This window comes from Sceloporus occidentalis, unplaced genomic scaffold, assembly GCF_023333645.1.
Source record: "Sceloporus occidentalis isolate IW3139 unplaced genomic scaffold, rSceOcc1.0.p SCAF_31, whole genome shotgun sequence".
Lineage (NCBI taxonomy): Eukaryota > Metazoa > Chordata > Lepidosauria > Squamata > Phrynosomatidae > Sceloporus > Sceloporus occidentalis.
The window spans coordinates 6166491-6238579 of NW_028317011.1; the positions used below are offsets into that span (position 1 = coordinate 6166491).

The following is a 72089-nucleotide window of genomic DNA, read 5'->3' on the forward strand; positions in this document are numbered from 1 at the left end:
ATAATTATCAGACTAACCTTGTAAGAAAGCCCAGATTAATTGGTACACTCCAGGGCAGGGTCTGATTAGTTATCTGCTAAATAATTTGATTGCGTGAAGCCAGAGACTTAAAGGTAATGATTTTTTTCCTACACATATTATTATGTTACCCCATGTTGGTAGCCATTCCATTCAACTAGGCAATTAAGGAACACAATTAAGCAGTTAACATAATAATGATAAAATGTATGACCAATATTCTCTTGTAACAACTAGCATGGGTGGCATGAATCTTATTCAATTTTTTCAGACAGACATCAGAAAAAGTCTGTCTGATTACTCGGGTTGAATTCATCCCACTGGCTGCTTGTGAATAATAATGAATGAAGAATTATTAAGCAAAACATGCAATTCATTTGCCTCAGCCAGTTAAGTGACTTAAGTTAAGTATGCCTAATAACATAAGTTTTATTTTCACAGTATGGTTAGAATTGCATTAAGTAACCTGGTACTAAGATTCTGCATCATGAATGAAATATGTTAAGAGCTTTTCTTTCAAGCAAAGGTTATATTGAGTATATATATTGTCCTTTAGCCCAGCTTATTCTTTAGTATTCACATTGGATGTTTTGATGTTGCCAAGCAACATGCACCATTGCATAGGACAAGTTGTTCCATTACAAAAATTGTTATTGTACTAATTTGGAAAAAAAAGGTGTTTGGGGCATAACAGAATAAAAATGAGATACCAACTTGTGGTTAGATGTTTTCCCTTAAATGACTTATAATTTAGTGATTTCCATCAATCCAATAGCAAAAGAAATAGCAATTACAATAGAAAAATATTAAAGTCGATATTGTTTCTGTATAATGAGCATGGATGTCTGCATATGTTTCTCCATACCATGGTAGGTATCTGTTTTGATCATGGTGTCACAGACATGAAGACAAAAAAACATGCAAAATATCAACTGCAGCAATTTATAAATCATTTTGAGTCCATATTTTAGAGAATGCAAAAAGTAAATCTGTGAACAAAAAAAATATTTATCTGACATATTCAAAGTGAAGATATATCAGGAACTGAAATATAAATGTTGGAAGTGTGATATTAAGCATTGTAGAGATGATGCTCTTTTGTATCTTTTATAGATAACCAACTTTGTGTTTGTATTATTCTTATTACATAATAATTCATAACAATCAAGTGTGGATTATTATGATAGTATAAAATAATCTTTGTAGGCTTGCTACAGAAGAAACCTTCATTTCCGAAGGGGAATTTTCAAAACGCCTTCACGACAGAAGAGAAGGAAATCAAAGGCTGATTGTTTACAATGAAAATGTATATATAAATCATTCCAGCTTTCCTGCTTACAAGGAAGGTAAGTAAACAAACTAGTCCATGGATGTGGATTCTGTTTATGCATTCAGAAATGTTAAGCAATGGGTGGAATCCATTTTAATTTAAAAAGTGACGAATCACGCTTCACTATCTGGAAGTCTGATGTACAAATCTGGTTCCTACTGCAAAGTTGGTGGAGGAGGGAAAATGATCTGGGGCTGTCGTTCAGGGTAAATTCTACAGCATGCAAATTTAGACGACTGTATGCTTCCAGGTCTTCTCGTCCAACATTGCCATTGCTCATTTGGCTGAATGGGTGCAAATTACCACACTCAATAACCTTACCCAGATGGTTGGACGGGTTTGGTGTGAACTTGAGCCCTGATCTCAACCCCATTGAACACCTTTGGAATCAAGTGAAATGGAGATTGCTACCCAGGCCTTCTCATCCAACATCAGTGCCTGACTTTACAAATAATCCTCTACTGGATGAAAAGGCAACAATTCCCACAGAATTGGTAATGGAGAAACACTCCATGTCTAATGGGATGTTGAAGCCTCCATGGGTGACTTCAGAAGAAGAAGTGGGAAAGCCAGATAGCATGAACCTCAAATAAGGTGAAAGAGTGATGAAGCAGAGAGAATAGGTTGAAAAGTGCAAGTTGGGGAAAAGGTCGAGTTGGGGAAGCCTATACCACCACTCTTCCTGTCATCAAGTCTGGGAGTGTGAGTGAGGTGGACGCCACCATAAGAGAGAGCAGTGGGAGAGACAGTGTTACAAGAGGTTTGCCAGGTTTCAGTTAGAGCGAGAAGATGCAAGGAACTAGAGGTGAATTGGTCATGTATGGCTGTTAGTTTATTACACACAGTGCATTCCAGAGAGCAAATGTAAAACCAGGGCAAGAGGAGTGGCAGGGTATACGAGACTGCGGTTTCTGGAACCTTGAGTGGCAGAGGAAAAGAAAGGTAGAAATAAGGGAGGCCCAACACCACACCCAGGATTTAGGTAGATGCCCCCAAAGTAAACAGGAATAAGACTTGTGGAAGCAAAAAAATTACAACTTTCTACATTTATCAAAATTATACTGCAGTGCTACACTCTTCTTCATTCATCTAATTTACTTAAATCATTAGCCATTTGGCTAATTCCACCAAGAAAGTCTCCCCTGTTGCAGATCCTTCTATCTAAAGCCCAAATGTGCCTATGGGCCTATGTTGCAATTAAAGAAGATGTAATACCTTACATATTGGTGTGCTTTAAATGCTTAGGCCTATTTTAGGCCCTCTCCTGCCCTAAATGTCATGTAAGTACCAGACATAAGTTCTACCAAGGCTGCGTTTCTAAGTATCTGTAGATGAGTGTTTAATAATACTTCTACTACCCCTTAAATTTAAGTGAAAGGGTTTCCATCACCTTTTACCCACCATAACTTATGTAATAAGTAAAAAAACAGAATAGAAATTATCTTAATTCATTGCATCACAGCCTGATATTGACTCTTTGTTGCAGAGTCATCTTGTGAACAAGCAAGTGGACACGGCCCGGGTGACATAATCTGGGAGCCTTTAACCTATACAGCATTAATGGAATACAGACCTTCAGTTACTGTGTCAGGAAAAGGAGCATTTAGAAGTGGTCAAGCAAGCCAATGGTTTGTAAGAAGTGCCATAATAAATCACAAGTTTAGTTGAGTGGTCCAATTGGTTGTCTGTCAAGTGTGTGAATTTAGTGTTTGAACACACATATTGCATATGCAAGGTATACGATTTCTCCAAGGCACAATAGTTATTAACTTTCATGATAACTTATTTATACTCAGATTCCAGATTCCTAATAAATCTAGAAACATGTCTACTTCAGTATTGTTTAAATAATTTACCCATCCTTCCAATTATCTTCAATGTAGCCATCGCCATGAAGCATAGAAATACATGGAAGATGTTCAGCTGTAATACTTTGATGTTTTACAAATAAGTGAAAATACTTAATGTGATAATACTTTATTAACAATTGAAAATAAAAAAGCACATTGTTTTTGTAATAGAAAAAAAATAGATCAAGATACTAATTTCTGGATATCAAATATGCATTTGCAGTGGTGAGGAATGGTCTTTCATTGCTAAAGGAAAGAACACGCATTTAAACACTTAATTGTGCATATCAAATTGTTTCGTCTTCATCCTCATTATCACCTGCTTCTGTCCCTACCTCTTCATAATCTTTCTCCAAGGCAGCCATGTCCTCTCTTGCCTCAGAAAATTCTCCTTCTTCCATTCCTTCTCCTACATACCAGTGTACAAAGGCTCTCTTGGAGTACATCAAGTCAAACTTATGGTCCAACCTTGCCCAGGCCTCTGCAATAGCTGTGGTGTTACTCAGCATACAGACAGCACGTTGGACCTTCGCCAAATCCCCTTCTGGAACCACAGTTGGAGGCTGGTAGTTAATGCCCACCTTAAAGCCAGTAGGACACCAGTCAACAAACTGGATTGACTTCCTGGTTTTAATTGCAGCTATGGCTGCATTAACATCTTTGGACATCACATCTCCTCTGTATAAGAGACAACAAGCCATATATTTACCATGTCGGGGATCACATTTAACCATTTGATTATTAGGTTCAAAGCAGGCATTGGTAATGTCTGGCACAGATAGCTGCTCATGATATGCCTTTTCTACAGATACAATAGGTGAATAGGTGACAAGAGGGAAGTGTATCCTAGGATAAGGCACAAGATTAGTTTGAAACTCAACAAGATCTACATTCAGTATTCCACTAAACCTCAAAGAGGCAGTAATAGAAGACACAATCTGTCCTATCAGTCTATTAAGGTTTATATATGATGGCCGTTCAATGTTCAAGTTACGGTGACAGAGTTCGTAAATTGCTTCGTTGTCCACCATGAAGGCACAGTTGGAGTGCGCCAATGTGCTGTGAGTGGTCAGTATTGCATTATAGGGTTCTACCACAGCAGATGAGATTCTCGGAGCAGGGTACACTGAGAATTCTAGTACAGACTTTTTTAAGTAATCCACAGACAGCTTTTCCATTAACAGAGAACTAAACCCAGACCCTGTGCCACCACCAAAGCTGTGGAAAACCAGAAATCCTTGAAGTCCTTGGCACTGATCAGCCTGTATAAAATAAGCAAAACCAGATTATTCAAGAAGAAATTAGATACCTTGGAATTAAAGGTCATTATAAGCTTTTTACCTTGTATTTACTATTTTTAGAGAAAACTATACCCCATGTAGAGTCTTCTGGGATATATAAAGATATGTAATGATGGGGATATGTCAAATCTAATATGGAATCAGAGTACATAAACAGTATGCTACTTATAGTTGGATAACTTTGCTGTAGCCCATGATAAAAAAAAAAAATGCAAAGGTCTCCAAGATCTAGTGACCAACTTCCATCTGAAGACTGGGCCAAGGGATTCCATATTCTATTCCATAATGTATCAATCAAATAAGCATACACATTAGAAGAAGAGGACAATCATAATGAAGAGTTGTGTGTAAAATAGACAGACAATATGCATTTCTCACAGCCACCCTTTGTTGCGTATAATGACTATGTTGCCAGTTATTAGAGTCACAAGAAAGAAGTTTGAATACATAAAACTCATACCGGCAAGTTTATAAATACTTGCCAATTTCCGAATACGATCCATAACCCTGTCTATCAGTTGCTTGCCGATGGTATAGTGCCCCCGGGCATAATTATTTGCTGCGTCTTCCTTTCCACTTATAAGTTGCTCTGAATGGAACAAAGAACGAGTTTTCCCAATTCGAATTTCATCTGTGATCAATTAAGAGTTAAATTCAGTTTACTGTTTCTTTTTAAGTTTCAGAAACTATTGCTACATATTAGTGTTTTGCCACATATACTAGTTTTCAGTATAATGGTTACTATATTGCTCTAGCCAATAATTAACTATTTTGCTATGTGATACATTTATTTAAAAGCATAACACACAAAGCTTTTTTCAGAAGGTTCATTATTCAAGAAGCGGTTGATACAATAAAAACATGAAAATGTAATGTAAAAAGCATGAAACAACAATAATCTATTAACTATTTAATATTTATAGTGTGAATATAGCAATAGTAAACATGTAATAAGACTCTCTGCAAATTATGATGTATTTTCAAAGAAAAATACAGAACAAAGTGTGTCTCTTAGCCTTTGAACATTTATTTCAGCATCCTGCAGTAAAGTAGGAAAGTTCTCTCCATGAAAATTGTACTTTTTAATAGTCTGAGTTCATTATTAACAATGAAGGGCTGGGTCTTTAAATTTCATTACAAATAGCTCATTTTGCAGTGGAAGCCCCTTGAAAAGTGGAAACAGCAACTTACCTACAAACTCTCTTTCCAACTACCACTCAGTGAATAAACCCTTTAGATGACATGTAATTACATATGCAGAGTAGTTGGAGGAAGGAGTGTCTTTCCTTTACTAAAGCATTTTTCTGATCAAATGGTAGTATGTACTATGTATTACACATTAAACATGACTAATTCTCAAGTCATCTTCTCTGCAAGGACTCTTAATATGACATCTTTGCTCCTTGTACATTCCTCAACTTAGCACGGCAAGCACCCCTATGCATCCACGTTGCACTATGGCCAAACCCAATTTTTAGGGTAGTGTGGTTCGAAGAACGGTTAGGATGAGCCGTTATAAGAGTTTTAATATGACTGTTATCTCTTTCCAACTACCACTCATTTTTCTGATCAAAGGGTAGTATGTACTATGTATTACACATTAAACATGACTAACCCTCACTTCATCTTGCAGAAGAGGCTTACTGTGGTTGGTCCTTCATAATACATAGTGAAGAGAATTAGCTTAAATATTTTAACTAACCAAATTTCACTGTTTAATAGGTAAAGCCATAAGTCTGAATTGTGATTGCAATGTTGCATGTAAAATCCTATCGTGTCCACTAGAGGCTGCTGGTAAACCACATGCTAGGGATAAATCTGCACAATCCCAGCTGTATTACATGACATTGTCCACATGTACAGCCATCAGCCTAATTAAACATTTCTGCTTTCCAATGTTGGTGCAACAACTAATATTGGTAATAAGGCGAACATGTGAAATGATTTCAAGTTTTACGTTATGTATCCAGTTTTAATTCAATTTCAGTGTTACCATCCTATGTGGGACCTCTACAATGGTTGCCTCTGTGTGAAAGTATGTCTCTCAGGCTTTCTCCAAACTACCGGAACGTTTAACCTACAAACATGTAACCCATTTTCTTTCATCTAAACCTCTCCTCTATAATCTGGTTTCTATCCACAACACTACTGAAGCAACCCTGACGAAAAAGATTAACCATCTTTTCACCGATACAACAAAAGTTTACTTTTTGCTTATCCTTTTGGATCTCTCTGCCACCTATGACCACTTCTTTCACCTGCAAACCCTTAATTCTCATGGCATTCATGACATGGCTCTCTCCTGGCTCAAATCCTTACTCTTTGACTGTACATTTAACATCTCCTTCTCTGGCACTTCAAGACTATGTTCTCTTTATCTATACATCCTCTCACAGACAGCTAACCTCTTTTGAATTCCAGTACCAGTTCTATGCTGACAAAATGCTAATCTACCTTTTCCTCACCTCTTGTCCGTTCTTCTAACTTACCTGTCTCTCTGAAATTGGATGCTGAATGGCATCCCCCCTACCTGTGACCTGATTATTTCATTGTCTCTCTATACCCAATTCCTGGAACTCCATCACTGTTGACAATTCCACAATATATGTTGATGTTGCTTTACTTCACCCATCATATCCAGTCACTCATCAAATCCTGCCACCATCACCTTTGAAATATCTCTCAAATCCATCCTTCACATAAGAGAATGCTAAAATGCTTATCCATCTTATAATATCCCATGTGGACTATTGCAACTCTCTACTGGCTTTCCCCTCTCCAGTTTTTCACCACTCCAACCCATCCTGAACTCATCTGTCAGATGTTCTTATCCTGCCATGCTTCCTCTGTTGTACCAATATGACAGTCCCTCCATTGGCTCCCCATTGAAAAAACGTTACCTGCATAAAGTTCTATACTTTATGCATGCATTCCAGTGGTAAGAAAATAATTCCTGATCTCAGGCATGACAAGGGAATAGTGACATATAGATGATATAAAGACAGCATCAGAGAATAGATCTCCAAACCTCAAACCACAACATTTAGTGACATAAGTAGAACTAGGTTTGCAACAACCATCTTAAACCTGGTTGCCTGAACCTATAACTTAACTGTACAAGCAGGTGAGTATTTGGAGTATGTGACCATTAAACACTGCCAATAACTTGCTTTGAGACATTCTGTTCAGGCAAAAAATGTTGTCCATTGTACTGTTTATTGATGGCAGAAATTAGTGCTTAAAGACTATTCAAAGCTTTTTGCAACTTAAATTAAGCGTGACTTTTAAATAACAAAAAGAAAACAAAAAAAACAACAAGCTGACAAGAAAATTTTGGGAGAAAAATAGTTGTCTTTTTTATACTGGTGCCAGAAGAATAAATGCTTCACAGTATCGTGCACTTCAATGATTAATTTGTACTAGACTTTTACTTTATAACACAAATCTAGCAAACATTTAAGCATTAAAACCCATGGCATGGTAGCTTATTAATTAATTCTTATTTTTAAGGAATGACAATTCTACTATAATAAAATAGGCCAACATATGCTTTTCTATTTTACCTGGTCAGACACATTGATATGTGTTTAGCTATCTAATGGTTGATAATGAGATAACCTACCTATGACTGAAGGCTCCAGGTCTACAAAGACCGCTCGTGGGATGTGTTTTCCACATTCTGCTTCACTGAAAAAAGTATGTGAAGAATTGGCTTCATCAGCAGCAATGGTTCCATCAGGATGTATTCCATGTTCCAAGCAGTATAGTTCCCAGCAAGCGCCACCTATCTGAACACCTGCTTGGCCAATATGGACTGATATACATTCCCTCTGCGCAGAAATAAAAAGTGTTAAACTGCGAACCAGATATATTGTTCAATGCCGCGGCTGCCTCTTAAATGTTCTTCTCTGCAAGGACTCTTAATATGACATCCTTGCTCCTTGTACATTCCTCAACTTAGCACGGCAAGCACCCCTATGCATCCACGTGGCCAAATCCAATTTTTAGGGTAGTGTGGTTCGAAGAACGGTCAGGATGAGCCGTTATAAGAGTTTTAATATGACTTTGTTATCTCATTCCAACTACCACTCATTTTTCAGATCAAAGGGTAGTATGTACTATGTATTACACATTATGTATTACACATATTAAACATGACTAACCCTCACTTCATCTTGCAGAAGAGGCTTACTGTGGTTGGTCCTTCATAATACATAGTGAAGAGAATTAGCTTAAATATTTTAACTAACCAAATTTCACTGTTTAGTAGGTAAATCCATAAGACTCAATTGTGATTGCAATGTTGCATGTAAAATCCTATCGTGTCCACTAGAGGCTGCTGGTAAACCACATGCTAGGGATAAATCTGCGCAATCCCAGCTGTATTACATGGCATAGTCCACATGTACAGCCCCAGCCATTACTGCTTTTTTTTTTTTTTGTAGCTAATAGGTAGCAGGGCATTCATAAGAAGAATGCTACACAATAACACATTGTCTGCTTTTTCTGTACGTATTAGTGTGCTTTTTAGGGCTGTATTACACCAAACTCCTGGAAACAGGACATAAACAAAGGAAAGATAGTACGCAGGTTAAGCCACACACAAGGCCCTTTAAAGAGTTTTAACGAAAATATGATAATATTTGTGCATACTTGGCCATAAGAAATTACAGATGTCATAATTGCAAATATTATTAGTGTTGGTTTCATGGGGCCTTAAATTGGAGCTACTGTACCTGGCCTTTTTTTGTCCCTAGGAGCTAATTACACATCCACATGTCATTACCATGAACTTGTACTTACAAACAACTTCAGCTAAACAGGATTAATATATAAAGTTTGCTTTCCAATTTTTACAGTCAATACATTTCCCCAAGAAACACAGATTTTAAAAGAACATATCTGATCTACTTTAAAAGTTAAACGTATATTGAGAGCTAAAATGCCGTGGATCTCAGTTTAGGTAACTTTCATTTAACCTGTAATGGTGATTCAGTTTAAATTGACAGCCTCAAGAAGGTTCAATATGTGCAGGTCAGTTTTGTGTATTCTTACAATATACATTTAAACATACTTAAAGACATACAGTTAGAGATCTACCCTTCTCTAACCATGTAGAAATCCCTATAAATGTAATCCTGCTCTATGCTACAACTAAACAGAAAAATACACGTTTTTTTTTTTTGAGAATCAATCTCCAGAGTACTATGGAAAATATGCTCATATTATTATAATTATGATAAAGTTGCATTTTGCTACATAATCCCTCTGTTTAATAACAGAGCTAATCAAATATTTTATCAAAGTTTTACCAGCATTTCTTAGGATAAATACAATTGGTATAAACCATATTGGGAAATCTAGTTTTATAGATCTTCCTAAATGCATAGAACTCAAAACTTTCCATTTCCTTAGTTTTCCTCTTATTTATGATTGTGAATCTTGCCAGATAGAACTGGTTTATACATTCAAAACTTACCATGGTATACAAAATGCTGCAGCTTTGCAAATCACACCAACACTAACACTAATTTTGCTTCCACTTCAGCTGTGTCAAGCAAAAAGGAACAATCCTTAAAGGGCCAGAGCTTTTTTCTGACCAAAGAGATTGCTGTTTAATGTGGGATACACACAACACATAACGAAAGCCTTATTGAGTATCCATAAAATGCAATATAGTGTTCGAACTGGAAAAAGCGAATTGTTAGCTCTTTATCTTATAATTATGTTTATAGAATGGAGTAGCTAAACAGTTACTAAACATATACTGCAGGGCTGCATTCAAAACAGTTTTTGTACCTCTTCCAGGTGAAATGAGCCATCTGCTCATTTTATTAGATATATTGAATCAATTTAGTGTTAAAAATTGAAAAATGGCACCTAACAATATATATATATATATATATATATAGTGTAATATAGTCCAATTATTTCAATTATATGTGGGCAATGGCAATTCACTCATTGTTGAGCAGTCTACTGCATGGAATTAAGACCCTAGGGTAACTGTGCTCTTCCTTTTATGGATCCGATTCCTCAAGATGGATGTCTGTTCAATGGAGGCAGAGAAGAGTTAATAACAAATATATTTATTATTATTATTATTATTTACATTAGGATGCTAAGAAAGGCTCCCATAGGACTGCAGGTTTGCATTTGAATAAATAAAAAATAAAAAAAATAAACAAATAAAAAAAGTCTCTCAAAGTCAGCTCTGCTCCTCTACATACAACGCGTTTCGCACTTCAGCTTGGCTTTTTCAAGTATCCTGAATACTAGTGGGAAGGTGCAGCTGGTGAGGTGCAAGGCACAGTGTACACAACACTGTTTTATAGTGATATGTTCATTCTATTAGATAACACCATACAATATTCCTGGGCCCAGTATGTGTACCACACACAGGTCCACCCATAATGTTTGGGCCATGACATGATGTCATAGGACGTTCTACCCATGTAACAGCTCACTTCTACCAACCCTTTACATAACAGTGTAACCATAGGACTATTCAGGCAAACTCCATAATGTTGGCAGCTATAGAACATATAGGTTTCATGACAGCAATACTGTGATTCACAAAAGTGTCTAGACAATATGGGTTGTTGCTGGCAAGTCTGCCCTCCAACCCATATAACCAACTGCTGTCAAACTACTGGAGTTATATAGTTCCTCCCTACTATTTTCTTTTATGTAGCAATGAACTGCTGTCCAGACAAAAAGGGCAAGAAGCCAGATAGTCTGGATTGATACAAGGGGATGTTGATGGGTCAGAAGCAGAATGACATATATGATTCATTTTTTAGGAACATCGTGCAGTCAATTTGGAGGGTCCTAGGTCTAAGCTTAAATGCTGTGAAAGCAGGTGGGGATAGCAGTAGTTGGTGAACCCCAAGGATATCATTTTATATGTACATGTACTTTGAGGTTTGTCTATGTACTTTGGTCCTAATACTTTTCCACTTACATACATGTACAGAACAATTTTGTAGGCTCTGTGAACTGATATTGGCTCAAAGAGAAGTGCACAAAACAAGCTGTAGATTAGCTCAATAAGTGCTACTTAGGCTAGGTTTCCACTTGGGTTTTTGTCCTGCGTTTTTTTTCTTGATGAAAAACGCCAAGAAAACTGCCACTGCATTTTCCTGCGTTTTGGCGTTTTTTTCTGGAGTTTTTTCTGGCGTTTTAGCCTTTCTGTGGAAATTGCTTTTTTTGACCTTAGGCAGTTTTTACAGCCTTTACAAGTTAGAAGTTTCACCCAGCTAAAAGGGATTAGGATAAATGGCAAGTATCTGCCCCCTGATGTCATTTACTTGGTAGAGTTCTACTTAAACGCCCCGGCGGACCCTTTTGTCACTTTTCTGTGGTTTGTAAGGCCTGCTTTATTCCGAATGTCTGCTCCTCTAGGAAGATTGGCCCCAAATGATGGTGCAAATTGTTTGCTGTTGCTTTTGGCACGCAGGATCCAGTTGATGCGTCGCGTATGTTTGTTTGTAATGGCATGTTTGTTCCAAATGGTGTAGAATTCAATATGAACTTTGTTTTGTGTGAAACTGTTTGTTTCCAGCCTATTTCTCGTAGGACACACAGATACTGGGTCCATCCTCTGCATTGTAACTTTGGAAAAACGCCATAAAAAACGCCAAGGCAATAAACCCACATGGCTTTTTCATGGCGTTTTCTCTCTCCCATAGACTTCTATTGGAGAAAAACGCCAAGATTTCCTTGCAAAAAACGCCAGAGTGTCAACATGCTGCGATTTTGAAAAACTGCCACAGAGCCCAAAAAAGCAGAAAAACGCCAAAGAGGACTGAAAAAACGCCAAACAAAAAAACGCCAAGTGGATATGGCATCGTGCGATTTCCTATTGAAAAACAGCTAACATCTGGCTGCTGCGTTTTTTCACTAAAAAAACGCCAGGTGGCGCTATTGGCGTTTTTATGGGTGTTTTTAGCTAAAAAAAAACAAGTGGAAACCTAGCCTTACAGCAACGATAACCTAGAGGACTTGAGAAATCAAGAGGCTCTGGAGGCCTATGAATAATGTAACATGATAAATGAACTAGCAGCAAAAAAGATAAAACTAAAGCAACAAAAATGGCCTTACTGATATTTTAGCTGCCGGGTGGCACATCCTTTTCCCTCAGCAATATCACAGTAACAATAATCTACACATAGTGGCAACAGTGAAACCTCACAGACAATAAGGATGTATAGTTAAGGTGAAACACTTTTCATTTTAACTGCAGGCCTGGCCAGAGGTCAGTCAACCTAGTCCTCGGATGGTAGGCCCATGGAGGCATTTGCCCATGTGCCACATTACCAGCTGCAGCTAGTGCCCAACAGAGGTTGAGTGACTCATGTTTCTGCTCACCACTGGACCGGCCCCATCTAAGCAGTGTAGGCAACTGCCTAGGGTGTTGTTCTCAAGTGCATGTAAGCATTGAGGCACCAGAGACATGGTTTGCTTACTACGCTAGAAAGCCTAGGACCAGACGGCTTTATAGCAAAGAATCACGAGGTTTCTCAGCAATGTGAATAAATTGGTGTAGTTTTAATTCCACACGAGTGGCGACTTTTCAACCCAATAGGGTTTTCTTTTAAGCTATAAAAGTGCAATACAAAGGTCAGTTCTTATATACAGATCAATCTCAATTAACAATCATGTGTAAAAGAAAAAGGTGAGCATAATCATCTCAATCTTAAAGTGACAATGCATATTATCTGCACAAAGAAAGCGAGAAAAAACAATTCTATTTCTGCATTGAATGACCAAATAATGTACAACAAATTACAAATCAGTGCAATAATAATGTAACAGAATCAAGTAAGGACATAAAAATGTCAAAAATATCTTATATATCAAACCTGTTGCCATATCAGCATAAATCTAAATAAAGTGCTAGTGACATCTAGTGGTCAAATAAAGTAATTTAGAAAAAAAAGCACTAAAAACAATAATCTACACGTCATTCTCAAAGGAATAAAATCATTTTATACAATGAGTGTGACATTAGATATGACGCACAGCTGAACCCAAACATTTTTTCTTACAAATTGTTAATTACAAAAAATTGACATGACAATAATTTGTTGTAAAAACTTTATTAAAGATTTTTAAACACCTATATATATGTGATAGGTCTGATAGATCTGGTTTTGCTCGCATGCATGTTGTATATCATTCACTTTTGGTGTTACGTAGGCAGCACTACTCTGAAAAAGGTTGAATCCTCATCCTCACTGACTGGACCAAATTTATATGGCTTGCTACCCTAATGCAGGCACTTACCCAACTCCATAAAGGGCAAATTCGAAATACTTTGGGCACAGTGCAGTGGCCAGACTGTCAAGCATTCCTTACGCTGGCCAAAAACCCAAGTTTGAACTTGGTGTTACCCTTGATTCCTTCACTCCCCCTTCCATGTTTACCCATGAAATAATGTATCACAAATGTATCCTGTCCTTTGCAATACATTGTCATTTTGCATGCAATACTAACACCCTCTTTTTACCACTCAAATCCATTCGCACCATAACCTTCACTGGCTTCTCATACCTTCCAAAAACGTTGTCCCCCACACTAACACCAATGCACCTCCTTATATCTCTTCCCTCTAAGTAGTCTTCTAACCAGCCTCTGCTTCGTAACTCTTGCAAAGAAATTGGTTGACGAGGCATCTCAAGGATTTCATCATCCATGGCGCGTCTATTCTCTGCAATTTTCTACCTCATTCTGGCAGATTCTCACTTACCACCAACTTTTCTCAGGAGTTTAGTTTCCTTGAATCTGTACAAAAGCAGTCTCACTTTGTTTAAATTTCCAGTTTATATTCTCTATTGTAATAGTACTATAGAAAACAATACTTTCGTTGGATTTCTAGTTTGCTTCACCGAAGATGTGCTTGGGAGTGTCTGCACTATTTATTATTTCACTCAGAAGCATAGCTACCCCACACATCAGACAAGGCATACTAAATCAAAGACAAAAACATCGGTTTTAAATATTTAACTTTATACGGTCAAAGACATAGTATACAAAGTTTCATTGTACTTTAACAGGGTCCAAATATCAAAGCTTGAGCGCTTCCAGAAACACCGTACCCAGTTTTTGTAGTTTTTATTCAATTAACATCACATTGTACTACTTGGGCTGCTTCCATTGAATCACATGCCACTACTGGACACAGCACTGACTAAAGTGTGTTTTAGGGATTGAGACAGGACTACGCATTTCCAGAATGTCATGTTATACTATTCAGCTAAGCTATGTATGTTAGCCTACACCTAGATGGACCCTATAGACTAAACTCATAATTTATACAAGTTTATTTTTTAAAGAGATGCCGTTTTCCATAAAAAAGGAAAGCCTGAGCCAACTAAGAACATAATATGGTTGTTCATCTTTATTAGAATTCAGTGAGTAAACAAGATTATATACAAGCACATAGATAGAAGACATGACAAGACCATCACATGATTAAAGTTACAGAACAGATCTTAGGTTCAACATTGCATTTTATTTGTTTTCCCCCTTTAACATGACAGCTTACACAGCCTCACAGATTCTACTTCTAATTCATGTGATTTTGAATCAATATTCATCCTCTTCTTCCTCCTCACCATTACCAGAGTCTGCCCCAACCTCTTCATAATCTTTTTCCAAGGCAGCCATATCCTCCCTAGCTTCAGAAAATTCTCCTTCCTCCATTCCCTCTCCAACGTACCAATGGACAAAGGCTCTCTTGGAGTACATTAGGTCAAACTTATGGTCTAACCTTGCCCAGGCCTCAGCAATTGCTGTGGTGTTACTCAGCATACAGACAGCACGCTGGACCTTAGCCAAATCCCCTCCTGGAACCACAGTTGGAGGCTGGTAGTTAATGCCCACCTTAAAGCCAGTAGGACACCAGTCAACAAACTGGATTGACTTCCTGGTTTTAATTGCAGCTATGGCTGTATTAACATCTTTGGGCACCACATCACCTCTGTACAAAAGGCAACAAGCCATATATTTACCACGCCTTGGATCACATTTCACCATCTGATTGGAATATTCAAAGCAAGCATTGGTGATCTCTGGCACAGACAGCTGCTCGTGGTATGCCTTCTCTGCTGATATAATGGGCGAGTAGGTGACCAGTGGGAAATGGATTCTAGGATATGGCACCAAATTGGTTTGGAATTCTGTAAGGTCAACATTCAAAGCACCATCAAACCTCAATGAGGCTGTAATGGAAGACACTATTTGTCCAATTAATCTGTTTAGGTTGGTATAAGATGGACGTTCAATGTCCAAGTTACGGTTGCAGATATCATAGATGGCCTCGTTATCCACCATAAAGGCGCAGTCCGAATGCTCAAGTGTTGTGTGGGTTGTAAGGATTGAATTATATGGTTCAACCACTGCAGTGGAGATTTGTGGAGCAGGATAGACTGAGAACTCAAGCTTGGACTTCTTCCCATAATCAACAGAAAGCCTTTCCATCAGCAGGGATGTGAAGCCAGAGCCAGTCCCTCCTCCAAAACTGTGGAAGACCAGGAAGCCTTGGAGGCCACTACATTGATCCGCCTGAAAGCAAGACAGGCAACATAAAAAAATTAAACTTAGATACTAGAATGATTATGAAAACATTTCCCAAAGCAAATTCTACTAATACATAAAGAGTTATGTATAAAGACATTAGTCTTGTCACCAGGACCAATGATCTGCTCCTGCCATTTATACTATGACACTCAAACTTCGCATTGTTTGATATCCCCATTTCTCATTTGCACAAGTTAAAGTACACAAAATATGGGTTGCATTTTGCACAATCTACAAGAACTGAATGGTTCTGGTCTGCATTTCATATCCCCAATTTACTATGTCCCTCCCTGTTAAGTTCCCCACATTTTGGGGTCTTTTGTTAGAGGGCACCGATTTAACTCATTATGCAAGGCCAATGTAGCCCATTTTACAGCAGACTGTGTGCAGTTAGAATTGCACAGGGCGGCTTATGCTAGAATATAATCATGGGATTTATAGGCACACAACAGTCTATTTGTAATCTACTTGCCATTTTACGGATCCTGTCCAACACAGAGTCCACAATCTCCTTTCCAATGGTGTAGTGACCCCGAGCATAATTATTTGCCGCATCTTCTTTCCCAGTTATTAGCTGCTCTGGATGGAAAAGGGTGCGATATTTTCCAGTTCTGATTTCACCTGTGGGTAGAAGCAATGTTGATGGGTTGGAAAAGAATATACACATTTGTTTTAAACATTGGTCCTTTAGAGAATTCATAGAAATTTGAAAGTAGATAACTATTCAGCCCATCTAAACTGGCATCCCCTGATTAAAAAAAACAGACAGCTTTATGCCTATCCCATATATGTTTAAATACCCTCACTGTGCCACTTCTGATGGGAGGCTGTTCCATTTACGTCCCACATCTCAGTAAAGCAATAATTCCTTGCATTACATCTAAGCCTCCGACTCTAGTTTTAGATTATGACCTTGTGTGCCAAAATTTTTCCTTCTCTGAAAAAAGAAAAAAAGAAAAAAAAAGCTTCCAGCCTGTACTTAAATTCCTTTAACTCCTGTAGTACCCTGCTACAAGCTGCACTTAAATTAGACATTTTTCCCCAGGACCAGTTGGGCTTTCTTTTAAAACCCTAAAAACACACAGAATAGCAATGATGCTAATACACAACAGAAGGTGCCACTGCCGAGTAATAACACAATTTATGTTCAGCCATATCAACCGATTCCAGGAATGCCCTCATACAGGATTTTGTTTGCTCTAGAGGTTCACATCCATTTATAAGTTACCCTACAGTGTACCATTTTATTTTTAATACTATTGCCCTAAGGGGTTTGGTTAAGGATCTCCTTTTTCTATTTTATATAATAGTTTTGAAATAATTTTCCATTTGCTTCTCCTCTCTGAGAAGTCCCTGCTGCTTTGACACATAATGAGCAGGTACGCCTTAAAGAGCCTCTTACCTCACCTGTACATCTACAGAGCAGCAAATGGATTAAGTGTTTAATTGAGCACATCTCTTGCCTCCGAGCTATATACATCATAAACAGTCTTTCCCGATTGGTTTACAAGCTAAATGTGATCAGTTTAATAACCATCCTCTAAATGCTCTCCGGAACATTGAGTGAAAGTCTAGATCATCCATATCGCTCTAGAAATAGGAAATGCAGATCTGCTTTAAGAACCTTATACAAAGTATGTGTGTACTAACCAATAGGGATAAATAGGTAACAATTGTAGAATACCTACAAGCATCTACCAATCATGTTTTGATATAGGCATGAGAAATAAGGGGGGGGGGCCCAAACAAAACACACACACTTATGGTACATTACCAATAACTGTTTGCTCTAGGTCAACAAATACTGCTCGAGGCACATGTTTTCCCGAGCCAGTCTCACTGAAGAATGTCCCAAAGGAAGAATCGACCAGGCCCTTCTCAGTAGAAATCATTCCGTCTGGATAGATTCCATGCTCTAAACAGTAGAGCTCCCAGCAGGCATTGCCCATCTGCACTCCTGCTTGGCCAACATGTATAGAGATGCATTCCCTCTATGAAGCCAAAAACAGTTTTTCTTAATGCATCATTACAGAATACACCAAATTTATAAAATCCCATGTTATTGAAGGGCCACCAAATTAGCTTATAATAAGCAACTGAAGAGCACATGGGACAAAGTTCCCAGAAGTAAATCCTGATATTATACATCATGTTGCCATAGTGTATATACATGCTTTTTTGTGTTCAATAGCCACTACTCCCATTCAGAGTTTGCACTATACAGCATGCACAATAATTGCATTGGCTTTCAGACAACATTGACTCCATTATGCATTAAAATATGTCTGGCAACTACAGAGCCCTTCAAGTTTCATATATTAAACACTGATGCACTACATAGTTAAATTAGCAAATATATAAACCAAGAGAAAAAGGGGTTAGGAACAAGTCCCACAGCCTTGCCTATAGAGCTACAGGTGGTTAGCAGAAAGATCAATGGAAGGATAATTATGAATATACACCCATTGTTTATAAACAGTTAATTCTATGTTAATCAGTAGTAAATTGAAATATAGCCAAAATGCTTGTGTTTTAGTACCAAACAAAGGAACTAATCTTCGTTAGAGAGGATAGGACCTCCAGCACAGAAACATTATTAAAGGGATCTGCAAGTTGTGGCATCGTACAGGACTTTAGTTTACAACACATTACATGAAAAAGCCCCAGAAACTCAGAGATCAGGCTCCAGTAAGAGGAAGAAAAAAAAGCCAAAAGGAAATAATAAACAGTCCAGATAAGCAACACCTCATCATAAAATACAACCTTTAAAAACAGCTATCCTGAATTAGGAAAGACATTACATTAATAGAATAAAGTCCTTTTTGGATAACGATTCTTTACCATTGTTACCACTCTCACTGACTCCCACGCAAGCGCCTAGCAAACAAGCAGCTCAGACTGAAAATATCAGCTCTCATTGTGAAAATTAAATAATCACAGCTGTGATTAATGGGAGGCCTTAAAAGAGTCTTAAAGGAGCCAGACATGCGTTAGACATTATAGAAAAGAGATAGGTTCACTACTAAATGTTCAAAAACATTCAAAGCCCTTCCAGTGCAAGCAGCGTCATCGTAATAAGCAATATACAAAAGCATACTCATATGAGCCACAAGTATGGAAATGGAACACTGGTTTAACAATTTATGTTTCAGGACATATGACATCTACTATAAACCTTACGGATCTGTATCATTTCAGCACTAGCTCTATGCAACACTATTTTCTTTTTTCTCTCTCTCTCTCTGAACAAATAGTGTTGAAAATGTGCATTGAAATTACGTTGTTTTAAGAGACATGTAGGTTCTGGTTGCTGATATAATACCGCTATAATACATCACCGTCTGGCAGGGCAGTGATTGGAGTTTACAGAATTTGTGCATCCATTAAACTGATATTTTTTTTCAATAAAAGGAGCTAATACCATCAACCTTTCCTGCAAGAAGTGGGTAAACTGACCCTACATAATACATAGTTAAATAGGAGAGGCGGCATAAGATCTCTCCAGGTTAATTAAACATTATACAGGCTCTGCCCTTGTTGAAGCAGAAGCTCACTTGGACCGTCCCCGTCCTTCAAAATCAATGATTTGTATCATACTATTATTATATTTATATAAAATTAACCCTTTAGTGAGTGGACCTTTGCTCCTTTGTGCTTCTAGGCAGTCTTAGCCTTACTTTGAAAACAATAGGCGCTCTATAATTGTTGGGTATGCATTGAATTCTTGCTTTGTTTCTCTATAAAAACAGTTAGTTTTCAGCTCAGGTCTGATCATCTCCTAGGGGTTTGTAGTCACGGTTATACCTTTAAGGTTTAAACTATGCATTATGAAGGGATATCCGAAATGTCCTGCTACCTGAGGGCTATGCTAGCCCTGCATAATGCATAATTAAATCTTCAGCTATGCAATATGCAGGGTGAGCTGAAACCTTCAAGAAGGAATCTGTAAGGCTTGGGTCATTCATAATGTACAGTGAAGTAAGTGCGAATCTCTTAAAAAGTCACTTTAAACTCCTGTCTTAGTGAATAAGCCCCTGAGGCAATCAAATACAAAGTGATGCCATATCCGCATATGATCGTTCTGATCCTGCGCAATATGTTAAATTCTGCTATTTGTCTTCTATAGATCACTTAACCAGTTTTATTGGCACTCACCTCAAAACATGCCATGTTGTGTCCTTGTCCACTTCTCTGTTACCAGGGCTATGGATACTCCTGTACCACAAAAATAAGCCAGACTTACATATATAAAGAGAAATCATTTTTTGAAATCAACATTATACATTATTGTTAAAAAAAATAAATAACCAGAGGAATTGCTGGGAACCTTACCCTGCAAATAGTAGCCTGGAGCTTCAATGTCCCACTGAGTAAGGAAACGGTTCCTGGGTTTGCTTCAGAGCATAAAGAAACTTTATTCTAATTTCTTCAGCAGTCTGGGTTTAAGATGATGAGATCCTTGAGTATTAATGGTCGGGAAGACATATGCAGGAACAATACTAAAAAGGATGAAGTAGCAAGGACTTTATGTATCCTGACTGATATATAAGTACTGGAAACACTCATTGATTTAATGTATCAAAAGGAGAAAGTGAACAGCTTCACTGAGAATGGCCTATTGTTACTGTTAAAATGAATCTACTTGTAGCATATTCTCGGGGTCGTATAGTTCAGAAAGAGATGTAACACTCATCATACTCAGTGCGCCTTTGTACTGTACTCATTCGCGTCAGTTCGTACCATTAAATCAATACTCATTTTTTCTAAGTATTTTTTCTATTTATTTGTTATTTTATATGTTTTCATAATTGGACAGTTGCATATATTTAAGGTTTTCCATTTCTCAAATGCCATGGGATCCAAAAGCATTGAACATTTTAATAATATAATAAGCACCTTATTTGAATAAGGGAAGAACACTATCTCCTATTCATGCACTATTTCAGACCATGTTATGCATCTACAGAGAGGGTTGGCATTTGAATCATTCTCAATACTGGTTGATCCACCTTTAGAGGGTGGTGGATAAGTGGAATGGTCTTCCAGCTGTAATATCTGTTAATATAGTCATGGAAACTGTAAAACTTAAGTTGGTAATTATCTTTCCCCAAATTCTATGCAGGATCCACATAATTAACATGGCAGATTTCCCTCTGCAGTGGGTTCATTAGTCACATTTGCCACATCATATCTGCTAAATAATTACTATACTTTCCTATTCGGGAGAACAAGAAAACGAACACGAATGTTGCTTCTTCAAACCAAATACAGAATAAACTAATATGGAGGCAGGTAAACGTACATGAAGACGAAGAAGCAAAACACGAAAAATCTTACTACCTTAAGTCTTCATAGCATCACAGGGGTTAACGGGAATCCGTAGGATCGCACCAGGAGTTAAAGGTCCGTAAGAGTGACTGTATTGGTCGCCGGCAGGGAGCTCCTCTGGCACCAACCAATGAAGAGCTCTTACAGACCTTTAACGCCTGACGCCAAAGCCAATGGTCTCCCCAGGCCATGTTTCGGCATCTGAAGTTAAAAGGTCTGTAAGAGTGACTGTACCGGCGCCCAAGTCTACGAATTACCCCTTAGCTACCCTTATGCAGGTTTCTACATAGAAATGTGTCAAGTCAGTTATAAAAAATGTATTCCAATGAAAGTTTGAAAAGGGGTTTTATCACCGTAGTAACAAATGGAACTGTCCTGCTGATTGGAACTTTGCATGGGTCGCTATGGTAATAAGACCACTATTCAAACCATAATCACTTTGTATAGATATCCCATATGTTTCTATATATAAAAGGTGGGGGGACTCTATAATGCAATGTGGGCTTATCCTTGGTTTAGGTTATATTGCAAATATTATTGGGGTAAAAATGACTAACAAGCCAACTGTATAGCTGTCACTTCAGTGGAACATTCCATGTTAATACAAGGACAGTATCCACCTTAAAAAAAAAAAGACTGCATACAATTTCCAAAGACATTTTAGCAAAGTGTAATCTCTCAAATTTTCTGTCATTTATTTGGTGTCTCCTATTGAGGTGCTCCGGTATCAGGCTTAGATAAGGAAAAGCAGCAATAAGCATATCTTGGGAACTCTTAGGGGTTGACTCGCAATCACAGGGTAAAGGGGTAGATTCTCAGGACCAGATAGTATAGGAACTGACCCCTTCCTATTCTACACCGCTCTTATCATATCTTAGACTCCAAAATGGTACTTCTGCTACCGCTATGTTATGGTTGATATCCCTGCTTAAATACAGGCAAGCCATTTAAATGTACCATTAAATAACAACCCGTTAAGGTTTCCATAAGGATTAGTTATAGAGCCATTTGGCGAGTCACTACATAAAATACTCAGAGTGGGGTGTTAATTAATATTTCCAAAAATCTCAGGGTCAGCTCATTAAGAAGGTTTCCAGGTATTGTAATGTGGAATGACTAAAGTTCCTGAAGTAATGTGATGACATTGACTATCAGCTATAAGGAATGGAATGCTCAATTTCCACTTGAAACAATTCGGTGAACATGAAAACTTGAATAAAACATTGTTTCATGATGAATGCCTTGTTCATTGAACTTTCGTGGCCTTCTAGATAATTCCTTTACCCAGCTAGAGTAACCACACTGGAGATTTTTTTTCATAGGACATAAATACATTTCACATTTTGCAGATCAGCACATATATGGTATTTCACAAAAGTGAGTACACCCCTCACATTTTTGTAAATATTTCATTATATCTTTTTATTATATCTGCTACAATGTAAAGTAGTGAGTGTACAGCCTGTATAACAGTGTAAATTCGCTGTTCCCTTAAAAATAACACACATTAATGTCTAAACCTTGGCAACAAAAGTGACTACACCCCTAAGTGGAAATGTCCAAATTGGGCCCAAAGAGTCAATATTTTGTGTGGCCACCATTATTTTCCAGAACTGCCTTAACCCTCTTGGTCATGGAGTTCACCAAAGCTTCACAGGTCTCCACTGGAGTCCTCTTCCACTCCTCCATGATGACATCACAGAGCTGGTGGATGTTAGAGACCTTGCACTCCCCCACCTTCCGTTTGAGGATGCCCCACAGATGCTCAATAGGGTTTAGGTCTGGAGACATGCTTGGCCAGTCCATCACCTTTACCCTCAGCTTCTTAAGCAAGGCAGTGGTCGTCTTGGAGGTGTGTTTGGGGTCGTTATCATCTTGGAATACTGCCCTGCGGCCCAGTCTCTGAAAGGAGGGGATCATGCTCTGCTTCAGTATGTCACAGTACATGTTGGCATTCATGGTTCCCTCAATGAACTGTAGCTCCCTAGTGGCGGCAGCACTCATGCAAGCCCAGACACTTGTCTTTGTACTCCTCATCTGGTTGCCGCCACACACACTTGACACCATCTGAACCAAATACGTTTATCTTGGTTCCAGTAATCCATGTCCTTAGTCTGCTTGTCTTAAGCAAACTGTTTGTGGGATTTCTTGGGCATCATCCTTCCTTCTGGGATGACCTCCATGCAGACCAATTTGATGCAGTGTGCGGCATATGGTCTGAGCACTGACAGGCTGACCCCTTCAACCTCTGCAGCAATGCTGGCAGCACTCATACGTCTATTTCCCAAAGACAACCTATGAATATGACACTGAGCACGTGCACTCAACTTCTTTGGTCGACCATGGCGAGGCCTGTTCTGAGTGGAACCTGTCCTGGGAAACGGCTGTATGGTCTTGCCCACCATGCTACAGCTCAGTTTCAGGGTCTTGGCAATCTTCTTAGCCTAGGCCATCTTTATGTAGAGCAACAATTCTTTTCTTCAGATCCTCAGAGAGTTCTTTGCCATGAGGTGCCATGTTGAACTTCCAGTGACCAGTAGGAGAGAGCTAATTGGGCCCAATTTGGACATTTCCACTTAGGGGTGTACTCACTTTTGTTGCCAAGGTTTAGACATTTGTGGCTGTGTGTTGAGTTATTTTGAGAGGACAGCAAATTTACACTGTTATCCAGGCTGTACACTCACTACTTTACATTGGAGCAGAGTGTCATTTCTTCAGTGTTGTCACATGAAACGATATAATAAAATATTTACAAAAATGTGAGGGTTGTACTCATTTTTTTGAGATACTGTGTGTGCTACAGTATAGTATGCAGGATGCATAACAGAATGATTCTCTTTTATATATCCCACATAATGTAGGGCAGCATGTTACATGTGCTTATCAAAATCATTTGAAATGTCAGAGTAAGCATACATTAACCTCCTAACATTCATATAGATGTACATACACATCCTCAAAAACATTGTCAGGATGACATTAAGGCATATATGTATGTCTTGTATGTGCGTATATGTACATACATTTTTTGCACTAGCAGATTCCGCAATGTAATAGAAATAAAAACATAAATAATTATAGAAAATGTTATCGGAGCACAGTGATGTCACTCCCATAAGGTACAACTAAGATCACCAATGGGATCTCAATCCTTGTTGCACTGGAAAAGTGCCCCAATATCCTTTAGCGCTACCACTATATGTAAACAAATATAAAAAAAACCCTTCACTATCCTAAGCCCCTTAAGCCAGTGATATTAAAAAGGGTAATATGTAAGGGATGGATGTGTGTCCCCCAGAACATAAAAAACTATGTATGTGGGATAGTCATGTAAACATAGAAACATAGAAAGTGACGACAGAAAGGAACCATTCAGTCTACCCAACCTCTGCATACTTTCCATAGTATCTGTCCTTATCCTATATCTAGCTTAGCCTTATGCCTATTCCATTCTTGCTCAAATGTCATTACTGTATTAACATATACCACTCCTGCTGGAAGGCTATTTCATGTATTGACTACCCCTTCCGTAAAGTAATATTTTCTGATGTTACCATTAAACCTTTGCCCCTCTAGTTTATGGTTGTGTCCTCTTGTTGTGGTAGTATTTCTCCTTTTAAATAAACTCTCTTTCTTTATCATGTCAATTCCCTTTAAGTATTTAAATGTTTCTATCATATCCCCCCTGTCCCGTTTTTTTTCCAGGCTATATAGGTTGAGATCCTTTAACCTGTCCTGGTAGGGTCTATCCTGTAATCCATGAACCATTTTAGTAGCCCTTCACTGAACTTTCTCACCAGGTCTCACCAGTGATCTGTACAACGGCATGAGCACTTCCCTCTTTCTACTGCTAATACCTCTCGCTATACAACCAAGCATTCTGCTAGCATTACCTGCTGCTCTACTGCATTGTCATTTATTTATTTATAAGTCTTCTATGTGGCACAGTGTCAAAGGCCTTACTGAAATCCAGATACGCAATGTCTACTGCACCACCTTGATCAATTACTTTAGTCACCCAATCAAAGAAATCAATAAGATTCGTTTGGCATGATCTTCCTGAGGAAAACCCATGTTGTTTTTGATCTTGAAAAACTATGTATGTGGAATATTCGTGTAATCAGGGAATATTGCCGAACATAAGTTGGGTGATTGTTCAGCAGCGTTACCTACTGTATAGAAGAAATCCTAAGCCAAAAAAAAAATAATTCTATTTTAATTCTTTTTTTTTTATTTAGTAAAATTTTTTTACACATTAGCATTAATAATTATTATGTTTTCTGTATTTCTATGATTTAAAAATATTTACATCATGTAGCTTCTGCTTAGTCCTGGTCACCTTACTTGTTTTCTTTTAATCATCTATAAAAGATTGTCTCTCCAAAAATCCTTTTAGATACAATGTGTTATTGCTAACTGAGCACTGGCAACATAAATAAATTGTAGATCGCTAACAAATAATATTGCACATAAAACACTGTTTTCTCCATGGTTACTGGAGTCACTAAATGTCAGAAGTTTATAGCTCTGTTCTGTAATAAGATCACTCAGTGACTGCAAATGGCCCCAATAGATACATACAATAACATACGATAGATAACATATGATAGAAATGATACATCAGCAGGAACATTCCATTGCCTGACATGGTGGCTGCACCACGTTTACCATAAAGATGGCTCTTTACATACTACCCCCACCAGGCCCGGACTGGGCATCTGGCAGCTGACGGTGCCAAACATTCACCAGATCTGGGTTGCCGCTGTGCACGTGGCTGGATATGCCTGGCCACAACAACTACTAGGGCATAAAAATAAACAAGTGTGTGGCAGCGCATATCCAGCCGTTGGCCAAGCTTACTTCATCAGGCAGTCACTGGCCTTAAGGTGCCAGGGCTGCCTCGTCTTTGCCAGATCCTAAAAGATCTGCCTATCCAAATGAATGAACATCTACACTTTTGTAAAACCTGCCTTGATCTTGATGCCTGTGGACCACCGTTTATGATATATAGGTTGGTAACTTTTTGTCCATCAAATATATCACTTCCATAAATCCTATCAAGTTTGCTACATCCATGATATTCCTCTCTATACTGATTGAGAAGAAGGATTACCTGTATTTAACATTACAATTAAAAAAAATGACTAAGGATGGGTGAACCCATACTACTGATGCACCCCAGGAGAAATTGTAGTCACAGCTCCATAATCTATGCCTCCTGTGTAGAGTGAGAAATTATTAAACTATTAGTATAGTTCATCAAAAGTAATTTAAGGCACATGTGTTTGACTTATTTATTATTTTCCATTTGTGTGTATTCAATAGTATCAATTATTTCACCTTTGAGCTCGCTATGTCCCATAAGTATTTCTTAGAAAATACATTGCTTTGTTTGTTAACGGGTTAATACACACACTAATTAGGTGTTGTTGCTATCAATTGAGACTGCTTCACCTGGTTTATAAAGCATGAGATGATGGCCTAATCCTGTATTAAGTGTTAGTATTGTTGGGGCAGGATAGGAGCTGGTTGGTGCAAGGCTGAGCTTTGTGTAATCATGGTAAGAGACTATATGGTTATTTGGAAATTCTAGGTTGTATTATGATTTCTCCTAGAATAGTGTAGGAATGCCTGAGAGTATAAGCACAGTATGTTAAAGTTAAGGGTGGTAGGTAAATACAACAGCCTCCTATGAGAAGTGGTGGATGCTGATACAGTGAGGGAATCTAAACTGGGCAAGTTGCTCTGTACCTAAGACAAGACCAAGGGTTATTAAGGTCTGCACCTTTACATCAGGCTGATTAAGTGGGTTCTTATCTGCAGTCCAATTCTATGTTTCTGGAATTGTCATTGTTGGTGCTTTTTAAGTTAATATTGATGGTAGGTGTCTGCTCCTTGTATGATTTACCAGTGATAATTAACATGCTTGTGTAATTAGATAATGGCTATTATAACAGTGTAAAATAATGTAATGTTAAGTCAAAGCAATTAGTATTTGTGCTTTCTAACATCTCTAGTGATTTATAATATTTTGGCTGTGTATACTTGACTTGGCTTGTGTTAAATACACTGGGGGATGTTATCTGGTAAACAATATTTCCAATACCTTAACCTCTACTATGGTACATGTAACCCCCTATAGGGTCATTTAACAGCTAATATATATTGGTGCAATGTAATCAAGCTCTTTTAGCCTCTGTTGTGCTGAACATAACGTATAAGCACGATCGGCAAATAATGGTGTATGATGGAAGGTTTTTGCAAGTTGTATGGGGGACCACAAAGCTTACAAACCATGGGATTTGGGACCATCTTGATAAGGAGACTTCAGGAAGTGGTAGAACTGAGCTTCACCAACTCAGATTTTTTTTATTTTTCGACCGTTTTAGTAAAGAATAGAAGCATTTTGCTGACCTAAATCAATCTCCTCCTACACCTCTGCTTTTTAATGGTGGGAAGAGTGGATCATATATAAGCCTGCAGTGACGGGTGACTATAGAGTCTGTGTGGCCACCAAATCCCATATTGTTCATATAAAACCAGCCCTAAATGCTGCATGCTTTAACGTGTCTGCTTTGCCTTTCAGAGGGAATGTATATCTGTCCATGTTGGCCAAGCAGGGGTCCAGATGGGAAACTCCTGCTGGGAGCTCTACTGTTTAGAGCACAGACTTCAGCCAGACGGTATCCTCTCTACTGAAATGGCAGAGTCATTGGTGGATTCTTCCTTTGGTACTTTCTTCAGTGAGACAGGGTCAGGAAAACATGTGCCTAGAGCAGTTCTCATTGACTTGGAGCAGACGGTTATTGGTAAAGTATTATATACTCTTAGCAATTTTATAGTGATTAGAAGAAAACTATTCTTCCAGTTCTATATAGGTTTACAGAACGTGTGCACCTATTGCATTGCACTATCCATACCCTGTAACAAAATATAAAAATAGTAAAGTAGTATATATTCATTAGATAATATAGTTGCTGTTGCTTTCTCTGACCCCTTCCCCGCAGGTTTTCCTATGCTAGCTTAAAGAATCCATGCATTGGTTTTGGTGGGTGTATTCATAATTATTTTTTTTTTTTTGTTTGTTAACCTTGTTTGTTCAGATGAGATCCGGACAGGAGCATATCGATCATTGTTTCATCCGGAACAATTAATTACTGGAAGAGAAGATGCAGCAAATAACTATGCCCGTGGCCACTATACTATTGGCAAGGAATTAATAGATTCAGTCCTTGACCGGATTCGAAAAATGGCAAGTTTATTTCTTCTATTGTAGCAAAATGAAGATTGTAGAAGTCCTATAAAATTGAAAAGTTAATATATGGATGCTTATAAGCCAGATATCTCAATTTGGGGCAAAGCAAACCTAGCAAATGGCTAAATGTCTTCAAATAGCTATGTAATGTTCAAAGTTCTGCCTCTGGCAATAAACATCTAACCGCTCTGACAAAAAAGAGGGGAAAAAAAACAAAACTTTAGTGTATGTACCATCAATGTTGCTATTTGTTTGGGTGTGGGTTTCCCCTCACCATGTGGGATTGCTGTGGACTTTGAGTTGTAGCTTGGCATAGCTTTTCTGCCGCAAACTGCTTTTTGATTGCTGTTGTGACAGGACAACTCTCTAAGCCTTACAGAAATGTGTATGTAGTCACCCACTGTCTAAATAGGATTTGCTTTCATATGTCCCCATATTGACTGTAAATACTTGAGTGAGCTTGTATTGTCTGTCTTGTGCTTTCAGTCTGATCAATGTAGTGGCCTCCAAGGATTCCTGGTCTTCCACAGTTTTGGAGGAGGGACTGGCTCTGGCTTCACATCCCTGCTGATGGAAAGGCTTTCTGTTGACTATGGGAAGAAGTCCAAGCTTGAGTTCTCAGTCTATCCTGCCCCAAGGATCTCCACTGCAGTGGTTGAACCATATAATTCAATCCTTACAACCCACACAACACTTGAGCATTCAGACTGTGCCTTCATGGTGGATAATGAAGCCATCTATGATATCTGCAACCGTAACTTGGACATTGAACGTCCATCTTATACCAACCTAAACAGATTAATTGCACAAATAGTGTCTTCCATTACAGCCTCATTGAGGTTTGATGGTGCTTTGAATGTTGACCTTACAGAATTCCAAACCAATTTGGTGCCATATCCTAGAATCCATTTCCCACTGGTCACCTACTCGCCCATTATATCAGCAGAGAAGGCATACCACGAGCAGCTGTCTGTGCCAGAGATCACCAATGCTTGCTTTGAATATTCCAATCAGATGGTGAAATGTGATCCAAGGCGTGGTAAATATATGGCTTGTTGCCTTTTGTACAGAGGTGATGTGGTGCCCAAAGATGTTAATGCAGCCATAGCTTCAATTAAAACCAGGAGGTCTATCCAGTTTGTTGACTGGTGTCCTACTGGCTTTAAGGTGGGCATTAACTACCAGCCTCCAACTGTTGTTCCAGGAGGGGATTTGGCTAAGGTCCAGCGTGCTGTCTGTATGCTGAGTAACACCACAGCAATTGCTGAAGCCTGGGCAAGGCTGGACAACAAGTTTGACCTAATGTACTCCAAGAGAGCTTTTGTCCATTGGTACGTTGGAGAGGGAATGGAGGAAGGGGAGTTCTCAGAGGCAAGAGAGGATATGGCTGCCTTGGAAAAAGATTATGAAGAAGTGGGAACGGAATCTACTGACGGTGGAGATGAAGAGGAGGATGAATACTGAGTATAAACTAATGTTGTACTGAAAATCTGTTTACAGTTCCATCTAAGCGATTGATACTCTAGTTTCAGAGTATTTCCCTGTGGCTTCCTTTTTTAATATGCACTCTTCATTTCTATTTAAGATTATTCCAGTTGGTCTTGTTCTGCATTGTTGTAGTTAATTACCACAGCTTTAAATAAAATATCATTGTATGGTATTAATGCTGTCCTGTATAAATAAAGTCAATGCAATCAAATATTTTATTCTCCGCTGGGTTTTTTTTCTGTTGGAAAAAGATGAAAGGCCCTTGTAGGAGGGTCTCGTGTGCCGTGTATACCCTACAGGTTCATACTACACATATTGGTCACTGACCTGCAAGGGGTAGGAATTAGATTTCAAGAGCCACCCAGGATGAAGATGTTTGTAATGAAAGCCAGCCTCCCCATACTAAAATTGAGCTCCCAAAGTTTATTAAACCTCAAGATGGTGAGAAGTCTGTTACATACTCTGCATTGTGCAGGTGTCCAAAGCACCAGATGTGCAAAGGGTTACAGTAGTCGAGAAACAATTGGTGCACAAGTATTATATAGAGAGGTGGGGTCTAGCAATACTTCAAAGGAAGGAGCAGCATGTTTCTGTTCCTTAATGTTGGTCATACGTGAATGAGATGAACCCAGAGGAAGGACTGGGCAACCTGCATTTACCACAGAGTAGATGGTGGCGTCATCTATGGTAATATTCAAAAGAGTAGTTGATTTTACTCTAGAAACCTTTTAATACTTCTGTAAGGGCAGTTTAATTTGAGATGCTGGGAGGGGGGGTGATCAAATTGTGGGGACAGGGATGGAACAGAACAGGCATTTATTTTTGAGGGGGAGGGGAATGTCACTGAAAAGCTGTTTGGGGCAAAGCTGGCACTGTGGGACATGTTGCAATGCGTTCATTGGGAGCCCCTGGCTTATTTTTCCACCACCATAATTTTGGTGCTTCACTTTAATGCAGGTACCTTAACCTGCTTGACATATCTATGGTTTATACGAGGAGGTGCAGTCGACAGATCTTTTCATTTTTAGCATGCCTCCTTTATTTGACACGGATGTGAGTGCAGAGGGTTTGAAATGTTACTTGCAGAATACACATTTCTTAAAGTGGCAGTCCTATGGAATGGAAATATTCTTTCCCTGATGAAACACTACACTGTGATTCTTTATGGCCATAGTAATGAAGTCTGTTCCTCCATAGACTCTGATTAGTCAGAATGTCAAGCTAGGTGATAGTTTGGGACATTCTATTCTGTACTACAGGAAGCATGTATGTTTCTAAAACGTATTCTTAATCTGATGCTAGTAATAAAAACAAATTAATGGGCTTTCTGGGTAGTATATGCACCGTTCTTCAATAGTGGCCAACACCAGGCTATTGCACTGCCATGTCAGTGTCATTCTGGGACATGTAGAATCCTGGAATGAACAGAATACTATGTAATTAATAACATTTCATCCTAGTAACCCATAGGATGCATAGAAGAAAAGTAGGCCCATAAACTTTCAACCAGAAAGCACTCCCATTGATTTCACCACCCCAGTCTAAGCTTGCAGTTAATAGTAATTATGCTTTTGAGGTAGAAAGCAAGTGGTTGTTTGCTTGTGTCAAGTATCCCTCTTTTTAAGGATCAGTGCCTCCTTTGAACACTAAGCTCTATATCTATATATATTTATATATAAAAGATATTTGACCGCAGAAATTGTCATTCTAAGCAGAACTTAACGCCACGGTCCAATCATAGTGCACTTGCAGCAAAACGATTGTCTTCCAGCGTTTGTATTTTTTAGCTAAAGTGATAAGGTCACAAAGATTTACACTTTTAGTTTTTATCAAAAGTTGTTTTAGAATTGATTGTTCATCCTAAGTGAGGCTTTGCATTTATGGCGTTCCTCTGGATGTACAATATTTGAAAAAGCACTTGTGCTCCGTAAATGCTAAGCACTTGATAGAATCTGCATTTATCCTGGGAAGATATTAACTATAAAGCTCTTGTAGCTGTGTTAATATAGCATGTGGGAGGATACCTCTGACAGAAAATGATACTAGATGTGTCTCCAAGTGGATCGGTATTCTGTGGGAAGGGAAGCGTGGGTGTTTTGACATCACCTTTTACACAATCGCACGTCAAAATGTACAGGGTTTCGGGAGACAAGAATTGCCATAAGTTTATTTTATTTTGCTCAGTATGTTCTGTTCAGTGGAGGGCTTTTATCATTTTTTACACACCATAAGCATACAGAATTGTCACCTATATATACGATACTACCGTATATTCAAGAGTTAACAATACCAAAAGTGATCGTGGGCGTGCAAAAAATAAAGTAAATAAACAGAGATACTTGTGTATTGAAATCTTTTTGTTGCTCATACTAATAAAATATATTACAGTGAAAATATTGCTAAAAAACAAAACCAGTGTCTTTAAGTCATGTTTGAATAAACACTTACACCGTTCAGAGCCTTAAGACCTGGCTCTGGCTTTTATGTTCAAAATTGACCGCCGGGCCCTTCTGGTGTAGACTCTTATGCATTCAATATTATTATTTATTGTTTTATATAGCGCCATCAAATTCCACAGTGCTTACATCAATATTTATGGTTTATATAGCAACATCATATTCCATGGTGCTGTACAATGGGGACGTAGGACATATGATATATACTACTTCTTAACAATTTCACTTACAGATATAATGGTTAAGGAAGTCCCTGCCCAAATGAGCTTACATTCTAGAGATATATACACCGATCAGCCATAACATTACGACCACTGATAGGTAATGTGAGTAACACTGATAATATTGTTATCACGGCACCTGTCAGTAGGTGGGAAATATTAGGGAGTAAGTGAACATTTCATCTTCAAAGTCGTTGTAAAAATGGGCAATCGTAGGGATCTGAGGGACTTTGACAAGAGCCAAACCGTGATCGGTAGACGACTGTGTCAGAGCATGTGGGGTATTCTGGTCAAGGCTCATTGATGGACGTAGTGGTCGAAGGCTGGCCCGTGTGGTCAAATCCAACAGATGAGCTGGTTTTCGCCCACCGGGCTTGTTTAAATGACTTATTTCTTTTACTGTTTTGCACACCAGCAATAACGTTTGCTATTGTATTTTTTTAGCGTTATTTAGTGGTATTGTGCTGCATGATATTTAATCTTTTGCATGGCACACTACATAAGTATGTGGATCATTTTCCAAATATAAGCCCTTCTTGTACCATCTTTTACATTTTATATGCAAAATTTACTTGCGCTTCTATCACTATTCTGTATTTTAAAAAAAGGCAGCAGTGTAACCACGTGTAAAGTGGGGTGCTTTTGTATACATTGATGCCATTTTGCAGAACAATTCTTGATATCCCCTGTTCCCCAGCCGCACCACCTAAAACAAGAGTCCTTCTTTCGGTACCCCATCTCCTCCTAGGAATGCAAAGCATAGCCGCCTGCGTAGCTTTAGGAGTTTCTGTTGTGTTAAACAAACTACTAATAAACGATTACTATTAATTAAACACCGTTTACAAACAGAATATTGCATACGCTCATGCATACTACAGTTTGCCCTCATCGAATATGGCGAAAATGCATGTCGTAACGTGCCAGGAGCATCTTCCCTCCAGGCGGCACTTTTATCCCGGACGTCTCCTAGCAACGCGTGTTCTGATTGGATGGAATCAGACTTCCGCTCTTTTCAAACTATCGGGGCGGCGGTTGGCTCTGTGACGAACGTTACTTTTTCGGTCGTTTGATATAGGGACCACCATGGAGGGGGAGGAGGTCATGGCGCCCCCAGCGGGTCCTACCCCGCCCAACGAGAACGTTAAACCTAAAAAAAGAAACGGTCCAAAAAGGAAGTCTTCTGTCAGCAGCCTGGCCGGGCCAACCACCCCGGAGGGAGGCACCTCTAGGAGGTATGGTTTTCCCAATTGTCGAGGTTGCCGTGTGCGCCTGGAAAGCGACACGGCCTTTTTAATATAGAATGTCGGTATTGGTATACGGGATTTAAAGGGTGCTCGCGATGCTGTATATTTCCGGTTGTGTGTGCACTTGTAAGTAGCCCGCGGCCCTCCGGCTTCTCTAGTTGCGGTGGGGGCGGGGAAGGAAACAGGCCTAATGGAAAGCAATTGTATTGCTCGTTTACATCGGATCTGTTGTCTATAAAGAATCGAATGCTATGAGTTAATGTGGTGAAATTTTGTGTTGTGTGTATTGTGTACAATGTATACACACGGGGCACTAATCTGCTGTTACACAAATGATCTCTTTAGACGGCACTCGGCTCCCCGGATATGGCAGGGCTCTTAACTCTCCATCATGATCCCAGAAGTTTATTAGCTGGGGCTTTTGGTATCTGACAGGTGGATCACCTGCCAACTTGTTTGACAGTCGGATTGATAAGATTTTATTTTCTTTGAATAAGTTCTATTTTTTTTTTCTGGAATTGGATTTTGTTCTGCTACATTTTATTAGTAAAGAGAAAAATACATATGCGGCCTTATTGTATCCATCTAAATGATTTTAACTAAAATACATACAAATATATGTATTTTTTTGGGCAATCGGTCAGTTTAATTTATTGGAATTATTTCTCAAAGATGGTTTTAGTGCCCATATGATGTCAGCCCATGGGATGTTAGTGCTGACTGGGCTGATCTCTTGGTTGCTATGGTGATAATACAGCTATAAAAACTTAACACCGGAATTTGCGCATGTTTTTATATGTTGGAGAAATGCCAAGTCTGTACATTATTTAGGACCCAGGGATCCATAGTGATCAATGAAACTTCACAAAATATTAGGTGCCAACAGTGATGTTTTAGGACCCGTATCTGCATGACGCCTGATCTTTGGTTCATAGTTGTCTCTACACTGACAAATACAATGTATTGGTGCTCGCACTGAAAGTGGGTGGCATATGAGATTTTTTGAGACAACTAAATTAATGCATTTGTGTGCCCAATTTCTCATGAGTAAGGCTGAATTTTTCTTTTGTATTCTAGTTATAATAAATATTTGTGTCAACTGTATGAAAAAGTAGTCTGAGGGAAAGCCCTACTTGCTTAAACAAGACTGTATATAATCTGTATGAATAAGGATTGCAGATAAACGCACAAAGAAGCCTTTGACTAGAAGGAGTTAAACCGCATTCTCCAGATATAATTGTGGATCTGTTGTTACTTTGTAAGCCAAGGTCAATGCCAAGTTCTTGCTTCTGAAAGATACAAAAGCTCAATTATTAAATTGTAAAGTTAAAATTGCTCTTGTAAATATGACCAATTTTAAATGCTTTATGGGAAGAACAAAAGGTAACCAATTGAAGTAAATTCTGATATTCTTAGCAATCTTTTTTTGTCTTTAATCAGTAAACCTTAGGGCTTTTAAATGGTACCATCATTGAATAAAAATAAAGTCTTTGATAATGTTAAACTTATTTCTTCCCATTCCTCAACTTCATATCTGTGGCGGAAGAGGAACTGGCAAAGAAAGGGGCTTCAGTTCATACACTGTTAAAACGCCAGCATGGGGCAGACACAATATATCATTAGAAATCCTCATTTATTTGAACAATGCCTTGGTATACAACAACCTAGGATGAGAAAGGACAATAAGCTGCCTTGTGTGTTTTGCTCACACTTTCCAAAGCATATGCTTTTACTAAAAGATGGAGTAGTAGATAGTATTTCTAGCAATCACAACAAAGGGGAGGTGGGCTTGGGATGCCCTCCGCTTATATTGGCACCTTTTGAGCAAAGAAGGGTTTAACCCTTTGATCTTTTCTTTAAAAAAATACACAAAAATACTCTGCTCTTGTGGATATCAATCAAACGCACAATTCTGATTTATAAAAATAAAAAATGGGTGTGTTTTTATAAAGGAGAGAGGTCATAATCTCAAAACTAGAGTGTAAGAGGTTTAGATGTAAGGCGGAGTTTCATTTGGATCTAAGATCCAGCTGAAAAATGTAGAAGCCTATTTTTCTTCCTAATCGTGTTTTGATTTTCCTATATTTAACATTTCAGTCATATCTCCTTTCTCATATAATACACCAATTCTCTAGCATCATAACGTAACAGACACACACATGCTAAAATCATATGTTCACACATTCTAACACTATATGCTGACCGCGCTCACACCAATGGTATACAATAACGCACACCATGTTCTCATACACACTAACGCCACACTCTTATACACATGGACACACTATCCAACGACATACACTAACATGCACTGACTCTGGCATTAAACATACACATTAAGTAACACGAAATACTAGGGCTGCAACTAACTATTATTTTCATAATCGATTAGTTGGCTGATAATTTTTTCCATTAATCTGGTAAAAATAAATATGCAAATTTTCCGTTTATTTAAAATAAAAACTTAGAATTTACAATGGCATTTCACGATTTGCCTTCTTATTTTACTGACATAATAATTAAAGCTATATTTTAACAAGAACCCAAAAAATACCAAAAAAAATCTTTACTAGTGAATATTCATGTAAACTATTTTTGCCCAGTTATGCACATCTCACCCCCAGCTTGCCTCTCTGTCCCAGAAATGCCTTATACCCCCTATATGCTACTCTGCCCTTATATATGCCTTATACCCTCCTATATGTCAGAGATGCCACTGTGCCCCCTTATACCTCCTATATGCCACTCTGTCCCCTGGTATGCCTTATACCCCTCCTGATATGCCGTATAGCCCCCTATATGTCACTGATATGCCACTCTGTCCCCTAATATGCCTTATACCCCCTATATGCCCCTGTGCCCCCTGATATGCCTTATAGCCCCCTATATGCCACTGATATGCCACTGTCCCCTAATATGCCTTATACCCCCTATATGCCGCTGTGCCTCCCTTATATGCCTTATAGCCCCCTATATGCCTTTTACCCTTGATATGCCACCATGCCCCCTGATATGCATTTTACCCTTGATATGCCACCATTCCCCCTGATATGCCTTATAGCCCCTTTATGCCACTGTGCCCCCTGATACGCCTTATAGCCACTGAGATGCCACTGTGCCCCCTGATACGCCTTATAGCCCCTTTATGCCACTGTGCCCCCTGATACGCCTTATAGCCCCTTTATGCCACTGTGCCCCCTGATACGCCTTATAGCCCCTTTATGCCACTGTGCCCCGATACGCCTTATAGCCCCTTAATGCCACTGTGCCCCCTGATACGCCTTATAGCTCCTTCATGCCACTGTGCCCCCTGATACGCCTAATAGCCCCTTTATGCCACTGTGCCTCCTGATACGCCTAATAGCCCCTTTATGCCACTGTGCCCCCTGATATGCCTAATAGCCCCTTTATGCCACTGTGCCCCCTGATATGCCTTATAGCCCCTTTATGCCACTGTGCCCCCTGATACGCCTTATAGCCCCTTTATGCCACTGTGCCCCCGATACGGCTTATAGCCCCTTAATGCCACTGTGCCCCCTGATACGCCTTATAGCCCCTTTATGCCACTGTGCCCCCTGATACGCCTTATAGCCCCTTTATGCCACTGTGCCCCCTGATACGCCTTATAGCCCCTTTATGCCACTGTGCACCCGATACGCCTTATAGCCCCTTAATACCACTGTGCCCCCTGATACGCCTTATAGCTCCTTCATGCCACTGTGCCCCCTGATACGCCTAATAGCCCCTTTATGCCACTGTGCCCCCTGATATGCCTTATAGCCCCTTTATGCCACTGTGCCCCCTGATACGCCTTATAGCCCCTTTACGCCACTGTGCCCCCGATACGGCTTATAGCCCCTTAATGCCACTGTGCCCCCCGATACGGCTTATAGCCCCTTAATGCCACTGTGCCCCCTGATACGCCTAATAGCCCCTTTATGCCACTGTGCCCCCTGATACGCCTAATAGCCCCTTTATGCCACTGTGCCCCCTGATATGCCTTATAGCCCCTTTATGCCACTGTGCCCCCTGATACGCCTTATAGCCCCTTTATGCCACTGTGCCCCCGATACGGCTTATAGCCCCTTAATGCCACTGTGCCCCCCGATACGCCTTATAGCCCCTTTATGCCACTGTGCCCCCTGATACGCCTAATAGCCCCTTTATGCCACTGTGCCCCCTGATATGCCTAATAGCCCCTTTATGCCACTGTGCCCCCTGATACGCCTTATAGCTCCTTCATGCCACTGTGCCCCCTGATACGCCTAATAGCCCCTTTATGCCACTGTGCCCCCTGATATGCCTAATAGCCCCTTTATGCCACTGTGCCCCCTGATATGCCTAATAGCCCCTTTATGCCACTGTGCCCCCTGATACGCCTTATAGCTCCTTCATGCCACTGTGCCCCCTGATACGCCTAATAGCCCCTTTATGCCACTGTGCCCCCTGATATGCCTAACAGACCCTTTATGCCACTGTGCTCCCTGATACACCTTATAGCCCCTTTATGCCACTGTGCCCCCTGATACACCTAATAGCCCCTTTATGCCACTGTGCCCCCTGATATGCCTAATAGCCCCTCTATGCCACTGTGCCCCCTGATACGCCTAATAGCCCCTTTATGCCACTGTGCCCCCTGATACGCCTAATAGCCCCTTTATGCCACTGTGCCCCCTGATATGCCTAATAGACCCTTTATGCCACTGTGCTCCCTGATACCTTATAGCCCCTTTATGCCACTGTGCCCCCTGATATGCCTAATAGCCCCTCTATGCCACTGTGCCCCCTGATACACCTAATAGCCCCTTTATGCCACTGTGCCCCCTGATATGCCTAATAGTCCCTTTATGCCACTGTGCCCCCTGATACGCCTTATAGCTCCTTCATGCCACTGTGCCCCCTGATACGCCTAATAGCCCCTTTATGCCACTGTGCTCCCTGAGACGCCTTATATCCCCTTTATGCCACTGTGCCCCTTGATATGTCTTATGCCCCCCGATATAAGAAAACTGACATCGCTAAAATAGTTTTTTTATATTAAATATAGACAAAAAAATAAATACACAATACAATATAAATATATGGACAATAAATCAAATATTACCTGCACCGCTGCACGGGACCTGGATCCTCTCCGGCAGCCGGTAGGGGTCTGTGCAATGCGCGCAGACAGCCGCCTCTCCCCTCCGCTTCCGTTGGGGCTTCCATGATGGAAGCCGCACCGGAAGGTCACGTGACGCCGGGTTCAGCAATAGAAGCCCCGGCGGAAGGGGAGGGGAGAAGCGGAAGGGGAGGGGAGAAGCGGAGGATGTCTGCGTGTTTTGCACAGACCCTCACCGGGTGGCAGAGAGGATCCACGTCTCCTGCAGCTTTGCGGGGGGTCTGGATTCTAGAGTTATAATCCGATCTCTATTTGAGATCGGATTATAGAAGGGAGTTTTTCAGAGCATTTGCTCTGAAAAAAACTCGTTTTATAAATCGATTCAACTATTATCGATTATTGATTTTATCGATTCATTGTTGCAGCCCTACTAAATACACATAAACATTAAATATAAATCTACAGTACAGACACAGACCGACTGGCACTATACATGCATACACACATACGCACAGACTAACTCTAACACTAAACTATTCCCTTCTCTTTTACCTTGTGGAAACCTGCAAGCTGCCTCTCTACGACCACAGGGTCGAAACATGGGCACCTGGTTGCTGTGGCACCTGCTCCAGCAACCCCATAGCCTTCCCAAGGGAGGGTAGCTTCCTGGGCACCAGGAAGTAATTTATATTTGCCATAATGACCCTGCACCAATTAGGGATTGTTGAGCGCTGATGCAAGGAAGTGTTAATTACTTACTTTATTGAGATGGTGGTAGATTAATGGAATAGCCTCCCAGCAGACGTTCTAGGGGCTATCATAGTGAGAGAATTTTAACATGCATTTAATAGCTATCCTTAATCTAAGACAATACCAAGGCCTGAGTAAGAGTCCTTACATCAGGAAAAACATGCAGGCTGAATGGCTCTTGTCTGCTCTCAAATTATTTGTTTCTAGGTTTATAGATTAATGTAAAAGCTTCATCTGCAGTGAGGAGACTTCTGATTGGCAGACTCTCCAACATTGAAAAGGTAAAATGAAAAATGTGATCCCTTCTTTTAGTAGAGGAGCAGGCAGTTTAATGTAACTGCTTGCTACGATGGTAGCTAGTCTTACAAAGTGACAACTTCCTGCCAGCTAATCTACTTGAGACAACTGGCCAAGATGCAGAAAAATGTCTGATGCACATTCCTTGTTAACAAGGTGTATTTCCCTCCTCTATTTAGTTTTGTTAAATCCTGGCATTTAACACCGTCTTGCGTACCTACCCTCCAATATGTCGCGTTACCTGGGCTTTCTGTGCAGTCTGCATGCCACTGCATCTCTTGGATTAGAATTAAAGGGATACTCCCACCCATTTTATTACTTGTATCAGATTAAAAATACATTTTCAAAATATCGGGCTGTGTTCTAGTTTTGACATTATATAATGTTTTCAGATAGCTGTGTATTAGTCGTGTATCTTTATTAGCTCAGTCTACTAGACAAACATCCTAACTACTTACCATACTGTCTGCGATAAAGAATAAAAAGGCCAATTTTTAAATCTCCCACTGAATATTCTGCTTAATGAAAGTCTCTGGTCTACACTGTACACAGGGCTGTATTTCATGCTCAAGTTAATATTTTTTCTGTGGGACTTAGATAGAAGTAATGGGGAAAACCTTTTTCGTTCTTCTGTTTTTAACTTGTGGTCATGTGATGCACACTTAAACTTATCTATTACTATCTTAACATGTGCTATAATAATAATAATAATACTTATAGGTTTCCCTGGGTAAAGTATCCCAACTTTTGGCATGCTACTACGTTAAAGCTGTAGTAGAATAACATTTGTACGATAACGCCCCTCTAGTCTGAATTTAATGCCATTTTGTTGTATTTGCAGTTAGGATGTTTGTTCACTAGATGGCAGACAGTAGCCAAGTTTGAAACATTGGAAGCAAATTGTTTCGCATCTGTAGCCATCAGAATGTAATAAATATTTACACATTAATTGAATGTCTTGTTTTCCTTTAAATAAAAACCTGAGCAGAGCTTTGCCTTAACAATGGCAATGTACTTTACTTGTAACAATGTTTATTATTTTTGTGTTCAATTTCTGCAAATAATGAGTACCTGTACTCAAGCACATACTCAAAATAAAAACCAGGAGACAGTAAATGAAAACTCTTATTTTAAAAGTATATGTAATACAATGCTTTGCATCATTGACCCCATGTTAGAAGCCAAATAAATGAAAAGGCAGGTGCAGTACCAGTTTCTTAATCATTTGTATACATCGGGGTTAAATAGATAGAATAGTACTTCAAGCTCTAGGGAACTAATATGAAGGCCAAATGGCTGCTTTTTCCACTGCCGCAAGGTTCCCTTGGGTGTGACATATCATATCCTGCTACTCTGCACATAGGACAAGACATCCTTGCTATTACTATTTTGGGACGGCAACTCGTAATGCATAATGTTGGTGTTCCAAGCAGTTATTTGGTTTATTTATGGCTTTACTTATTTATACTGTGTTATTTCTTTTAATTTTTCTCATGTAAGGGTTTTTTTTTTTTTTGCATGGCTTTGAAACACAATTGGCTGTTTGCACTTACTTTGTTCCTTTAGTTGTGTGTTGTTTTTTTTTTGTTTTTTTTTTTATTAAACCTTTAGTGGAACTAGTTAATGTGAATATGGCTTTTTGTTTTGTTGGATTTTTCGTTATTTCTTTCTTTATTCGATTTCTTTTTTTATGGATGGAATCCTCCCACCAAGAATTTTCTTACTTGGCAGTGCCTTAGGTGTTTTTTTTGTTTTTTTTGACCGGTATTCGCTAGGTATGCGGTGAATTGTTGATTTGTTTTGTGTACTTACTGGTCATTATTATTCTAGCAGCAACTCTGCAATCTGAATGTTTATGCTTTTTATGCGTTTGGGTTGTGCGCTCGTCTGGTTTGTCTTTCTTGTGCTGTGTGTATGTATATTACAGACATTTAGAGCGAATACTTTAGTGTAACTTCTTTAAGCATAATACTTTTATTAGACCCTTTTGGATGCCACAAACGCAATGCTTTAGATCTACAGCTGTTGTGTATTTAATGATTTTAGCAGCTGTTTTCTTTCAACTGTACTGTAGTTTTCAATATGCTTAATCAGTGTGGGCTACCATGGTTTTGATTTAGTTGATTGATTGTCTATTTGGGAAGGAATGTACATGAATGAACTCGTAGAGAGCCCTGGGTCTTGTATGTGTGGTGTGGTGTACAGTTCATGTGACCGGGAGGGCCTCTGTAAGTGTGTATGAAGATAACGTGTCATTCGTGAGGCTGCGTGTATTGGCAACCATACACCCTCCTCGCAAATAATTAAACCCAGGGCTTGAGAACCTCTTGCCATGGTGACAAGGGTTTGCTTCCTGACACCTAGGTTCTCGTTTGCCGGAGATCAGAGCAGGATGGGGGGGGGGGCTTTTGTGAATGCCACGGAGTTTTGTCACAAGGATCTAGTGGTACCTCGCAGAGGATTGGGGCTGTATACTTTGCTCATGACATAACCCTGACCTTGAGGTCACAGGTTTGGATGAAACCATGCTGATTGGGATGTTAAAAACAGGTGTGCTGACGAAGTAAAAATGTGAAGGTGGTCACAAGGACAAGGAAGGGAATTTAAGCACATTTTGCATTTACTTGTCTTAAAATGATGCGCTGATTTATTGTAACAGATCTCGCTTGTAAATATTTGACTCTGATTTCTTTTCAGACATTCTCTCAGAAGAGGCAGCTCTTTTACCTTCCTGACCCCTGGGGCTCAATGGGATTTTACTCTGGTGTGTACTTTTTTTTTTCTTTTTTTTTTTCTCTTCCTGTTTTACATGTTCATGTATGTTTATCAGAATTGTTGCCTCATTTTTGTTTGTCACAAATTTCTACTGCAATAAATAGCCCACACCACTTTGTGTTGCTATGTCAATTAACGTTGTCTGTTTTTTTTTTTTTTTTTTTTTTTATTTGGCTGAGCAGATTTTATGTAGAATTAGGGAGCCAGGCACATCTATTTAGGGGAAATATGCATTGCATATAAGGGCTGAGCAGCTGTTTTATTGTTTATATCTGGGATTTAGTTCAGTCTTAACTTGAAGAGATCACAATGAAATCCAGATGTTCCCACAGTCTAGCCTCCAGCCCTGAGTTTACCAGACACGTTTTGTCTAGATGTTGATGGTTTAGTTTTGAAAGCTTGCTTAATGTCTGGTTTAACATTTGTAAGGAAATAACAATTCCATTAAGTTCTGGTTTTCATATAGGTTGTGAGCGAGACACTTTGCTGGTTGCAACTACAACATAAAACCATAGTGTCACTGCATCGTGTTAAGGGAACGGTGTTACAAAATTGCAAGAAAACAATTGTGAATGGTACATTTTATAGAAGGAAATCTTATGATGAATATAAATCTCAAACCTGTCTCAAGTGATATAACCTAACATAGTACATTAACCCCTTCGTGACAAAGGCTGATTTTACTTTTTGTACCCTTCGTGACAATGGCCATTTTAACATTTCTGGGCTGCTCGTGTTTAGCTGTAATTTTCTTCTTTCCCGTTTACTGAACCCACACAAGTTATATATTGTTTTTTTTCAGGACAAGAAGGGCTTTCTTTAGATGACATTGTTTTGATTGTATCATATTATTTACTATAAAAAAAAAAATGACTTTCTAACTTTTAGTTGAAAAATCTTTTGCTCATCTATAAAAGCTAATGAAAAAAACCTGTTAAATAGATTCTATTATTTGTCCTAAGTTTAGAAATACCCAATGTTTTTATGGTTTTTTGCTTTTTTCTACACATTATGGGGCAATAAGTACAGGTAGCGTTTTGCTATTTCAAAGCCATTTTTTCCAAATCTGGTAATTCTTCCCCCATGTGCCATTTCGGGTATCTTTGAAGCCGGCCAATGCAATTTACCCCATCAAATCATAAATTTTTGAAAACTAGACACCCCAGGGTATTTCATATGCTAGTATTTTAACTCTTTCCATGCACCATATCTACCACCAGTCTTTGTCAAACTTTGTCACAAAACACCCCAATGTGTGTTCAGCAACATCTCCTGAGTACAGTGATACCTGACATGAATGATTTTGCCTGGCTGTTTGGGGGGGGGGAGGCCACATTTGGGGTATGCGCATTTTTCAACGTTGAACTTTGGCATTTTGGGATCCACTGCCCATGCCCTATTTGGTACATCTTTTAGCCGGGCCATTTCAGTGTGCCCAATAAAACCATATATTTTTGAAAACTAGACACCCCAAGGTATTTTAAATGCTGGTATTTTAACTCTTTGCATGCACACATTTTACCACCAGCATTTTTTCAAAGTTTGCAGTAGTATTTTTTTTGTGTGTATTTTTCCCCCACACACCTACTTTATGTATGAATTTACAGCTCCTGGTATATGCCACTGTCACACGACACCCCAATATGTGTTCAGCAACATCTTCTGACTACAGTGATACCCCACATGCATGGGTTTGTCATTTTTTGGGTGAACTAAAAGACCACATTTGGGACGTGTGCATTTTTATTGGAAATTAGATGTGTGGCCATCCCCCCCCCCGGGGTTAATTGGGACATTGTTGAATCCGGCCAATTCAATTTACCCCATCAGATCATACATTTTTTAAAAGACACCCCATGGCCATTTAATATGCCAGTATTTTAACTCTTTCCATGTGAGAATTGATTTAAGCTAATGTGCTAATTTTAGAACTTGCTCACAAAAATATATTTTTTATATATTTTTTTTTTTTTTTGCCTTTTTTTACATTTTTCCTTTTTTTTACATTTTTTTCAACTTGAAGGTTCCCCTTCAGCTCCCATCAGTGGGAATTTATTTTTACATTTTACTGTTTTTTTAACTTTTTTTTTCTAGTTATTATTCATTTATTTTTTACTAATCACATTGTGATTAGAAAGCTGGGCTCCATTGACTTGCATGGTTGAATGCAGTACCTGTATTCAACCTGCAAGTGGAGCCAGAGTTCTCTAGAGGGTTTGGAGACCATCTAGCGAACTTTCATCTTTATTATTTTTTTTCCCGGGCGGTGGCCATCTTGCGGATGGCGAAGATCACTTGCAGCGGCAGCCCATCCTGGGGTAAGTGTTTAGTGTCGCTGAATGCCTCCTGATCGAGGCATTCCAGCGACACCATTTAAGTTTAGGAGGTGATCGTTGATCGCCTCCTAAACGCTTTTAAAACAGGCATCTGCCGCCATACAATGTATGGCGGATGTTGACGCCCCAGGGAGGGGCCAGACATGGCCCCTAGTGCCGATCGTGATGTTGCTGAATGCCTCGAGGTCGAGGCATTACAGCAACACCGTTTGGGTGCGGAAAGCGAACGTAGATCGCTTTCTGTACCCGTTTAAAGTCATGACGGTCCTGGCACGTCAATTGTGGTTAGCCGTTCGTTTTCGGGTGACGTGCCCGGACCGTCCATTGTCATTAAGGGGTTAAAGGGGCAGACAGTTCAGACAGATCAAGCCATCGGCGTGGTACTGTTACAGGTACAAGCTGTGGTTCCTTCAGCAACAACAGGGGAGCTTGAGGGGTTGGTTCCTTTCACCACACAAACGGGTATGGGAGACTTTAGTATTAACACGTTTCTGACCTGCGTGTGACAGTCAGTGACTGTGATTATGAAAGATGTAGCACTGGTATGAAGCCTTGTGAAAGCTGTTGTAGAGGTTAGGCTTCCTCCAGCTTAAGTGTGTGTGTTTTTATGTAAAATTATTAACTTTTTCATTTTTTATTTTTTTTTGCTTTCAGCAGAAAAGGAAGCGTAAAGAGAAGGATGAAGACTCTGTCAGCCTCTATAGCTTTGATCTCAAGGTAACGAGCGCCACTTTGGATTTAAAAATATAAGCGTCTCTTGTAAAACTAAGGTAGATGTTAACATGTCAAAAATATGAGTCGTGGTGAGAGAGAGACCTTGGCGGAACTAAATCTCCAGTATATGGGCCAAAATTGATTAATAAACAAAAATGAAGCCATCAGAAACCTATATCTACAACAGCCTCTGCACTTCAAAGTCAATCACTACTCTCAAGGTGGCATAACTTGCAAAAGCAGTACTTGCTGGTCATTAAGGGATACTTTAATTCGTTTAGCATATGGGAACGAGAACAATGACTATTAAACTACCACCCCATTTCGCTTTTAACAGATTTAATGTCTGTTATATGTCTCTGCCATCAGCCATGCAGAATAATATCCAAAGGGGACACATTTGTGGATGGTAATCTTATTCCAGAATGCTATCAAAAGCGTGAAAGAAACCTACCAGTATGGAGGAATGTTTAGTTTGCAGGAGGGAAAAGTCACTGGCATGATCCAAATTTACTGCACACGTGTTCATGTATGCCAGTGTGTCTCTAGAATTACCCTTTAAGGAGTTAAAAAATGCTTGTAAATGGTTTGGGCTCTTGCTATATATTGCTGCTGGATCTCCAGACTTTTAAAGGAAGATGGTAATATGCATTGCAGATGGACACAGAAAAACATAGCTGCAAATTAAAATACGTACCCCCAACATTTCCGGCGTCCCGCCTGGGACACCTGTGCTGAAGGGGGATGAGAGAAGAGGTGGGATTAGGTCCGCCACCATGAGTGGGTGGAACAGGAGACATGGTCACCTGCCAACCTTTCTGAAGGCCCCACCTCATGACACTCGGCAGCTGAGTCCATGAGGTGGCCAGGTGGGACCTGCAGTAATAGGCTGTATTGCAAAAATACTATTCATATCACAGATCTCTGAGTGAGATCAAGGGATCTTTCTAACTAACCACAAAAGCAGGGCAGTGCCAAATATTGGCACTGTTCTCTGTAAAACCCGGGCTATTGGGAGGTATGTAATTGACCGAACACAAACAAATAAGTACATTAATGTAGTGTTCCTCGATCAATGAAAGTATAAACAGTTATGAGGAAACTAAATAGGTGTGCGCTTCTATAAGATCATGTAATGTTTTCGCATTGTCATTTTAGTGACAGTTGTACTGCAGCGTTATAGTAGAGTTTTTTTTTGGTTTTGTTCTAATCATTCAGTACAGACTTGGGATTTAAAAAAGTAATTTTGTTGCTGTAGATCGATTGGACTTGAAAATAACATTCGGCTGTTGCTGGCGGACGCAACAATTAGAATATTACATGACGTTTTACGCATGGTTACGTCTGCAATAGCACATTTAATGTGTGTGTGGGGGGGGGCGTTCAAGGATGTGGTTTACATCGGAGTCAAATGCCAGCATAAATGTTACTGCCCAGATGTTTTGCAACACATATGATTCATGTTTGCCCTTCTAAAGGTGTTATCAGTGTTTCTGTAGCAACGATATCCAAAACAAAATCAAAAGTGAGTAATGGCACATCATTAATAATTACTCTGCGCTTAGCCTCTGTTCTAGGTCCCGATTTTAAGATCTAGTGCATTTGTTTGGAAACTATCAGCTGTGTGTGAATGCAAACCGTATAGCTTCATTCTTACAGGGCCATGGATTTTTCTATCCACCAGGAAGAGTCACAAATATCTAACCACATATTATACTGCTCTGGACAATCGGACATACTCTCTTGACTTCAATATCTTATGGTATATTTACCATCTTACTGTTTCTGTGGAAGCCTGTCTCCTGACTCAGTTTCCCTTTTGTAAACTGGGGGTACCGCCCACAGCACTTTCAACAGAGCGCAGGAAAAGAACCCCTAGCCTCGTATATTTATCACACACCAGGTTACTGTTTTATATTGAACTGGGGTTTTTGGTAAAAAATAAACCCCAGGTTAGTATTATGATTATCCTGCTGGTTATTAAAGAGACTTTATAATCTCCCATGCAGTCCCTGAAATGAAAAATGCTCAATACATATTTTAATATGCTTTCTATTCTTTCTGGAAAAAAACAGCTACAACCTTTCCTAAAGCAAGGCCGGGCACCACCCCTGCGCTGAAAGTTTTTGGGGCTGTTTTTGGCTACTTGGAAATAATGGAACCCCTGGTCTACTGATATATATATATATTTTTTTAAAATAAAATTATGTTCATGAATAGCCAGCACTTATTTGCAAAAGCTGTACTGGATGATTTGAAGTCTTTACCAAATACCTTCTGGCTGAGTCACCTACAGGGTGGTAGATAAGTTGCTCAGCCTCCCAGCAGAAGTGGTAGAGTCTAATAGTGAGGGAATTTTAACATGCATGGGACAGGTATAAAGCTACCCTGAATGTAAAACAAGAAAAATGGACAGAATTGATGAGCTGAATGGTTCTTATCTACTTAACATTCAGCAGCAGGCAGCTACTCGTTGGTTATCTCTGCTCGAATCTGCCTTAAGTGCTGTGAGTGGTTGGCGCATAATTTTTCGCATTATATTATGTTCTAATACTCTGTTGCTGGCTAGCAATTATTTCATATGAAGAGCTGTGGAGTGAAATGCATGTAACACCGCGATTAATACAGCATAGAAGAGCCAGTGCTTTAAAAACAATACCCGCTTTATATATTTTGTTGTGTAATGAAGTGTCAGCTTTTACTGGCTTTGTTTTCCACTTTTTGGCTGTAAATGAAAGAGTTTTTTGCTCACCTTGCTGTTTTCATTTGTTTTTATTTTATATATTTTTTTTTTCAAGTCACTTCTTGTTTCAGGGCAATTTAGTCAGGATAAACACAGGGTTGCCCTGATTGAGCCAAAGATAAGACCACAAAAAAGGTTTGGGTGGGTCACAGATGGGGGCTGTTTTTCTTGTTATATGCAGATTAACAAGACACAGTTCACCGATGGAACAGGCATGTTAACATTTTTCCGTGCTTTGTTTCCTTTTCATTAAGTATGGAGGCCTTCTGCCCGTTCTTGCAGTGAAGTATAGGGTTTCTCTGGAAGCCTCTGCTTTATAACCGGGTTGCTTCCTTTTTCTGGTGCCGGGGCTCCAGCCTAACTCAGAAGCAGCTAAAATAATGGCAAGTCCAGGGTTGTGATGAAAATCCCACGTGGCTTATGTTAATGCGGAATTTAGAAACCGACAGGGCTATCTATAGTTTTACCCAAAATAGCCTTTAGAGCATTTTTCATGATGTCATTCGTGAAATAATTGGGGGTTCTTTTATAGGCGACTACAGTAAGCCATTTGGCAGGGTCGCTCTACCTCTTGAGGTAGTAGTTTTTCTGGAGTATGGAATAGAAAGCAAACTTTGCGCATGAAACTTGCCCGAACAGCAGGCTGTGTTGGTTTATTCTGTGTCTAGAAGTGAAGCTGTCTGTGTTACGCGAGACTAGCTAGTAGGTGTGCCAGCTGTCACCGACAAACGACGTGGGATTGAGCAGCCGCACGCCCAGAAGGCAGCTGCAGCGCTCCTCCCACCTTTAAGTACATGAAACCGGAGGACTTCCCAAACCTGAATTCAGTTGCAGCAAGGGAAGTATGCAGTATGGGAAGGAGCTGTGAGTGTTTCTTAGCACACAGACGGCTTGTGTATGAAAAACTAGCAGCTCTCCTAAGAGCTGAGCCTCTAAAGTGGATCGCTTGCGTTTCCTGTGAGGGGGATATTAGAAAGTATGGTGGCTCATGATGAGGTTGGAGGTCTCCTGCCTATTAAAAGGACTATCCAGGTCCTAGCAGTTCAGAACCAAGCATCTAAGGAATTGGAGGTATGTATTAAAACAGAACTGCGGTTTGCGGCGATTGAAGAATTGAGGAATTCCTGTTAAATAAGAATGTTTTTTGGTAGTTTTCATTCTGTGTTGGCATTTGATTGGATTACGTTTTTCTTCTTTAAAGCTGGTTGTTTAACTGATTATCAAGCTGGTATGCAAATGCAATTGTTTGCATTTAGTTGTGGTTTGAGAATTATTATCTTGCTTGTTTTACTTATCTTCATTTTTGAGGCTCTGTCAGCCTCCCTTAACCTTAGAACCATGAATCATATTCACAAAATAGCATAAAAATGTTACAAAAACACCTACGCTTTGATCTGCTTTTCTCCTGCATTCTTTCAGTTGTTTGTATTGTTTAATTTGTAGCCTCGTAGAATGTTGCGTCTGATACAACAGACACGCTCGCCTACCGAGACTGGATTTTAAAATGGTTTTTGAGATTTGAAGCTTAAACTAATTTCAACACACTTATTTTATTACTGGTACCAGCCTCTTCTTTATTGGATCTGCTCGTTTTGCTGAATTCAGCGTACACATGTTATCCCTTGGTAGATATTCTAACACACACAGCCTTTTATCCGTATGTTTGAGAGCGTTTCACAGAGAATGTCTCCCGGCGACCTAAGGGCTATATGGATTAGTAGCTTTTTTTTTTTTTTTTTTTTTTTTTTGTGCTGCTGGCAGGATAAGGGCTTTAGGATTTCAGATTCACCCTGAAGGGAATAACCGCTGTTTCTGTTGGGGTAAGCCCACACATTACCGTAGGGGATTCTTATGTTTCCTCTCCTAATTTTGGCAATTTTAGCTGAGCATTCTTTAGCACCCGCTTGTGTGATAAAACGGTTGAAATAATATAATAACTGTCACATAGCAAAAGTGAGTAATAATTCCGCTACGCATTCTTGTTGTGTCGTTTCAAACAAGAGACTTTGTCTTCGCTCTACCAAATGGGCAAGCAAAAATGTAGACGGCTTACTTTATCTGACACCAGTGTGCTATGCGCTCATCAACACCTGTCCCTCGCAGAGCGTTTGTCATATCTATCCCCTGAGGACAGTCCAGTAATGGGTCACTTTCAGCTTCCAAAACTTCATTCTTCAACACATCCGCTCATTTAGAAGATATGTGCAGAAAGTCTGTTGTCCTTTCGGATGGCTATGACGTTTAAGCATTAGTGCTACTGGAAGAAAGTAACATTGTGCAGGGCTGTTTTTTTATGCATGTGGTGTATATATTTACATGAAGCCCACTGTCCAAGTTGTAGTAACTATTTAAAGTGGCTGTTACTGATTACTGTGATAATACTGGGATTCAGCTGCTGAATTTTAACCTGCGCTATCTGGTCATGGCTAGTATGTGTGCTTGTGCTGATTATAGCAAACAGAGCACTACTAGGTGTATTGAGAACCTACATCTGCAGAGTTTCGTGCATTAAACTAAAATAATATATTGTCCTCCCCTGGCTCAGCAATGCCGAAACTATGCAGAAACTGTACAGACGTTCCTAGACCCGAGTATGTGCCGCCGCTGCTCTGCCGAATTCAGTTTGCTTAATATAGACACTAGAGAAAAAATAAGCTTAATGTTGGCTAAAAGACATTAATCAAGTGAGCCATGTTTCCACTCTGAAACTGGTAGAACAATTGTTTCTTGTGCTCCGTACGTCCGAGCAGCTGTATCACTGCTTTATGCCTCATTTGACAAATATTGCCTTTTCCAGCTTTTTTGTGCGTGTTTTTTCTTTTTCTTTTCTTTTTTTTTAAGGCAAAAAAAGTTTTTGAAGTAGTATTTGTCCAGCTCAATCATTTATTTAAAACTAAACACTTCACGCAAACTAGCTGAAGGATTTTTCCAGTAGTTGAACATTTACTCGTTTGTTTAAATATAGTTGCGTGCAGAGAATTACGTAAGTCTGTATTGTCCATTCTGTCGTACGCTGCCCTGTCTTTTTATATTTGCATAGCTTTTGATCTTGATTGCTGTTTTTGATTAACTTTTTGCAGCTGGTGGGTTTACATTTATTTGGAATTACTAATGAATGAAACATCATTTTGTGTGTTTTCAGGAGCCGAGCAATAAAAGAGTAAGGCCTTTAGCACGTGTGACATCATTGGCAAACTTAATTTCTCCTGTAAGAAATGGAGCAGTACGACGCTTTGGCCAAACTATTCAGGTACAACATTTAAAAAAAAACCCAAAAAAAAACAACAAAAAACTTTATACCAAATAGCTGGGGCATCTGGGTATCGTCATATGAGTAAAGTGATATATTTAAGTACATTTGAACCACATTTTCAAGTACTGAAAACATGCTTCATCTTGACAGTCATTCGCAATGCGGGCAGAAAACAAGTCTCCAAGCAGCACCCAAAAAACCTGTAGCAGGATGGCTGCTCCTACCCCTCCCAAAAGAAGGAACAGTGTTCTTTGGTCCGAAATGCTAGATGTCAATATGAAGGAAAGTCTGAGCACAAAAGAAATTAAACGGCAAGAGGTGAGTTAAGAGACCATTCCCTGTATCCACCAACTCGGTGAATGCTCAGTCAAATGACTATTCCTGTGTAATTCCTGTAAAAAAAGACCTGTCACTCCAAAAACAGTTAATTAAAAGTGAGTTATGTGAATTTTTTCATCTTACAACTGTGTGGTGGTTAGTGTGTAACCCAAAATGGTTGCTCCTTCTCCAATGGGCTTAATTTCTGATCACTAATCACAAGCGAAGCCCTTATACTTTATGGTACTTTTCAGTGCTTATTCAATAAACAATTATGCCAACTCAGTAATATAAAATGAGGTTTTGCGTTGGATGAGGCAGGCTTCCTGCATGTCTGCAGGACATCAGATACAGAGTAAGGGAATGTTACCATGATGCTAAGCAATACAAAGAAACCAGAATCTGCCATTATAAATTCATAGCTCTTTTTTGCAATTTATCACGGCTCTCTCAGTGCAACCGAGTATTAGATCATGTTGTTAACACCAGGGACTTGTCTGTTTTCCTGCCATGCAGGCTATATTTGAAATGACGAGAGGTGAGCAAGACCTGATTGAAGATCTCAAGTTGGCGAGAAAGGCCTATCACGATCCCATGTTGAAGCTATCTATCATGTCTGAGGAGGAACTTGCACATATATTTGGAGATTTGGATGCTTATATTCCTCTTCATGAAGGTATGGCTATGCCTGTCAATCAAATGATTTCTTCATAACAATTTATATATATCTATATGATTGAATTTGTCTCCTTACATATGTTTTATTTATTTAAACAGAATTTCTGACTAAACTTGGAGAAGCAACACGACCAGATGGAACTGTTGGACAAATTGGACAAATTCTTGTTAATTGGGTAAGATACATAGCTGTTCTAAATCTAAAAGGCAATGTATACATCAACATAGGGATACAGGGTGTATGTCATGTAAAGATCAGTCCTGTTTATCTGTCTAGTAAAGAAATCACAGAACACTATATTCTAGAAGGCCAATGCTACTTAAGCGTTTTCATACATTTATGTTAGCCATGAATCAACTTATCTCTAATGCTATTTGTATATTTGAGAATATATTTGACAAATCTGCTTCCTCTGCCTACAGTTGCCGCGACTAAATGCTTACAAAGGATACTGTAGTAACCAGCTGGCAGCCAAGGCGCTCCTAGACCAAAAGAAGTTGGACCGCAGAGTCCAGGACTTTCTCCAGAGGTGCCTTGAGTCTCCCTTCAGTCGCAAGCTGGACTTATGGAGCTTCCTTGATATACCCAGAAGCCGTCTTGTGAAATATCCCCTGCTGCTGAAAGAGATATTAAGGCATACTCCTAAAGACCACCCAGACATCCCTAATTTGGAAGAGGCTGTAAGTAATGGCAATGTTTTAGGTGTTTAAATAATTGCGTTTCATGTAATAGTTTGCAATGCAATGTCTTTTTTTAACTTAACAGACCTGTAAGGGTCTATAGAAGACATGGCTTGCTGTGTAATGCTGCTGCACTTGCCTACCAAAGTTAATCATGGAGTAAAAATTGTTTTTGTGGCCACCTTCAGTAATGCACTAGGGCTCACCTTGGTATGCTTTCACAATGTTTAATCATGATTTGTCTACTTTTTCCCCTCTTCCTGTAGTTATGCTTGATACAAGGAGTGCTTACCGACATCAACTTAAAAAAGGGGGAGTCTGAATGCCAGTATTACATTGACAAACTTGAGTACCTGGATGACAAGCAGAGAGATCCACGAATAGATGCAAGCAAGATGTTGCATTGTCATGGCGAGCTGAAAAATAAGAATGGGCATGTAAGTGTGCTAGTATATAAATACTTTGGATTTCACCGGAAAGTTGTGTGCACATAAGTTTATCCTGAGGTGTAGGAAACCAAGCATATTTGCTATTTTGTTGAAACAAAAAGTACACTTTTTTTTTCTGTTTGGTTACACTAAATTGTGAATTCAGGCAGTCAAAAGTAGATTTTGAGGCCTAATTGCAAACATGCTTTCTGCTCTGGTCAGATTCTACAGGACTCTGTGGCAGTTTCCCTTCCACAAAGATATTGTTTTATGTGTTTTAAAAAAAGTGTCATTTTAGGGATATAATAGAGGAAGTTTTACCTTAAGTTTGATTCACGTGAAACATTTTTCTCTCTGCAGAAGCTGTATCTGTTCCTTTTCCAAGACATCCTCGTCTTAACACGTCTTATAACACGCAATGAGCGCCAGTACTATCAAGTTTACAGACAGCCTATTCCTGTTCAGGAACTCGTTTTAGAGGATCTGCAGGATGGAGATGTAAGAATGGGAGGTTCTTTTAGAGGAGCATTCAGTAATTCAGACAAAGGTATGACGTTTTTATATAGCTACCTCGGCTTTATCATTAAGCAGTTTGTCTCACATCACAATATGAATTGCTAAATGGCACATGTATTACATAACTATGGTGTGTCAGCTTAATATATATGTATTGTACCAAATAAGTGACTTTGTATCTGAATTTAAGCAATTCCTGATGTTTACTAAACATTTTTCTTTTTAATTTTTTTTTTTATTTTAGCCAAAAACATATTCAGGGTCCGATTCCAAGATGCATGCCCTGGCCAGAGTCATACGCTCCAAGCTAATGATGTGTTTCACAAACAGCAGTGGCTCAACTGCATAAGAACAGCCATTGCTCCCTACCAGCAAGCGTCACCAACCGAAGTGAAGGAGCTTCCGGATGTTAACGAAGAATGTGAAGAAAACCACCCACCAGTGCCAAACGCCAAAGCACAGAGAAGGTCGTCTACCGTATCTGGGATTGTAGAAATGGACTTGGATGAAAACGAGCGCAGTCCTGTCTCAAGCTCACCAGAAGACTTTAAAAGTGGGAAAACACAAAGAGCACAGACTGGGAGTCGTAAATTCCGAGATAAAACACAGCAGAGCATCAAACGGAAAGAAACCTTGGTTTAATTTGGAAGCTGACTCTTGGAAGGACTTGTTATTTATAAATGTGTACATTTTGTTTCTTGTACGTTTCCAGAACGCGTGGATTATTTCACTTATCCTACTGTACTTGTTATCCTCCTCCCCCTTTCAGTGGCAGCTACTGGTATGCAGTTAACACTGTTAAAAATAGTGTCTGTTTTCTTGAGATTTGAGTAATCGCATAAAATAAAACAAAAAAAAAAACCACAATAGTACAGTTCTGTTACCTGACACACTGACCACCGGATCCTGTGGTGGAGACTAGTTACTAGTGCATTTTTTTTTTTCTCAATTTTTTAATATATATGTGTATATATTTTTTTTCCCTGGAGAAGGTAGTGTGTGAAGTGGGATTCCCAAGTCTAAAATCCTCTCTGTGGGCCGAATTCAGTTGTTTACTGGGGTTTTCCCAGCTCTTCTCCACTCTGAGACGGCTATGCTGTAACCTGAGCCAACTATCTTAGATCTTGCAGTATTCAAAAATGCATGCGAGACAAATTTTAAGAAGACAGACTCTAACATTTTAATAGGTTTTACATGTTACCTACTGGAAATATTTCTTATTTGTTTACTGTACATTCCTCCCTTTTTTATATTTGTGTATCCTGGCAATTATTTAAATTTTAAGTAGAGTAGAGGGCATTTTTTTTTGTATTTTTTTTTTTAACTTGATTTATTGTATATTGAAGATGGGTTTTTGATTTCCCACAAACAATGCATTTTTTTCAACATTTTTATTTAGGGGCGGTAGGGTTGGACAAAGTATATTGTCACGTTTTGTAGTATTTTGAACTAATGGTTTATGTAGACATGTGCATTTGAGTTACGTAGGAAACTAGAGTTGGAACTAGTGAAGGATTTAAGTAACGGTAGTTATAACATATTAAATGTTTTGTTTGTTTCGAAGACAAGCTGTTTATGGAATGATGGGCCATTGAAATGGCATATGTGGGACCTAAGAAGGATTAATGTATGTTGTAGAAGGTCAGAGTGTATGTTGCAAATATATTGAATGTGAAGGAAAATATGAAATGGGCTAACATGATGGAAATATTAGTACTAGATATCAATATTAGATCACAAAGACAAGGCAAAAACAAGGATAATGTGAAATAGTGCAATGTAGCAATAACCAACTGCTTTTATGGAAAAATGATTAGTGAAAGCCCCTACCCATTCAATTTTACTATGCTGTAACCTGCATATACTGTAGAATTCCCTGTTGCTGGATTTGATAATGCCTTGATGGGAATTCAGAGATTGTACATAAATGAAATAAGTGTTTTCTGTAAAATTATTTGTACAGTTATAACTCTTCAAATACAATAAAAAAAAAAAAAATTCATACATACATTTTTTTTTCCCCTCTTATTCTTGATTGCTAAATGTGTAGCGGTTCAACACAATGAGTGAATCAAACTTGTTTAACTGCTGTCTGTGGCAGACTTCAGCACGTACCCACCTTTTAAAAAATGACATCGAAATCAAAGCAATGTAATAGGAAGGGAAAGGAATTTGCCTTTTTCAGTTCACCAAATTTGCAATGCTTTTATATGAAACTTGGCTAAATTATGGCATTCCCAAATTTTGAAATTGTTACAGAAGAACAAGACAACAAATGGATGTTTTCAGAAGCCCAAGGTCTGGTTGCTCCAGGAAAACTTGCCGGTTTGTCCTTAACCTCCCCCTTTGGCAGCTCATTATATAGAAGCTGTATACGTGGTGGTGGTATTTCGAACTCGTTTATTTGAAGTGTGTTTCACAAGCATTTTGATACAGAAATTTTTTTTCAGCAGTTTACACTGACTAAAGTTTCATACATGGTGACTGCAAAGAACATCTGTTTCACCCACCTGTTTCTTTTCCAGCATATTTATTTCAGGATACACTTATGCCCTTCCCATTAGTGCTGGTCAAATTCCGGGTTATTATGGCTACAGCACTTTACTGCAATGTTTGGTGTTTTTTAATTTATTCTGAATTGATCATTGTGGCTGAATCCTTCCCTGGCGGGATATTGGTGCACACATGCACCAGCACTGCTTTTAATATGGTTGTTGTAAAGCTGTGCTGTTCATTTGAACATATAGAAAACACAACGGATGAGCTGAAGGAAGTTGTCTGGAGGTTTTACATGGGAGTTGTGGTTTTAACTCACTTTCCTATAATCACAATACTGATTTTATGTGTCTTTATGGCAGTGTGTGTACGGCTATAGTTTTTTTGCAAAAGGAGACTCCTTTGCATGAATTTTGGACGAGGTGCCAAATAGCCTAAGGGAAGTACTGTGCCCAGGCCTGTTTCTATGTCTGCAATGTTTGCCCCTGGCCATTCCACAATCTGATTAGGAGCCACGTTGTAGGTCACTATAGGAACAATAGATAAAGTAGTTCTGCTTTGAAGTAATATATAAAATTTTTAGAAACATCCTACAAAAAAATCCAGATCTGCTGCATAATTTTCAGACTTGAGATGTAACATACAAATTTATAGTATGGGAAACATTTGCTATAAAATTTTTAATACATATTTACAATTTACAAAGTGGACACAGTCATGGGGATCAATATAAAACGGCATAAAAGGTCTGATTCCCGAAGTAGAATTATACTGTCCCATGTGTGTATATAAACAAAGCCTTTTCTTGTGCGTGCATATTTCTATAGCATTTTTTCTAAGAAAAGGGCTTTCTACTATACTTTTGTTTAGTTTTTTGCCTAACAATGTTCTGTTCCAAGGGACAAAATTAAAGCCTGGAGGCATACAAATGCACATAATGACATTTAATGCTGATATCTAGGGAAGATCTCAACATTCCTTAAGAACATTGATCAAGATCAGGACAATAGAGGAGAGTCTCTTCATGTGTCCTCTAATTATAGTAATGAACCCAACATTCCAGTCATCTGGCCCCTCATCACTCAAAACATTGAGCCAACTGAGATTTTACATTGTCTCAAAAATCTGATAAAAATCCTTCAGGGAATCAATTGACAGCATTATTTTATCATGGAAATTGATCCTTAAGGTCATTTGGATATCAGGTAAGTTTTGGTTGGTGCTGGGCCCATCCCAGCTATGTCCATTCATCTTCATCATAGAAGGTGCAAATACTTCTAAACTTTTAGCAGCCCGTAAGCTTTGGTAAATACGGGCTTGCCATGCTTGATTGGTAAACTTTAAACCACTTAGCTAAAAAAAAATCCAGAAATATTATGAGTTTAAAATATACAGTATGATCCCTACCCTATTCTAAGACTTGCCAGACCCTAGTAAGTATTATGGAACAACATCTGTTCCGTGTACAGTTATTAATGCACAAGAATGTGCAGATCTCTTTCTTAGGAAATCTTTTTGAGTTTAATAACAAACTACTGTCATGGTTTAATCTGGTTGACTAATGAACAGGTTATGTGGCGTGATCTAGATATTTACTGTAGTGCAGGGTAGATGTATATATTATACATGTATTATTTATTAATTTAATTAGCGCCATTATATTCCAGAGAGCTGAACAATGGGATATATATATATATAAATATATATATATATATATATATATATAATACAACGTATACTTTAGTATAAGTTAGCTGGGATGGTCTGTTCAGTCACCATAATAGTTTTTACAGACGAGGCTGAACTTGTTCCAGTGAAAGGCCTGAAGACACTTCTGTTGCTTACATTGAGATAATGGCTATTTGGGAACGATGCCAGACAATCTCAATCCAGAAGGATCTGATATCACTCGTAGTTTTTGTAGGAAATGCCTTGGGCTATTCAGGAAGATGGAAAATTTGCTAAAACATCACATCAATTAAAGAAACGAAATAATAATAATACAATGAGTGCCATTAGTCCCAACCCCTAAATTCACTTTCCTCTATTTACCTCTGAAATAATTAAGACAGAAATACAGGCTAGAGTGACGGAGATTAATCAATCTATAATGTATACGCATAAAGTAACAGCAGCTGCAAATCCTTTTTTAGTAATTGTTTTTTTTGTGTAGTATTTGGAAGGTGATATTATAGCTGAGACATTCCTAATGTCTCCTCACTTAGGGTGCAAATGGCAAATGTGCTTGTTTTTATCTCTCCGCACATTGTAAGCTAAAATAATCATATTTAATAGAACAAAGAATTCTGTTTTTCTTCCTCCATGATGTGTTTATTCACATAATGGCATTTATTTAACCGCTGGCAGCACATGCTAAATGTCACCAACCGTGAATTGTAGATAATAAATAGCAGACCCACCTACTATGCCCTTTTCCTATCTTTATTTTTAAATTTAGAACCTACGAGCTTGTGGGAGCAGACATAGCATAGAGACCAATTTTGCAAAAGAGAGCTTGTTCATTATGGTGTCTAGTATACCTAAATTATTATTATTGGGTCTGTTTATCATATGAAACTCAACCATGACAAAGAGCAAGATGTTTGCCATTGGTCAATCCGTTTCTGAAGTGTGCCTCGAATTGCCTATGGTTATGTCGTAAAGACGATACGTGTCAAGTGACCACCATAGATTGTCATGGAATGTTTGCCGCTACTCTTGAATAGCTCTGTTCATGCAATTGTAAATGGCTTAAATAAATTGTTGTTTTATACCATATGCCTGAGATTTTACTTATTTGTAGTTGTAGTGCTTGATACTAAAGATAATCACCTAATATAAAGTAAAAGAGGTTGCTTGTTTTCGGGTATGTCTATGCATTTGTTTATGATTCCTTTGGGGACCATCTCCGGATACAAACCCATAGACCACTTTGACACAATGGTGATGGATTGAAAGGGTGACTAATCCCAAAGCAGATCCTATGCTTATACACCCTTCTTAATTACACCCATTCCATCCTATATATAATATCACAATCATTCGCTGTCTGCACCTTTACTTTTATAACATCTCATTTTTAATACTTGCCTTCTTACAACTATCACAACCACGTAACCCCAGTTTCAAATTGCAATGCAGGACATTGATGCTGTAGGCAAAATGCCTTAAGAAATTTATACCAACATTTGCATGTTAGAAGTACGGCATCTTCTACTATAACAGTAACTTGGTAGGAACATGACCAATCATTGCAGGTAAGTGTGGACAGTCATTGATGCCCACTTCACAACTAACAGTATGGAGTATTGAAAGTTCCAACCTACCAACAGCTGAATGATAAATCTAAAATGTTGGCATCTAATTATCCATAATTAATTAAGCAAGCACCATAATTAATGAATTAAGCAAGCATGTTTGATAACTGTCAAAAGTAATGATTTATGTTGCAAATATCTCTTTGAGCATCATTTTTAATGCATATGAGTAACTCACTTTGGTTAAGGGCAAGTAAACTTATTATAGTAATATTTACTTGTTTAATAACATTGCATAAACTAAAATAAATATTTGAGGTCCTAAATAATTTCGACCATGATAACATTAATTACCCCTTTCCTTATGTCAAGACAATGTTGGACATAAATTCCATAAATACATGTGCTGAATATAGTTTATAAGCAGCCCTTAGGATTATTAAAGGCAGTGTATACACATTTTCAGCACTGTTGGATCCTTATAGCATTATAAATAAAGGATAATAAAGCTGTTCTATAGTTGTAAATGTTCAATCCTGTAGCTTCTCACTTCTATATATTTAGAATTTAAGGAGCCCTGCAGTCCATTTTTTTCAGTGCAAATTGGTGCATGTGTTCTTTAATAAATGGAGTTAGAAAATGAGACTACTGTCTCATTTAACTCCTCCCCTGCTGTATCTACTAAAAGCCGGAAGCATACCTCAGTATGCATCTTCAACATGGTTAGTAAAACTCAGTTTCTAGTCAACAGGAGTAGCAGCGTCCAATCAGATGTATGCCATCTGAACACTTATGTTTTGGCATGTAATTGGCGTACGCTTCAACGATCTTCAATGGGAGCGCTACTAAGCAAGTGCAAGAAATTTACATACTAAGAGATGCTGCTTACACTAGAGACAGCCATGAAAAGAAAGAATGAGACAGAATGAGACAGAAGAATGCTTGCAAAGCGTCTTGTAGTGTGTGCAGAATGCACTCCACCATGAATTAAAACATAATAATAAAAGTAATCAATAAGCTCTTCCTTTGCTGCATGTTTTATTTTTGTACTCTGTGAAACAAAATGTTATCATGTGGAACTTGGCGGTTGTATAAATAAATTAGTAATGATTATTATACTGCAGAGAAACTGCCAAATGTCAGCAAAACAGAATGATACATCAGCTGATACGTTTCTAAGAAAACACAAAACAACTCCTGAAATGTTCAACATCTAGCGCTGGAAATAAAAGTGGGTCTTACAAATGCAGGTAGTGCAATGAGCACATTACTTCTCCCCTACCTTTAAATATCAATATATACTGTAGTAAGTAGAATACTAAGTCTGCAATGACACCATGTCTAGGAATGCACAGCATTCTTTGGACAAGGGACATGAACACTCTATATAACAGAGACTGCTGCCGTAACATCTAGTATTTATTTAATTCCCGAGCAAGGAGGTAGGAGATAAGCCACTAAATGACAAGTTACATGTGATAAATATCTAGTTTGAGTAGTTTAAAATTACAAAAAAAGTAGGTCCTCTACAGAAGTTTCAGATGGTAATCTTCAAGTATGTCACAAATACACCTACACACTGAATATTCTTCTTCTTATTATTATCTTTTATTTATATAGTGCCAACAATGTATGCAGCGCTTAATACAATACATATATTCAAGCGGTATGACAAGACGAGAATTGACAGATTAAGGCAAACCGATACATTAGGTAGAGAGAGCCTTGAACGCGTTTGAGCTTGCCCAGTTTCCAATATCTGTGGCAAATACTCCTGCAGTTGCTGACCCAAGTGGATGCTCCTAAAACACCTCTGTTGGAAACTCTTTATAGGACTTTGGTGCATTGTAAACTTTTAGAGCGCCTATGGATTGGACCTGCTGCTGTACCTTCACAAACAGTTCATTTCAACCAAAGTCATTTGGCGATAGTTTTATCCAAGTGAGGTTGGTTTGAACTCTGTTTCGCACAAAGCAGCGACCTAATAACACTTCAGGGTTTGTTTGGATTAAAATTGTTGTTTGGTTTGGGGTTCCTGTTTCCTGTTTTAGTGTTTTTATCTAAACATCTGAGCCTGTGTAGAGACGCAAAACTAAAGAATGAGATAGATTTGAAAGCACAGGAATCCCCTAAAGCAGAATCCCAAAAATAACTATATCTGTTTTTTGTTCCATTATACAGTGCGGTAGGAATATCCTGTATGGTTAACTCAAGAGGTACTGCATGCAACAGAATGTATAGTGGGGTAGAAAGAATCGGCACCCACATTATGTCACTTTAGTAATTTATCTTATTGATACAGAATACATACAAGTTCCATGTGTCTCAACACAAAATGTCAACTGCAAGTCAACTGCAAATGCAATGTACAATGGATCAAAGTATGTGATTCATGTTCATCTTAGTGGAAAGACGAATGTTTATATGTATAAGTGTATTTGTTTTTTAACCCCTTAATGACAAAGCCCGTACATGTACGGGCTCAAAATGCATTATTTTCAATGGGTTTTGGCATTGTCCTTAAGGGGTTAAGCTTTCAGTAATTGTTTGATTATAAAAAAAACCCTGAAAATGTTTAATTTGGTAAAAAAAAGAAAAGACCTCGAATGTAAGATGAAACATGTTTAACCTCTTCCGTACCGATGACGTACCTGGGACTTCCTGGTTGGGTGTCACCCACAGACCGGGATGTACCAGGTACATCATCGATGATGCGCGATCCAGCGTCGCTATGGATGCTGGGATCGCGAGGGGCGGCTGCTACTGAACGCTGGGGACACCTGTACGGAAGGGGTTAATTATTACAACACATAACAAACAGATTATCTCTAACACTAACTAATATTCACACTTACACTATGACACTCATTCATACACACATTTATGAACAGTAGTGTGGGGGTATGGCTGGGGTTAGTAATGTGGGTTGGTAATCGAATTCACATTTCATTTGTACAAAATCTTGCAAACTCAGCCTTAGTCAGAGGCTCAGAGATTAGTAGCACATCTTTAGGAACAACATGTTCCACAATGCTCAGTCAACCTTAAGACAGTCTCAGAATCATGGGATATGTAGTCCACAAAGATTTGCCCCTATTTGAACAAGCTCCTCTCCACAATTTGTGAACAGGAGCCTATCTGTGTCCGCATATTGGTTTGCAGTTCAAAGTCTTTGAGTGTGCACATAACGTGTCTATATATCAATACTTTAGGAACCCAGGGCCTCCAGTGTTCACAGACTGGCTAACGTTTTGTTTTTAGTAGTTTTTTTTTGGATACAGTAATCCCTAGAAACTCTCAGGCAGAGGCTATTAATTGATTGATTGTCATGTTGAGCAGGCAGGTCTCTATACATATGACATACAAAGTTGTGGTGGTTTCTGTTATAGTGGGAAGATATTGTCTCTTACCTGGGAGCAGAATCATTCTACTTGTTGAATCAACACATGTATTCTTCTTCTGTCCCACAATCTTTATATTGCCATGACAAGCCTAATACTACAGATTGGCTTTAATAAATGTATGTTTGTTATTTACAATATGCATGAGCAAAACTATCATAGTTCGTGAAATATTTAGCACCATTGAGTAAGCAATTTACTTTAAGGATGATAACTTCCGGTATAGTTATGTTGTACTACAATAGAGATACAGGGGACAACCTTCTTATTTTTAGATGATTCATTAGATGTATTTTGAAAAAACTTACATATAATGGTGCCCAAAATATCAGACTTGTAATAAACCTCATGTTTTTCTTCCCTTAGATGTACTCCGCAATAAAGTGTAAACTATAGAAAGGGTTATGATGTCAACTGGAGGAAAAGCAGCTGAATGGATGAGTAAGATTAATCCAAGGAATTTACTGATCTGGACCATGTGCAAGAATACAGACAGGTGCAGCAATCAACTGTTCCCATATCACCCAGTAAACCCGACTCTGTAAAACCAGATCTGCTGATATATACATTGTAAAAGAGACTAAAGAAGGCAACCATAACATAGATAGTAAAGAGTATAGCTTGAATTTGCAGTGTAGGTCAGACCAGAAAAGCAAGGTAACAAGAGATGACCAGGGCAAAGCTTTGATGTATTATTCCTGTATAATGCAGAAACCCAGCCATACAAACCAGAACTTTAAAAGAATCACTATAGCAATACCTATTATAGACCGTTCCATACCTACATACCTGTATCTATCATGGAAACATATTTAAGATAGTGTTATTAACTGTATTTAACTAAATGTTACAATGTTATCAGCAAAGATAGACTCTTGCATTTCCTGTAATTCGAGTGGTTAGTTGAAAATAGCATTTTGTGTCTACTAACAAGAGAAAGACATATTTACATAACCCTTTACAAGAGTGTCCCTCACTTAGCTTCCTGGGTTTGTTGAATGTCAGTTCCTGCTCTTCGCAAAAGGATCAAGCACTTTTGTGCTGGAACTTTTGATTTATTAAGGATGTCCAATCTTAGTAGTAGTAAAAACATTGTAGGTGAGATATGGTCTACACCCAACAATGTATAGGTGGCAGGCACAGGTATTGAAAAAGAATGAATTAGGATAAATACTTCTAAATCACTATTTTGAACAGTATGGTAACTCTATAGATGAGTAAATGTAGGCGGAAGAAAAAAAAAAGGGAGAAATCTAAAAACAAAAGCGCCTTTATATCAATTATGCTCGTTGTAAAAACATTTTTGACATACTTTCATCATGTTCCGGGAGTGGCAGCTTTTGGCATCTCATTCCTAGGTTAGTATGTGTGATATGTCATTTGCTACCGATATCGGGCCAAATGCGTACACAATTAATGAATGACTACAGTGTGAGTAGGGAGAACTAACTTGTAACAAAAGGAGGGACCCTGAAGAAATATAGCATATTCATGTGGTTTCTAGTTGTCTCAGAAGTACTACCTGAGGGTCATGATTTCACAGTTCCTCACAAGGGCCTACATTTAACAGAAGCTAACACATAAGGGGATTTTAGGTAGAGCATAGAATTTTTTGCTTTGACAACACATATTTCACAGTGAGTTGATCACCAATCTCAATCTTCTTGACAAGGAAGTCCCTTTCTTTCGCCATTTTTAAGTCTGAAGAACAATGCTTATTTAATATAAGTCAGTTCCTTCTTGTCCTGTTATGGCTGGGTGAATTTTTAGTTTTGTACTTTTCCTCAGTACATAACAAACATTCTTTTTTATGTTTGCGCATACTTCCTTTATTTTTTCATTTCCATAACAGTTAAATGCATTTGATGTAAAATGCTTCATGCAGAACAGCGATTCTGGTCTTTACAAAATAACTTGGCTTAGTGATGTTTGGGCACAGGAGACAGAACAGTGTCTCCTCATCAAATGCCAGTGTTTTATCTCTTGATTACATCGGCAAGAAATCCCTTGGATGCCAGACATTGTCAGACATTGTCTGCTTAGGAGAACCCACCAGAGGGAACTAGGATTATCTCAGTTAACCATTAATGCTGTCCAGCCATTTATGCTATTGTTATTGTATATTATGTTATTAAAGGTCTAATTTAAATAGCCACATCTACATTCCAGGCTGTAGCAAGTCCAATTCAAGATGTTTATAAAGAATTTGTAACACCGGCTCAATTTGTCAGAATTACATATTGCACATAGGAATGGCAAACAACAATTATATGATTATATAGATTAATGTCTGTTACTTGCTCTTTGCATTGCAGGAATACTGCAGTGGTGTGGTGACTAGTAGTGTGTTACCTGTTCAGAACAATAACAATGTTAACAATTTGAATTCCCTTTTTTATTTGGATTAACATAAATACAATTAAAACCAGTCTATCTATGAGCTTATATAGCCTTGCTACTATGTGCTAATGTGGGCCAGAAAAGGGAAAGAGAGTAGGGGGAGGATTGTCAGGGAAAGGTAAGAGAGAGAGACTAGGAGGTGACGGTTGGGAATTACTTGTCAAAGGTTTTTAGTTTCCACTTGAATGTGGGGTGGTCTTCTATTGTCAAGGGAGGGTGTTCCACAGCTATGGACCTAGTATGGAAGATGAACGGCCGCCATGTTTTTCCTTGTGGTATTTCTTGCTTGTTGCAAGAGTAGTTGAGGAGGAGCGACGGTCTCTAGGGGAAGGTTGCAGAATGAACATCTAATGTAGATATAATGGTCCACTTTTATCTAGTGCTTGGTGTTGGATTGTGAGAAGTTTGGAAGTTGCATTTTGCTTTTTGCTTCACCATCTCTTCACCATTGTCTATAGTGAGGAAAACAGATAATCTGCCCACATATAGGGGATTGTTGTAGTCTAGACGTGATAGGACTAGTGATGTGATGTCAGATACCATATGTAGTGATGTCAGGGCAGTTTTCCTAGTTGCCGCAATCTGAGATTTTAGTGAAAGCTTGTTATCCATTACCGTTCCTAGGTATGAGACCAGTTAAAATGTGGACAGAGATGACATTGGGGGAGGGGTTAGCTAAATTGGGGCAGAGTTCTGCTGCTTGTTGTGATGTAATGCATGATGGGTGAGATCTGTATCCTCTGCGTTGAGTTATATTCATCCAGTCTTGAATGTTTCTGACGCATCATGTCATGATGTTGGCATGCCTTCTGTGCTGTTCTAATGCTCCAAGGTATATTTGTGTGTCATCTGTGTGCAAGTGAAAATGTAGTCCTCTTAATCTGTGTGAGGTTTGATGCAGATGTTAAACAAGATCTCATAGTTTAATATATCAGCTGTAAGAAAGGATCGGCTTTTGCCCCCCTGCTTCCATTTATGAAGAAGATTCTCAACCCTTAATACCACCTGTTTATATAAAACATAAATAAATTAAACAACTGTTAAGCCATTACCTTGCATAAGAATGTCCATTGGAATTACTTTTAGTTCCGGACTTAGATAGATTTGTTTTATATCTCTATGACAGATACTGTAATGTATAACTATAGGTCGGCAGAATTGCCAGCTTTTTCCTTTAAAGTTTTGAGGTGTAGAATGAAATATCTCTTTGAACTTTCCAAAGGCTCATAAATCCATAGGCATGTTACAACGTAAGCTAGAGGTAAATCTTGTATAAAGTTTTGTTGAGATGAATTGTAATGTTTAATTTCTAGAAAATATCTTAAAAGCGCAGTCACAATGTGTGGAGGTCATTTATGGACAGCATACATTTGAAATCAGGTAGCAACCCTAGTTTGAGATTTCAAAAGAGAGAGTCAGTAACGTGCAATAAAATGCCTTTTATTTAGCATAGCCATAAAAGTTTTGCTTGCTAGGCAGCTACCTGGGTTGTGGTAGTGATTGGGATGGTCCTGTCTATGGAGTCAATCTGCTTAAGTGAGCAATGTTTATTATATTTTATTGCACTGACGTTCCGTCCAAGCATGCCTTAGGGTACGTGAATGTTAATATATATTGGTGTGGTGGTCTACTTATGGCAGTTTCTAGCATCATAGAAAGAATAAAATGTATTCTCAGAGTTCTTTGTGAATATCAGTGCTGAAAGACTGTACTTTGAGTTCACTCATCGGCATGGGGGGTGTAGTCTGGTAATTACAGGTTAGTCACTTCATTCTGAAAATGAGGCCACTAGGCCATAGTAATACGGAGTAATACTTGATATTTGGTATAATCAAGTTCTCTTTTTTACAGTCCTATAAAACCACAAGTTAAAAACAATGTATCGTATACAGTATGTACTAGAAACCTACCTTAAGTGTATACCATGTGGACAGCCAACTTTGAACTGTGTTATTAGTCCTCCCATTTAGTTTTTACTCACCTTTTGTTAATTTGCCAAATTGTTCTTGATTTATTTAGATATCCCTTCACTGTGAAAAGCAAAGGCGAATAAATAGTTGGATATGCTATTTTTCTCAGATAAAACAGTCCCTATTTTCTATAAAACAAAACAAATTGCATACGATCATGTCGTTTCCATATCTCAGCTCTCAGTAAAGATAGCCGATAATTTAAATTTTACAATGTTTACTTCCTAGAGGTTTGTATTATATTTTCATTTGTTTGCTCATTGTGTTTTTATTGTCAAGTTACATTTATTGAGGATTATTTTTTATTATGTTAAACCCCAATGATATATATGTGTTGTATGTGATGTTTATGTGCAAATGTGAAATCTAACAATTGGTGTTTTACTTATCCATGTGCTTTTAGTCCAGTTTATTGCCAGAGGTCTAAGTAGCCCCTTCTTTGTATCTTAAAATGGGGGTCCACATTCTACTCAAACATTTATATGACAACCAAATATTGGTTCCAAGAAGTCTACATTTGCACAATTATTCACTGTGCTATTCAAACTTTCGCTGGATTGAGTCACCTTTGGCTTTACTCATTTGTGGCAATTGTTGTAAAGAACTAATACATTTTAAACTGAACTAATTGACAAAATGACCTAATTATCCCTTTTTTCAGTCACTATGGCTCAGCCATTTAAATATGGCCCTTGGATTGTGTGATTTCTACACTTGAAATCTAACCTTAATTATATCCAGAACTTGCGCACAAAATATAGATTGGAATGCTAAAAATACGTTTTTGATTTTTCTTGTGTTTTTAAATATACTCAGTGACCAGTTTAATAAAATGCAGTACAAAAGATAGTAATAGCAGTGGTTTTCAAATGTTACATAAGAGGGTTGATATATGCATTGCTATTTTTTCCTTGACAAACAGTTTACTAAAGGTTTAATGGTACAACTTTGCACTGTGTAATGTTTCTGGATGTTCTTCCAGAACAATAACTTGGCAGTATTCAGTGTTGCCTTATGTGGTGTCATATAAACCTTACAGTTGTATACAGAAGACTTCACTGAGTGTAACAATTGACATGTCCATCTTATCATTTATGAGTTTGTTCAGTAATGACTGAGTTTAACCTAGAGTGGTAAATAGCTTAACAACTGATCAACGTGAGTGAGGAGTGAGGAGAACTATGTTCTGCAAATTCACTATTCATTGAGCAACTCAGAACCTTGTCCACCTGACCTGAGCTGAATTTCTGCTTACTTTAATTGTAATTTGATTTGGTTCCACAGTAGAACTCAAGGAGAACCGACTATAACTAGTGCTAAATCCTCCCAAAAAACATTATACGTTCCCAGAGGCTTATTTTTTCAGCGGTACTACCAAAGAAAATAGACAGGGCTAACCTTTTTAATATACTCCACTTTTTATTACAGTCATGCTTAAACTAGATCACATTTATATGCCTGAATTATTGGTATTTATTGATTATATAGCAGCATAATATTCCGCAGAGCTGTGCAATGGCATGGGGAGGTGACTGTAGCATTTGAGCCTAAAGTAGTCTTGGTTTCACATACCTATTTGACTTCAACATATACTGTATGACCAAACGTATGTGGGCCCCTGACCATCACACCTATATAGGCTTGTTGGACATCCCATTCCAAGAACATGGGCATTAATATAATGCTCGTGTGGATAAAACAGCCTCCACTCTTCTGGGAAGGTGTGCCACAAGGTTTTGGATTGTGTCTATGAGAATTTGTACCCGTTCAGCCAAAAGAGCATTTATGGGTTAAGGCACTGATGTTGCGTTACAATTCATCCCAAAGGTGTTCATTGAGGTAAATGTCAGGGCTTGGTGCAGGCTACTCGAACTTTATGGACCTTACTTTGTGCACAAGGGCACAGTAACGCTGGAACAGGAAAGGGCCTTCCCCACACTGGTGGCACAGAGCTGCCAGCATACAATTGTCTAAAATGTCTTTGTATGCTTTAGAATTAACATTACCCTTCATTAAAACTAAGGGACCTAGCCCAAACCCTGAAGAATACCCTCAGACCATTATGCCTCCTCCACCAAACATTATAGCAGATACTGGGCACTCCGGTAGGTAGTGTTCTTCCAGCATCTGCCAAATCCAGAATTATCCATCAGACTTGAATCTGATCCGTGAATCATCACTCCAAAGAACACACTTCCCCTGCTCCAGAGTCCAGTGGCAGTGTGCTTTACACCCCACCATCTGATGCTTGGCATTGCGCATATCGATTTTCGTCTTGTATGTAGTCGCTCGAACCATGAAGCTCTCAATGCACAGATCCTCAAACTAATTTTAATATTAGACAAAGATAACCCAAGTAAAATGCAGTTTTTAAACAATGATTTCATGTATAGAAGGAATAACCTATCCATATACCTAGCCCTGTGAAAAAGTGTTATCCAAGGACAGATGCTCCATGCACACCCTCCCCCCTGATTGGAGGAACGGGGGAGACGCTGTCCCCATGGTGGGCTCCACTGGCTCCACCATATTGTGCAAACACATTCTTGCTTGCTGTTAAAATACAGACTAAAATACAAAATGTCAAGTGCAGTTTGTCACAACTGGTGGAAGTTAATTACAATTGTTCATTATATTTTGAAATATAAGAGCAGAGCAATTTGGTGATGAAAAATGTTGATAAACAGAAACCTTAATGGTGATGACTTTTAACCTTTCAACTGCTTTGAGGCATGGAGATGTTTTAAGAATAAAGAATGTCACTCATTTTAGAAATCAAGGAACATTTTAGTAGTTTAACAAAGTTAGGCCAGGTCGGTGATGTCTAAATGGAAATGGATGTTAATCACTTCATCAGCTGAAGTTCCACAACAAATATGGAAAGTTAAAATCTATCAAGAAAATTCCAAGTGCGACTTGTCTCATAGAATTTTCATAACTAGTTAACTAGTTTGGTTATTCAGTGGTCATCTCACCCTTGGAACCAAAGGGATAGTCCACTCAGTTCGTGTGCTATGATGATAAGACAGCGTTTCAACTTTGGCACCAGAATCACTTTTTATATTGTGTTCTGTTTAGTTACAGTACAAACTGAAATGATCTGTAAAGCATCTTTTTGTCTTTGTTGTTGATGAAAACACACAGCTAACCAAGGGACTGAAAACACTTGAAAACGTCTCCCTTGCTAGAAAACATGTATGTTTTATAAATATATTCCATAAATAGATCCAGAGACCCTGCTCTCATGCGTGCGTCTGCAATATTAAGTATATAATACTAAAAAGGCATCAAGGTAAATGTGTCTGCTTGCCTATGTACAGCATCATATGCACTAATTGCATTCTCTATAAATAAAAGTTTTATTCAAACCATCTGTGCTTTTCTATTGAACGAATATTGTTAGAACCTGCTCTTGTAGACCACTGATAGTTCACATGTTCTTCTCTTTCTCTGATCAATATAAAATGGAATTACAAAAAATGATAAACTTCAGCCACCTTTGAAAATTGTTAAATGTGTTTTCAACTGCTCTATAATTGCTTCCCCACGAAATGTAGCTGAAAGAATCGTTATCTTTGACATTACCCTGCACACCTGGTATTTGACAAGTTTGGTTTAAAATACGAGTGAGACCTGATTTAATGAGTATGGAATGTGTGTCCTGCTTGTGGAGTCAGTAACCTTAGTGTTATATGAGTATACTTGCATACCTGATAATAGGGCACTGGTGTCAGTTGCCTTGAATCTTCTGTCAATTGACCTGAAAGACTATAAAATCACACAATGTTCCCATAAAATGTTTTAATAAAATGTATCTGCAGAGAAGAGAAAGGCAGTATATTTTTCTTTAACATCACTGAAATTTGTTATGCAAATGTTTCATTCTGTGATTTGTTATGCT

The 72089-nt window shown here is 38.7% G+C and overlaps 4 protein-coding genes across 4 annotated transcripts; 2 read left to right on the forward strand and 2 right to left on the reverse strand.

The window, feature by feature from the left end:
• Positions 1–3485: 3485 nt before the first annotated feature.
• LOC149298767 (tubulin alpha chain-like) lies at positions 3486–14197 on the reverse strand. Its single transcript, XM_089487084.1, has 4 exons — positions 13994–14197; positions 8122–8329; positions 4982–5130; positions 3486–4460 (listed from the first exon to the last, which is right to left on the reverse strand). The coding sequence occupies exons 1-4, from the start codon at positions 14195–14197 to the stop codon at positions 3486–3488; spliced, it is 1536 nt and encodes a 511-aa protein (XP_089343210.1).
• Positions 14198–15089: 892 nt separating this feature from the next.
• Positions 15090–18031, reverse strand: LOC149298768 (tubulin alpha-1D chain-like). Its single transcript, XM_089487010.1, has 3 exons — positions 17857–18031; positions 16555–16703; positions 15090–16067 (listed from the first exon to the last, which is right to left on the reverse strand). Exons 1-3 carry the CDS (start codon positions 18029–18031, stop codon positions 15090–15092), a joined length of 1302 nt encoding a protein of 433 aa, XP_089343136.1.
• Positions 18032–28038: 10007 nt separating this feature from the next.
• On the forward strand, positions 28039–30129 carry LOC149298769 (tubulin alpha-1B chain-like). The gene is made up of 3 exons (XM_089487119.1): positions 28039–28219; positions 28514–28662; positions 29152–30129. Exons 1-3 carry the CDS (start codon positions 28039–28041, stop codon positions 30127–30129), a joined length of 1308 nt encoding a protein of 435 aa, XP_089343245.1.
• A 19639-nt stretch (positions 30130–49768) lies between these two features.
• LOC149298770 (neuroepithelial cell-transforming gene 1 protein-like) lies at positions 49769–55306 on the forward strand. The gene is made up of 9 exons (XM_089487180.1): positions 49769–49861; positions 51933–52040; positions 52194–52361; positions 52878–53037; positions 53139–53215; positions 53463–53720; positions 53987–54157; positions 54509–54695; positions 54909–55306. Exons 1-9 carry the CDS (start codon positions 49769–49771, stop codon positions 55304–55306), a joined length of 1620 nt encoding a protein of 539 aa, XP_089343306.1.
• Positions 55307–72089: the final 16783 nt, after the last annotated feature.

What these genes read in the sequence shown, in the direction of transcription:
- LOC149298767 (XM_089487084.1), bottom strand. Translation starts at nt 14,197, where the DNA reads ATGGATGATGAAATCCTTGAGATGCCTCGTCAACCAATTTCTTTGCAA. An exon ending in CCTGGAGCCTTCAGTCATAG is followed by an intron (nt 5,131 to 8,121) that starts GTAGGTTATCTC and finishes AATTGATCACAG; the next exon opens with ATGAAATTCGAATTGGGAAA. An exon ending in TGGATCGTATTCGGAAATTG is followed by an intron (nt 4,461 to 4,981) that starts GCAAGTATTTAT and finishes TATTTTATACAG; the next exon opens with GCTGATCAGTGCCAAGGACT.
- LOC149298768 (XM_089487010.1), bottom strand. Translation starts at nt 18,031, where the DNA reads ATGGGCAATGCCTGCTGGGAGCTCTACTGTTTAGAGCATGGAATCTAT. An exon ending in CCTAGAGCAAACAGTTATTG is followed by an intron (nt 16,704 to 17,856) that starts GTAATGTACCAT and finishes TTCTACCCACAG; the next exon opens with GTGAAATCAGAACTGGAAAA. An exon ending in TGGACAGGATCCGTAAAATG is followed by an intron (nt 16,068 to 16,554) that starts GCAAGTAGATTA and finishes TCTTGCTTTCAG; the next exon opens with GCGGATCAATGTAGTGGCCT.
- LOC149298769 (XM_089487119.1), top strand. Translation starts at nt 28,039, where the DNA reads ATGGGAAACTCCTGCTGGGAGCTCTACTGTTTAGAGCACAGACTTCAG. An exon ending in CTTGGAGCAGACGGTTATTG is followed by an intron (nt 28,220 to 28,513) that starts GTAAAGTATTAT and finishes TTGTTTGTTCAG; the next exon opens with ATGAGATCCGGACAGGAGCA. An exon ending in TTGACCGGATTCGAAAAATG is followed by an intron (nt 28,663 to 29,151) that starts GCAAGTTTATTT and finishes TTGTGCTTTCAG; the next exon opens with TCTGATCAATGTAGTGGCCT.
- LOC149298770 (XM_089487180.1), top strand. Translation starts at nt 49,769, where the DNA reads ATGGTGGCTCATGATGAGGTTGGAGGTCTCCTGCCTATTAAAAGGACT. An exon ending in GCTTTGGCCAAACTATTCAG is followed by an intron (nt 52,041 to 52,193) that starts GTACAACATTTA and finishes TCATCTTGACAG; the next exon opens with TCATTCGCAATGCGGGCAGA. An exon ending in AAGAAATTAAACGGCAAGAG is followed by an intron (nt 52,362 to 52,877) that starts GTGAGTTAAGAG and finishes CCTGCCATGCAG; the next exon opens with GCTATATTTGAAATGACGAG.